A 72,089-nucleotide genomic window follows, 5' to 3' on the forward strand; every position below is an offset into this window, starting at 1 on the left:
ACCCAGTCGGACCCGAGCCTGAGGGTGGTAACAGCTCGCGTCCCAAGATTGAAAGCGGTCCCCTAGCCGAAAGCGCGTCAGGACCTGTTGCAGAAAGGTCCAATCCACCTGGTCAAACGCTTTTTCAGTGTCAATGGCCAGCAGAGCCGAGTCTGACTGTTGGAAGTGGGCCTTGTCGACCAGGTGAAGTATCCTTTTGGTGTTATCACTGCATTGCCGGTTTGGGACAAAGCCCGACCGGTCGGATTCCAAAATCCCGGGCACACATGGGCCAAGACATGCAGCCAAGATGCCTGTAAAAAGCTTCAGGTACAGATTGAAGAGGGAGATGGGACGGAACGCCGAGCAGCGTGTGGGCTCTTTGCCGGGCTTGGGCAACACCACAATTTCGGCTTCTAACATATCCCGAGGGATGGAGCCCGGGCCGTTGAAAGAGTTAAAGAGCCGGGTGAGGATGGGGGCCAATAGCTGGCCAAAAGTTTTATAGAAACCGTCTGAAAAGCCATCTGGACCCGGAGATTTGAGAGGGCGGAGGCGAGATATAGCTGCCAGCACCTCCTCGACCTGGATGGGGGACTCTAGGGCATCCGCACTCTCCGGGGAAAGCGCGGTGATCGCGACAGTCTCCAAGTACGCGTCAATGTGTCGGGCCGAGGCAGTTTCGGCGCGGTATAGAGAGGCGTAGAAGTCCCTAAACACCTCCGCAACCTGTGCCTCCCCCTCAACACCAATGCCTTTTTCATCTTTAAGACTCGATATCTTCGAGCGTTGTGTCTTAGCTTTCAGCGCGCTAGCAAGTAGGCGACCGGTCTTGTTCCCCCCAACATAGTAAGTGTGGCGAAGGCGGAGGGCAGCGAATTCCTCCCTGTCCGTGTCCAGGCTGGCCAGTAGAGCCCTGGCCGCTTTTTTTTTTTTAATTTTTATAGAGCGCGTAGTCACCCGGAGGTATCCCAGCGCTAAAGATCCCTATCTCTTCAGGTCAGTGGGCCGAGGGAGAAAGGGGGGAGGGGAGCGAGGGGAGGGGGGACAGAAGATCGGGGTTGCGGACAAGCACAATTCCTTAGGGGAAAAGGTGGGTTTTGAGCCGCTTCCTGAAGCGAAGATAGTGTGGTTCGAGTCTCAGGTCGCGGGGGAGTGAGTTCCAGAGGCGTGCGGTGTGAACTGAGAAACGTCTTCCTCCTGAGCGTGCTTTCTTGAATCTGGGGATGATGATGAAATTTTCCTTGTCCGAACGGAGGGATCTTGAGGATTTGTAGGGTTTGATGAGTTTCCTGAGAATAGGGGGGCCTTCATTTTGTAGCAGTTTGTGGGCTAGGCACAGGGCCTTGAATTTGACCCGCTCCCTTATAGGAAGCCAGTGGAGGAGTTTTAGTGCTGGTTTGGCCGAAGCTCTGGCAGGTGTATTAGTGAGAATCCGGGCCGCGACGTTCTGAATTCTCTGAAGCTTGTTCATCGTTGCTTCGGGGGCGCGCAGGTAGATCACATTGCTATAATCAAGCCTGGAGAGTATTAGGCCTTGAATTAGCAGTTTTTGCGAGTTGGGGGGCAAGAGGGGCAGGATTTTCCTCAGCGATTTCAAAAGCCCGAAGCAAGTCCCGGCTACTTTCTTTGCTTGCGCGGTGAACGAAAGATCGGTATCGAGCCACACGCCCAAGCTTTTTACTTCTTGTTTTGGATCAGGGGGGGGAGCCAAACAAGCTGGCCAGATGTTCGGGGAGAGTGTGAGTCCTTTCTGGCCAAGGAGTAGAACGTCAGTTTTTGCTCCGTTCAGTTTTAAGGCTGAACTGTTCATCCATCGTTGGACCTGCGTAAGGCAGTTGAATAAATCTGCTGGTAGTTGGCTGGGGTGGGATAGTGACACAACTAGTTGTGTGTCGTCGGCGTAGCTGATGACGCTCACTCCGAACGGGGTGATGACCTCCTCCAATGGGGACATGTAGATATTAAATAATGTGGGGCTCAGGGAGGAGCCCTGAGGCACGCCACATTGGAGGGGAGTTTCGGAGGAGCAGGTGTTGTTCTCCCAGATCTGATAGGTCCGTTGGGCCAGAAAGGATGAGAGCCAGGATAGGGCGGAGCCTTCCACACCGACTCTCTTGAGCCTTTTGATGAGAAGTTGGTGGTTGACGGTATCGAAGGCCGCACTCAGGTCGAGGAGGATCACTGCCACTGATCCTCCTTCGTCTAAGAGTGCTCTGGCCTCCTCTACCGCTGCCAGTAGGGCGATGTCCGTGCCCTGCCCTGGACGAAAGCCTGTCTGTGAGCTTTTTAGCCTGTTGTTGTCCTCCAGGAACTGTGAGAGTTTCTTATTAGCCAGTTTTTCAGCAATCTTGCTGATTTCTGGGAGTAGGGAAATAGGCCTAAAGTTGGCCAGGTTTTCGGGATCAAGGGAAGGTTTCTTCAGTAAAGCTTTAACAACTGCCGCCTTCCAGCTCGGGGGTACGGCTCCCTGTTGGAATGAGGCGTTGATCAGGTGGGTAGGGGGGGGAACAATAATGGGAGCTACTTCTTTGAGGATCCGAAGCGGGGCGGGGTCCCTGGGAGATCCGCTTTTCATGGAATTTAGCGTATTTCCCACTTCTTCGATTGTTACTTGACCCCAAGAGGAGAGACAAATGGGTGTCAGGGTGTGCGGGGGTCGTTTTCCTCGCACGGACTCGCAGGGGGGATTGAATCAAGGATTTTTTGAATCTTTTCATGGAAGAAATTAGCCAACTGCTGGCATTTTTCCTGATCAGCCTTGGGATCTGGGGGGTGTCTCGGTCCAGGTTCTGGGGTCTTCAGAAGTTCTTTTAAGATGACGAAGGATTCTTTACTGGAGCATACTGCTTTTTCTATTCTTTCCTGGAAGAATGCACTTTTAGTTTTACGAATAGTTGTTTTGTAAGTTAAAAGAGAGGTGGAATAAGCGTCTTTATTTGCTTTCGACTTATCTTTCCTCCAGGAGCGTTCCGTTCTCTTGCAATCTTGGCGCAGGGCTTTGAGCTCTGGGGTATACCATAGAGCGGAGGATACTCTTTTGGGATGTTTAAGAGTGGCAGTTTTAGGGAGGAGTTTATCTAGTGAAGAAGTAATCCACGCATTAAACTGCTTATCGGCCGTGGAAGGCTCGGTGGAGAGCTCAGGGATGGAGTTTGAGAGGGCGGTGGCCCATTCCCTAGGTACAAGTTTGTGCCACCGTCTATCGGTGACCTGGATTTTAATAGTTTGAGGGTTCATAGTAGGTGCTTCCCAGGAGATAGGGACAAGAAAATGATCAGTCCATGGTAGGGTCAGGGGTGGCCTGGTAGTGATGTTAGCAACATTAGTGAGAATGGGATCTAGTAAGTGTCCCTTCTCATGGGTAGGCTCATTGTTGACCAGTCGGATATTAAGTGACGGCAGGTCCTGAGAAAGTTAGAGGCAGAAGAAGCTAATTGTGAAACCGATTCGGTAACGGCATTGAGGAATTTCCCAGGAGCACCTGGAGGTCGATAGATCAGTAGTCCTGACAGGGAGTGGGCCGGGGAGGTTTGAATGGAAAATTGGCAACTTTCGCAGTCTTCGATGTGGGCGTTGGAGGTTCTACAAATGAGCTGTTCCCTGTAGATTATGGCTAACCCTCCTCCCCTCCCTTTGGGTCTATGTAGGGCTTGACAGAGATAGCCTGGGGGGAGGGCAATGACGATGTCCGAGTCAGAACTGTCAGATAGCCACGTTTCCGTGAGAAACAGCACATCGAAGTCCTGATCTTGAATTAACAGGTTTGTTTCGAGCGCATGTTTAGGAAGGGAGCGGCAGTTAAGAAGACCTATCTTGAGTCCGGGTTTAGCTGGGTTCTGGGGGGTTGGATTACAACGCATACAGTTAGAGAAGGGTTTACCTTCAGTGTGCGTGTGGTAACAGGCCACATTCTTTTCCGGTTGGAGCGCACGGAGCATGTCTCCTGAGTACACCAAGCGGTCAGGAGGAACATCCGACAGAGTCCCTGGGCCTGGGTCCGGTTGGGCCCGCACGGGCCCAGACGGGCTTGCCTTTGGCGCGCCTTCGGCGCGCTGACGGCGCGCCCGCTGCGCCCGTCCGCTGCGCATACGTGGAAAACACATGTTTATGAAGGCGAAGGGGGCGTGGCCTCGAGCGAGTGGGCGTGGCCAAAGACCGGCTCACTGGCTGCTGGCGGTGATGAACAGGGCGTTCCCTCTGCAGCGTTAGCTCTGCTGCGTGGGGCAAAGGAGAAGCGAACGTGGTCTCACTGAGGATCAATCAGGTGAGAGAAGGGTGATCGTGACACAAAATAATACACAAGTTTTAAAATCACAAGTATACAAAGTTTTAAAAATAGCGCTCCCGGCTGTGCCTCAGGAGTAGGGTCTGATCAGAGCTCAGAAGCCGCTCTGCTTATGAAGGCGAAGGGGGCGTGGCCTCGAGCGAGTGGGCATGGCCAAAGACCGGCTCACTGGCTGCTGGCGGTGATGAACAGGGCGTTCCCTCTGCAACATTAGCTCTGCTGCGTGGGGCAAAAGAGAAGCGAACGTGGTCTCACTGAGGATCAATCAGGTGAGAGAAGGGTGATCGTGACACAAAATAATACACAAGTTTTAAAATCACAAGTATACAAAGTTTTAAAAATAGCGCTCCCGGCTGTGCCTCAGGAGTAGGGAGTAGTAGTTGCTTCCACATCTGTGGAGCTCCGGTGCGGTTATGCGCCTTTTCAAGTTCAGATACCTGGGCAGTGAGGTTCACGCGTTTCGCCTTACGGGCCTTGGCTTCTGCCGCCGCTATCGCAATGAGTTTGCCTCGGGCCACCGATTTCAGGGTCCCCCACAGGGCAGGGGCTGGCATCTTGGGTGTGTCATTAATATTCAGGTAGTCAGTGATGCACTTGTGGAGTTGCTTGGTGACTTTCGGGCGCTGCCGGAGGGTTTCGAGTAGCCACCATTTTCCTGGGGGACAGTTACCCGTGGAAATCGTGAGCAGTAGCTCGACTGCGTCATGGTCGGAGAGCGCGGCCGGTGTAATGCAGACGTCTGTAAGGCTGGTGACTAGGTCAGCGGCGCCAAGGAAGGGGTTTAGTCGAGCGTAGGTGCGGTGCACGTGTGAGTAATAAGTGTACTGGGACGCCCCTGGGTGTTTGGTTTTCCAAAGGTCCACCAGGCCCTGTTCGTGTAACCAAGCCCTGCTCGCATCAGAGAGTGTGCCTGTGTCCCCATACCTGTGTCCTGACCTGTCCATGTTAGTGTCCATCACCAGGTTAAGGTTCCCCCCAAGAAGTAAGAGAGAGGTAGGAGATTGGAGTGACTCTGAAACAGCGCTCTTCAGAAAGGGTTCCTGCACTGTATTCGGGGAGTATAGGGAGCCAATGGTCTGGTGCCGGTCGCCCAGCACAAAGCTATATGCAAGGAGCCTGCCCTTGATCCCCCCAGCCTGTTCCCCACCCGCCCTTGAAAGCGCCTAGATACCAGAATGCCTACGCCTGCCCTTTTCACCGGGAGAGAGGAGAAATACTGCTGTGGGAAGGCGCGGGAGCGCATCCTATGCCAATCCTTTGCCAGGAGATGGGTCTCCTGGAGTAAACAGATCTCAGCCCCTGAGTTTTCCAGATACGAGAGAACCGCCTGCCGCTTAATGGGATTGTTCAGGCCCTTCACATTAAGGGTCAGTACTTTCAGAGATGTGGCAGCCATCTAAGGGCAAGAGGGTAAGAGGCATAGCATGCGGGCAACAGCGCTATATTGCAGGACGGATATGGAAGACGATCATTCCCTCTCGCGAGGCCCCCCTTGGCACACTGGTCCCCTCCCCCATCCCTCCCCCCACCCACTTCCCCAGGACCCCCAGGACCCCCATCCTCCCAACACCCAACCCAGCACCAACCATCCTCCCACCAGCCCCCTTCCCCCCTCCTACACCCCTGTGCAGGCAGTTGTCCCTCTTACCAACCTCCCCCAACCCCCAGCCCGAACCCCAACTTATTAACCCCAAAGACAAACCATAGTCCCAGGCCTATCCGAACGTAGTTCAGACCCGTGGAAGTTAAACGTGTAGAAGAGTGTAGCAGTAGCGGCCCCATCGCCCCCCCGCCCCCCGCCCCGCATAAGCAATACTATGAAGACAAATACCCCAGTTCCAACGCCTCAATGAGGGCTCGATGTGTCCTTAACCACCTCCTGAACGGCCGCCTCCTTCTCCCGAGCCATGGTCGCCTGATCAGGTTTAAGGTCCGCCTTAGGAGTGCAACGTCTTCGTACTCGCTGCCACCCGCTTCGCGATGATTGCGATGGCCCATCCTGCGAGGGCCGTGGTGAAGACTCTCCGGTGAGGTCCTCCTCTGTAAGTTCGATGCCCAACAGGGTGCAAGTGTCTCGGAGTGAGCGCATTTGGTAGAGGGCCCCTTGCCACTTAAAGATCAATCTAAACGGGTGACCCCAAGAATATGGCACTTCTTTATCCCGCAAAACGGTCGTGACCACCCGAAAGGCCCTTTGTTTCTGAAGCGTGATGGCCGAGAGGTCCTGGAACATGGCCACCGGGTGGCCTTGAAAGCGGAGAGGTTGCCAGGATGCGCTCTTTTAAGGGAAAGTCCGGGAGATAGGCCAAGATGTCAGTCGGAGGAGCAGGTGCACGCCGCGCCAGGCCCACTCTATGTGCACGGTCAATGCGAATCTCAAAGTCAGCTGGTTCGTTAAGAATCTCCCTGAAGAGGCCTTGTAAGTAACAGGTAACGCTGTTTCCCTCGGCGTTCAGTGGCACTCCCCGGACGCAAATGTTATTCCTCCGGGAGCAGTTTTCGAGGTCCTCCGCGTGCGCCTGGAGGTCCACCTGCTGCTCTCGGAGGTGGAGGACCTCCTGCCGTAGAAGTTCTACCACCTTGCTGCGGGCCTGGTCCGCCTCCTCCACTGCTGCCACTCTCTCCCCCAGGCCGTCCACGTCTCTCCGCATCTCACGCTGCTCCCTCGCCAGGTCCTGCTTCAGTGCCTGAAAGTCGTCACGCAGGGTGTTAAATAGTGACTCCAAGAAGGCCTTTGTGATATGGGCCCCTCCATAGTCTTGTGCAGGGACACCGGCTGACGCTGTAGGCGAGGGGGGCGGCGGGGGCTTCTCCCCCTTCGCGGTGCTTTTAATTAGCAGTTCAGATATAGGGCGCCCCGCCTGCACCACGAGTTGGCCATGGCGCTACCGTCACCAGACCCCAAGGGCAGGGCCGAAGGGCCAGGTGCTCCCCTGGTGGCCCGGTAGGCGGGGGTCAGGTAAGTCCAGTGCAGGATGAGCCGCTTAGGGGTTGACCTCCAACTCAACCAATAGTAGCTCCCAGGTTCCGCGCTGTGAGGGAGGCAGCCGGGCCCCACACCTCTGTCGTGCCCGCTCACCCGGCCCAAAGGGGTGCAGCCCCTAGAAAAGGTGTCCTATTAAAGCCGCTATATGGGGCAGGATGTGCTACAGGCTCCGGCAGGGAGCGTACATGTCAGGCGGCAAGCAGTGTCAATACCCCCTTCCCGGGCCAGTCGTGCAATAATTAAGCGTGTTGTTCCTCGTGTCAGCGGACCCTCCTCCTCACCTGATATATGCAGGGGTCAGGCCGGGCGTGGGGCACCACGGGGCACGGCTTTACCCCCAGGGCCGCCAATCTTGCTGCAGGGCCCCGACTAAGCCTCTCCACGCTGTAGGCCCCTAAGCCTGGGCCTAGAGTTTCGCGGTATGCCAGCGTCCGCCTCAACTCCTTTCTGCGTGCTCCCCACAGATTGCGCACCGTAGGGGGCAGCGCCACTCCGCCCTGCGCAGGCCATGCTGGAAGATCCTCCGGATGGGCTCACTGCCGCTTCCAGGCACCCGTGGGGGCAACTCGCCCGGCTCCACACAGGCCCGAGACCAGGACCTCAATTTTCGCGGTTCACCGCGCTCCGCCTCCAGGCTCCTCCACCTCTGCCCCCAGCAAGCGCTGTTGTCCGCTCTTTAGCTCCCGGCTCGGGTCGGCACCCCGACCCCTCCGTCCGCAGTCTCGGCGTCCACCGCTGGCCCCCTGCAGAACTCCACCGCTGGGCTACCTCGCCTACCCCTGAATCTCCCGGGCGGCAAGGCTGCGCGGCCTCCGGCAAGCCGCGGCTCTCTGGCATGGCGGCGGCTCCGGTAATCTCAGGGCGGTTGATGCGGGCCAAAGCCGGGTCTGCAGCCTCACTTGGCAGTGTCAGGAAGGTGCCTGTGTGCAATGGGGATTAACAGGCAAAAATCAGGGGCTAACGGGGTTCAGGGACGGGGAGCCTCAGTCAGACGTCCGTTCAGTCCGCAATCTTGGCCACGCCCCTGGGGCGGTTCTTTCTTAAGTTCCCTAGCAAGAGATTTGGGAAGCACGGATTGTCTATGCCTATTATAAGAGGTTCAGGAAGGAAAGGTAGGACTCCTACCTCGGTCCGTACTTTCGTCCCAAATTTTGTTTGAAGAGTGATTCTAGCAACTGGGTATCTTTTTATGTCTCCGTGAACACATCTGATCCTTTCCACTTTTCGAGGGACCAAATACTCATGGGGAATCAGTTCCTTTCTTACTACTGAATGCCTACATCCCGAATCTAATAGGGCGGTTACCGTTTGACCGTTCAAACACAGACTTACAAAGTATATTGGGCCGGTCTCTTGAGCATATAAGATGGATTGGGGTAGGTAGCTAATATACATGGGTTCTTCTTCTTGTCTTTCTCTTTTCTTTTTACAAAATCTGGCTATATTCCCCCACTCACCGCATTCATAGCACTGAAGTCCGGACGTAGGCAGGTTTTCAACTTTTCCTATACGTGATCGTAAAGGTTCTGATGGGGTTTTGGTTGGTTTTCTTTCATTCTTGCCAGACAAGAAAGGCTGAAGGTTTTTTTTCAGGTTCTCGTAGAGGATTCCTACTTTGGGCCCTGGTATAGGAAGTGGCCATTTCTACCGCATGCTCAATTGTTAATCCAGCATGTTGCCGCAGCCATCTCTGGGTCTCATAAGGCAAGGCCTCTAAGAACTGTTCAAGATATATCTTTCTCATAATTTCTTCTGGAGTAGATTCTAAGGGTTTGAGCCAACTGTCGGCAGCGTCCTTTAATTTGTAATATAACGTTTTTGGGGTGTCACCTGGTGCTCCTCTTTCCTGTCGGAACCTTAGGCGGTGGGTTTCATCATCAACCCCCAGTCTATCTAAGATAAACTGCTTCACGTGCCCATATGTGGCGGTGCCGTCTTTATTAGCCATTCGATATGCGGCTTGCGCTTCCCCTGTGAGTAAGGGGGCTAAATAAAATGGCCATCTCGCTGTAGGCCAGGCACTGGTCCACGCTGCTCGTTCAAAGTTCAGGAAGAAAGAGAGAGGATCATCACCCGGAACGTACTTCTGGAGCGGAATAACCGTTCCTGGTACTGCAGGGGCTTTACTCTGGGTAAGTGTTAGCATCAACTGGGACTGTCCTTCGGTCATTTTGGTTAAATTATCTGCTTGGGTTTGTATGGCTGAGGAAAAGATTGCTCGATCCCTCTCAGCTTGGCTGGCATTCTTTTCAATTGCCCATTCCAGTTTGTTCTGGCTTTCTCTCATCTGTGCTATCAGATTCTCCATCCTTTATCAGATAGTTTCTGCCGGCATTCTCCACCACTTTTTGTCCCTGTTGATCTGGAGGAGTTGTTGTACCCTCTGAATATCTCCCTTCAAAGAATATGGCAGGACTACTATTTTGCAGGGCTTTGCTTTTTATTTTATGTTGCAAAAGAAAATTACGCCTTTAATAATAACAGAAGTATTCTTAAACAGTCTCTCTGGCTGAGTTGTTCTCATTAAGGGGCTTCACACGGACTGCTGGGGTCTTCCTTTCTCCCTCCGAAGAATCAGCATTGTAAAGAAAGAAAATAAAACGAAAGCTATGGGTCAATCTGAGAACTCTTCTTCAAGACGGAAAACAGGGATGGGGGTGAGAGGGACGCACTGAGCTCCACCACCATGTGAGAGGGAGAGAGTATAACCGGTTATCACCCGCCCCACCCTTTAGCCCTTCCCCTGTGAAAATATCCATCCCGGTATACGACGACATACCTGTGCGAGCCACCCTCCTTCTCCTGGAGTGTGGCGGGAAGATGCGTGGTGAATCTGGGATCTTAAAATCTCTGGGCCGGTCGGCACCTTCTCAGGCTCTTCGGCGGACCTTTCCCGTGACGGCTGCTCTCCTCCGTTTTCTCCGGCGTCCTCAGCAAGCTCCCCGCTCTCCACGCTGGAATCCCCGCAAACGCCACCGCGTATTCGGCATCTTCCGCCTTAACCTCCGGCTCGCCCCGTGATAGGGGGGTTTGTCCTGCTGACGTCGTCTCTGGGCCCTCCACTTCTGGCCCTTCTTGCCGTTTCTCAAAGGGGCTGCTCATACCCTGTGTAGGAAGCAATGGTATGTCAGCAACGCCGTCGGACGAGTCCTGACTCCCCAGTGACTCGTGACACACCCACACCAGTACCTTGGTCCGCTCCTCACTGGGACCATAAGGCCTTCACATACGCACGCGGCCTCAAAATAGGCATGAAACATATAACCATAAGGCATAACCACATAATCAGGGGTGCACACACCGTTCCGCCTGAGATAACTACCCCAAACTTGCAGAGTAGCCTCGGGCACTACTGCGCCTGGGAGCCCCCTACTCTGGGTCTCTAACCATCAAAGTGGCCCTCTTCGTGGCCATAACACTGGGTCACTGGTACACCCCGGCGCTCCCTCCTCTGGGGCCAAGACATCCAGAATGCCCCCAAATTGTTGCAGATGCCCACTGTTCTGTGGGGCAGCTGTGGAGAGTAACTCAGGCCAGTACCGGGAACATGGCAGCCCCTCCTCTGGGACTCTGGGGTTGAAGTAATGCCCCCAGATCGTTGCAGCTGCCCCCTGTCCTGCGGGGCAGCTGTGGAAAACCACAGGACCATTCCGGTCCTCTCAGAATAATCACTGGGGGCGGACACCGATCACGTGCCACGTGTCCCCCCCTCCACCAGTTCCCCAATGAGCCCCTCACACACCAGGCTCTCGGGCGACTGCCAGACATCTTCCAGCAGGGGATAGGCACCGGTATGTGCCTCGACTGTCCTCGGCTCCTCCAGGACCTCTCCTGCCGGCTTCCTCTCTCCTCGGCAGCAGACGCCTCTTAACCCGGGTCCCGCTCCTGGAGCCCGGGACTTTAACAGGGAACCGGTGAGCTAAGGTGGCACTTGGGGTTCTCCTCTGCCTCCGGAGGGCCCCCACCATGGAGCGGAGTCTCCGTCGACGTGGGTGCCGGGTCAGCTCCCCGCCTGACTTCTCGGACAAGTCTTCCTCTCAGCACCGTGGGGCTCTCCCAGCTCACGGGAGCCCCGCTCGGCCGCAACACCACTTCCTACCTAGGCTCCACCCACACCAGGCAGGCAACACAACTTCCGGGTCCCCGCGGGCACCGTGACGGCTCTTCTTTTGCTGTTGGCCCCGGGCTACGGCGGTGATTCCGGCTCTGAAGTGCGGGGTAGGCTTCCGCCAAATTACCATAAAGACCGCAGGGTAGGCTCCCGCCGGTTTTAAATCGTCCGAAGGGCGGCCATTACGCGGGGTGGGCACCCGCTGTGAGAACCCCGCACCAAGGCAGCAGAAACAAGGGGTAGGCTCCCGCTGTTTCAATTAAGCACGCACACCATGGGGGTAGGTACCCGCGGTGCTTTTAAGCCAACAGTTCTTCCTGGCCCCACAGCGCTTAGCAGGCACAGCGCTTGGAAAGGCTAGCGCTTAGGAGACAACAGTCCTTCCCCTCACACACAGCGCTTCGGAGGCAGCAGTTCTGGACAAGTAGTGCGTAGGAAGCACAGCGTTATGGGACACAAAGGCAGCCTCTTTCAGCTGCGATGATGGCAACAGCGCTTTCAACTCACACAGTACTTCAGGGCCACACAGTGCTGTTGGGTCCACGCTTCTTCTTGGGCAGAATCGATGTGGTACGCTGCAGAAATCAGCTCCTCACCTCTTTCTGGCTACAGTCAAAGGTGCGCCTTGGCAGGCAGGTAAGCAGTCTTCTTCTCCAGGCGCTTTTAGGTGTAGCGCTCACGTGGTGCAAGGTCCCACCAGCCTCAGGGACCTAGGATGTCGCTCCTTCTTCAGGGGCCAGGTAGCAGAGCAGCAGGCACTACTGGGCAAGGTCAGCAGTCAGTGGGTACTCATCAGGACAGGGCGGTAGGCTTTCACCATCCTCCACTGTAGTGTGGCACTCCTCCTGCACAGCAGCCTGTACTCCTGCAGTGGGGCATCCACTAGCCCTGTGGACAGCAGAGGGGTTTTAGTTGGGTGCAGGGTCCAGCACACAGGCCCAAGTGGCGGTATCCCCTGGCAGCACGTCCCTTCCCGTTCATGTCCCTGCTCTGTCTGTGCACATGGTGGCACAACACCCTTATTTATGCGCCCCTCACCCAACCTACAAGACAGTGCCAGCAGCTTCTCGAAGCCTCTGGGAAACTGGTTCTAACTGGCTCTAACTGGCTCAGGGGAAGGAGTAGAGCACCCTGGGTGCCAGGCTTCCCTCCAAAAGCAGGGATGGCTGGGAAGCGAACATCTAGACTGCTAACCTACTGCAGTCAGGTGGCACCACGCACGGTCATGGCACCCATTTTAAATGCAGCATGTTACCAGGGTACATTCTCTTGATGGGGGAATTATAAGTGCGCACACCATTGCATTACATTTAATATAACATCTCACACCACACATGGCCTATACATTTCCCTACCATGGGGGAGACATCCTAAAATAGGGGGGTGAAAAGCGAAAGATTTTGAGAGAAAAGGGCCAAGTCCAACACAAATGTAAGGAATAGGCACAGTAGGGACACAAGGGATACTGGAATCAGGAAAAAACTAAGCCTCTGTAACCAGTTTACAAAGGCATGTAAATATGCAAATGGTCTTTAAAGACCTGTGAAAAACTCGGATCTGCTGGAGATATGACTCCAGGCACTGGCCAGCTGAGTCCAGTGGCGTAAGACAATTTGAGGGGGCCTCCTTGCAAGGTGCATAGAGGGGCACCCACTCTGGATTCTACCAGGAGCTCTCGAATGAGAGTACCCCCCCTGCAAATCAGTCCCCCTGCACCAGCGGGGCTGCGGGGGCCTGTGTTATGCCACTGCACCACCATCCTGCAGGCCTGGGCCTCCAGCTGGGTGGGGCCTCCAGGGTATCTCTGCCTCCCTCTTGCAGATCTCTGCCTCCAGTTGGGCTTCAGCTGGGTGGGACCTCCAGTGCATCTCTGCCTCCCTCTTGCAGATCTCTGCCTCCAGTGGGGCTTCATCTGGGTGGGACCTCCAGGGTATCTCTGCCTCCCTCTTGCAGATCTCTGCCTTCTGTGGGGCTTCAGCTCGGTGGGACCTCCAGGGTGTTTCTGCCTCCCTCTTGCAGATCTCTGCCTCCAGTGGGGCTTCATCTGGGTGGGACCTCCAGGGTATCTCTGCCTCCCTCTTGCAGATCTCTGCCTTCTGTGGGGCTTCAGCTCGGTGGGACCTCCAGGGTGTCTCTGCCTCCCTCTTGCAGATCTCTGCCTCCAGTGGGGCTTCAGCTGGGTGGGACCTCAGATATCTGGGCTTCCTTCGAGCCAGAGTTTATTTCCACTGAGACTGTTCCCAGTAGACTCCAGGAAGTGCTGCTGTGTCACACAGATGCCCTCAGAAGATGCACTCACACTCAGGGAGTCTCACTGAAGTCCAAAGCACCTGTGCCAGTCGGTGCCAATGTCCCTCTCTCCATCACCTTCTCTGGTTCTTTCCAGATGGAATCAGTTCTATACCCTGGTAGTAGGACAGGCTTGTTGTGCTAGGGCACAGCTTGGGCTGCCATTGCTGCGAAGGAGAGCGCCCAAAGCCTGTGCCAGCACACTGGCAATTGAGGCTTGTGCATCCACTGGCAATAGAGGCTTGTGCGTGCCACCATCGCTTCAAGAGCGGGCAAAGGGCCACATTATGACACAATGAATTGCCAATTAAGTTTTGATAAAGAGGGAGAAGCAAGTTCAACTCCACCAATGACCGGGTGCATGACCCTAGCATGCATACTGAGTCCCCTGCACTGGTGTATCACAGCAGGTTAGGACTACCAGCCAAGCGCTTCAAAACCCAGTTTAAAACCTTTAAAAAAGTAGTGTCTTTCAACTCTAAAATGTAGGAAAATCACCATTGCTGAGAAAGTGACATGTGACTCAGACAGCAGATACTTTTCTATGATTGATATTGTGCTGAAGAAAAATTTGATCAGACCTCCGCAAAAGCCACAAGGAGCAAAAGTTGTGAAAAAGCTGAAAATTGCTTAATGTTGACATTTAGGCACAACAAATGTGAAAATGCGTCCAAATCATTCAAGACGTCCAAGTACAGCTGTGCAAATCCTTACTGTCCTGGACCAGGTTTTCCAAAGCGCAGAGGTGCCAGAACAAAGCTGCATGTGGCACAGATCGCATTCATGGCATGAATGTGAGTCAAAGGGATTAAAAAATTAGAAATAACGAAATCGCAGAAAACAAAATACTTAATGGTGATACAAATAGGTTTCCACTGATAAAGAAATAAATAAGAATTAGCATATGAACTTTAGAAAGGCAATGGAACCAGAGCATTCCAGAAAACACTATTCTGGGAGATGGACTAAATTCAAGCTATTACAGCAGTCAACGACTAATAAAGCATGAGAATGAGAAACTTATTAAGTACAAGTAACAGTTGTATACATTTATGTGCATTCAGTTCTTTGTTAGACAAGATATATTATTATTGTGATGTTCGGTCTCGAGATCATACCTGGATTGTACGAGATGTGTTCTACCAGAGAATGGCAGCCACATAATCCTTTCTTATTCACAGGTCATCAATGTAAGAATTGTGGGATGGACATTTTCTTCCTGCATATTCATTTCTTAATCTCAGTATTGAGGATGCGCAGTCAACAATCTGTCACAGGGGTGTGTCGTCTCAGTGTTGTTCCGGATGCAGATCAAAATAGGAATTAATACATATGAATGTATTCTGGTTCCTAAAACTAAAACAAAATGCTATTCTTCGAACATATTCAGGCTATACTATAGGATTTACTGGCATGTTTCTATTTACTTTCTTCTTTGCATAGTATTTCTTCGAAGTCTCCTCTTATTGGTGATTTAATAATTGGATTATTTACTTGTCGTTAAGTTTCATGTTCGTTCTGATTGGCCTGCAAAAAAATGGCTAACAAAAGGTGAATTAGCGACCTTGCATCTAAATCTGCTCTTTTAACCCGACTAGTGGTTGCTTTATATTTTTTCTGACATTTGGTCAACAAGGACAGTGGGTGCAGTAATAGAGGAGAGATATGGAATTGCATTTGGAAAACGGTTTAAGGTTGTTGGTGGGGTGTCCTGTTCAGCCTGAGGAGGTCAGGGGTCAAGTGTCACCATTGTTTGTCAGGATGGAGAAGCAGCACGCGCAGGCTTGCACCTCGCTCGGTACTCAGCCATTACCCCCCATCCAAGACGTCCTGCATTAGCATGAGAATGCAGCCGTTTTGGGTTTCTGGTGGCCGGGCATTCACTGGACTGTGCTGAGCTGGCCCCCTGAAACTTGCACCCCCAGTACGGGGGCTGCGGGGGGCCTGTGTTACGCCACTGACTGAGACTGAGCCCCTAGCAGCTCGAGTTGCACTACAGCAGTCCGGGCTGAGACACAGGATGGGGAAGAGGGAGTGCTGAAGCCCTTCAGCCTGGGCAGAATTGTGACTGGGAAGGCACGACCCCCTTTGCATCGCTCCACGGCCCCCCCTGGGGTTCACACCTCACAGTTTGAAGACCCCTGTTCTAGAGGCTCAACCTCTGCATATCGCGGTCCGGATATTAGTACAGAGTTTGCGACACTCAAACAGCATTGTATAAAATGCAATGCCATTTTATGCTCTGGAGAGCAATCAGTTGATGCTGTATGTTCAGCAGCAAGAAATCATTGCTGCTAAAAAAATATTTTCAGTTGGAATGACATTTTAATTCCAAAAGTTTAAAGTTTTGTCTGTTTGTTTTTTGTTTTTGTTGTTTTTCAAAAAACACCCATAAAAATCTCAAAATTGTTTAAAAAACACACAAAAAATTAAAAGCAAAAAAGAAGAAAAAAACTGTTCTCTTCAGAACCACCTTATTTGGTTACAAAAGAGAAATAACTGCATGCTAACATCTGGGTGATTGCTAGAATACACGTGTAGAGCATGATTGATTTTAAGAGTGCATGGGTTCTGACAGGGAGATGGCTTTACAGCATGAGTAATACACAGAGTGCATGCTGATTTTATAAGTGGTTGGGTTTTGGCAGAGTGATTGGATTAGGACATGGGACTGGCTGGGTAATTGAAAGAGTACATAGGTAGTAACATGGAGATCACTAAACTGTATAGGCAGCACTCAAAGGATGGCAAAAGTGCAAGAGTTAGTTCCTGGGAAATTGCTTGAGTACATAGGTACTGACTGGATGATTAGAGTACTGCAACGTGAGTGCATGGTAATTTATAAGTGCTTGGGGTTTGGCAGAGTGATTGGATAATGACATGGGACTGGCTGAGTAACTGAAGGAGTGCATTGGTAGTAACAGGGAGATTAGTAAACTGTATAGGTAGCAGTCAAAGGAATGTTGAAGTGCATGAATAAGTGCCTGGGTAATTGCATGAGTACATGGGTACTGACTGGATGATTAGAGTTATGCAATGTGAGTGCATGGTGAATTTATAAGTGCTTGGGTATTGGCTGAGTGATTGGATTAGTACATGGTACTGGCTGAGTGATTGGAGGAGTGCACGGGTAGTCACAGTGCGATTGCTGGACTACATGGATACTATGGGGTAATTGGAGGACTGAATCAGTAGTGTGTAGGTGGTTAGAGGACTGCAAAGATAGTGTACATGTGATTGTAGCCCTGCATGTCTTAGTTCCTGGGTCATTGCATGAGTACATGGGTACTGACTGGATGATTAGAGTACTACAATGCGAGTGCATGGATAGTGACTGGATACTTAGTGTGCTGCAAGTTGACAGCATGGTGCTTGGGGTTTTGCACAGTGATTAGACAAGGACATGCTACTGGCTGGATGGTTGGAGGAGTGCACAGAGAGTGACAGTGTGATTACTGGACTGCATGGGTAGTACCAGGGTAATTGAAAGAGTAAATCAGTAGTGTGGAGCTGGTTAGAGGACTGCATGGATAGTTCACATTTGATTGTAGCACTGCATGTGTTAATGCCTGAGTGATTTTACAAGTACATGGATAGGGGCTGGATACATAGAGTGCTGCAAGTTGACACCAAGGTGAATTTATAAGTCCTTGGGTTTTGGTGCAGTGATTAGATAAGGACATGGTACTGGCTTGATGATTGCAGGAGTGCACAGAGAGTGACAGTGTCATTGCTGGACTGCATGGATGGTACCTGAGTAATTGGAGGAGTAATATCAGTAGTGTGGAGGTGGTTAGAGGACTGCATAGACAGTGCACATTTGATTGTAGCACTGCATGTGTTAATGCCCGAGTCATTGTACAAGTATATGGATAGTGACTGGATACTTTGAGTGCTACAAGGTGACAGTATGGTGAATTTATAAGTGCTTGGGTTTTGGCGCAGTGATTATATAAAGACATGGTACTGGCTGGATGATTGGAAGAGTGGACAGAGAGTGACAGTGTGATTGCTGGACTGCATGGGTACTACCAGGATATTTGGAGGAGTGAATCAGTAGTGTGGAGGTGGTTAGGGGACTGCATGGATAGTGCACATTTTGATTGTAGCACTGCATGTGTTAATACCTGAGTCGTCATACAAGTGCATGGATAGTGACTGGATACTTAAAGTGCTGCAAGTTGACAGCATGGCGAATTTATAAGTGCTTGGGTTTTGACAGAGTGATTGGATAAGGACATGGGACTGGCTGGGTGATTGGAGGGGTGCATACCTAGTAACAGGGAGATTACTAAACTGTAAAGGTAGCACTCAAAGGATTGCAGCAGTGCATGTGTTTGTAACTGGGCCATTGCATGACTACATGGGTAGTGACTGGATGATTAGAGTACTGCAAGGAGAGTGTCTGAGTGAATTTATAAGTGCTTGGATATTGGCAGAGGGATTGGATTAGTACATGGTACTGGGTGGGTGACTCAAGGAGTGCATTGAGAGTGACAAGGTGATCGCTGGACTGCATGGATAGCACCTGGGAAATTTAAGATGTTAATGAGCAGTGTCTAGGTGGTTAGAGGACTGTATGGATAGTGCAGAGGTGAATGTAGTTGTGCATGGATAGTGTTTGGGTTACTTAATCTTACCTTTACAATAGTAGATATCAAAGTATTCAAAATAATTTATGCAGTTTTTTCATATTTTACATTTTAAAAACTTTCAATTTTTAGAATTATGGTCTGTAAAAGAGAAAATACAGTTATAACATATAATATTATAATTTTTAAAATACAAGATAATTTTACCATTATATAACATATTCAGTTTGCCTTTTTTGCTGTTCTCAGAATCTATTGAATTTTACTATAGATAGTGATTTCAATGGTACTCCTCATATAACTAGGGGTGGGCGGAAGTCGCGTAAGGGACTATCGCATAGAGGCACGGAGATTGAACCAATCTCCGTGCCTCTCCGTGATATTTCAGTTACGTGCCGCCCCCCGCCTCCCGCCTGCCTTCTGCCTCCCGCCCGCCTTATTAAATTATATGTAAAAGCCTAAAATTAAACTTAAATAAAACTTACCTCACTTCGGCCGCATCCTTGCCCATCGTGGCTTCATCTGGAAACTGCGCATGCGCGGGAGCCTGCGCATGCTTCCGTTCCGCCCCCGAATGTGCGGAGATTTGTCGCAAATTTCTGCCTTCTTTGCGTAAGGGCAAATCTCCGCACATTCCGTGGGCGGAACGGAGATGTCCGCCCACCCCTACATATAACAGAGGGCAAACAAATACAATCAATAAGATTGTTAAAAAAAAACAAATCTATGTCCAAAATATTTACAACAAAGTCAAGTATCAATTCACATTTCCTAAAATAAACATCCTCAATAACATTGCATATAATACAGATATCAAATATATAAAATACTTCTTTCTAAGAGAATTTTCAAAATACAATATCACAGAACAGAAACGATAATTGAATCAGCAATTCTTCATAACTTCCCTATAGTCTAAATGATGATCTTTGAAAAATTTGCATTGAGAATATACAAAATAAACTTCTTAATTCATATCAATATCTTCCCACTAGCCTGAATGATATTCCTGAAATCCTTTATATTGAAATTATCCAAAATAATCTCAATAGTTCATATTGACATATTCCCAATAGGCCGAATTATGTTCTCAGAACTTTGGCATTAAGAATATTAGGTATGAATTTGGTAATTTGTTAGGCAAACGATATTTGAAAACCAAATGGGCATCATTACAATATGTCCATCTGTAATTGCACTTTAAATAGACAGTGTAGTGTTCAGATGTCGTAGAAGGTCCATCGTGGAAAATAATTGTTACTGCTAAGAAAGTTTTTCCTGATATTGGTGGTTGACTTGCTACAACAATTTTTAATTAAAATTTCCAATTTTCTTCCATCTGCTCTCCAACTTTCTATTATTAAAATGATATATTGTCCAAATCTTTGTATAAATAATGTTGATAGCATTTCTGATTTGCAGTGGCTACACTCCATATTTTGATTAGCTGATTTATCCCTTCCTGTGCTCATGACGAGGTCAGCTTGTCCTGAGCCACGGCGCTCGTTAAATGGAACGCTCTCATGCTGGGCTGATTCCCCTGCTGTGCTGAGCGTTCCATTGGAACGGGCGTGGTCATGACGAGCTCAGCTCGTCATGAGCACTGAAACGCCGTGGCTCATGATGAGCTGACCTCGTCATGAGCACCGGGGCGATGTGCGCACCCCCCGCCCCCCCAGCACGGCGGGGGGAAACAGCCCCGCAGTGAAGGGGTTAACTAATTTGTTAAAAGACACTATTTTACAATCTGGCATTGTCAAATATATGAATCTTTCAGTGTCTACCTTAGTGGTAGAAGTAAATGCACTATTTTCACATTCCTGTTTCCATGAATAACAAAGTCCAAACAGATTTTCAATCTGTATTCCTTCACCTTCCAATACTGCAAGCATATACATAAGAAATTCCTGAGAATCTTGTTGTACATTCTGTGTAAATTGTGAAGAACTAGAACATATATCCAGAAGATTCCAAATACCTGAAGCACTTTTGATTTTAGTTTTATCAGTTCTCAATTTTTCAAAAATAGAATGCAACAAGGAACAAAACATTTTTTCTCGATTCTCCATAATTTGCTGTTGGAGATTTTCTAGAAAAAATATGATGTTCATCACTACATTAGCATAGCAGTTGATACCTGAACTATTTTGTAACTGATATCCAACAATCTCGTCAACCCTGTTCCTTTCTTTTTGTTTGGAATCTCAACATTATCTTGATTTTTTTCTTCTTTCTAACTTTACTACAGAGATTCTCATATCTTCATTTTTGACCTACTACATGCTTTTCATATATAGGATATTCACCTAAATTGGGAGCATTCAGTCTTCTTAACTGATTATACTCACATACACAATTTGCATCTGCACTAATCTTTCTCTCATCAAAAACAATAAAATACAATCCAAATAAAGTTCTGACTCGGAAAAATGCAACATAAGCAATTCCCTCTTTAAAGACGGTATTTTCATTGTTTACCAAAGCGCTCTCTACACTTAAACCTTGAGATTTCTGAATGGTCACCGCATATGCTAAAGAAAGAGGAAACTTTTCTCCGAGCATACAAACATTTAACAAGCAAAAAATTAACAGAACAATGTCCAATCTGTGTTACTTCTTCAATCTGATCAAATGTAATCTTTAAAAAATCAATTCCATCTCTATTTTGATAATTAACAAAATCAACAACTTTTCCCATTGCTCCATTTACTAAACCCGTTTCTACATCCAAATTACGCTGTAAAATTACCCGACAGTTTTCACATACATATAAATTCTTTTCTAAACCAGCAGTTTTAGATATAGATTTTTCCAATGTATCCAATTTTGTTTTTAAATTTTCTGTTAAAATAATAGTAATACCTTTGTGCTCTATTTGATCAATGGCTTCCATTTTTATTATGTGTTGTTTTTCCAGCTTCAAAAGTTCTTCATTGAATGTTGAACACTCTTGCAGTATTGGCATTAGGCAGATTATAGATTTATTTTCTCTTATTTTTTTGTATGTTATTTCCGGAGCAACATATTCATTTGGAAACAAGTTTGTAAGTAGACGACTTTGTAAAGCTTCTTTACAATGCTCTGTCAATACACCAATTCTTATATCTTGAAGAATACTTCCATAGTCTTCATCACTTGCCTGTAGCATATTTTTAATAAGTTCTTTATATTTAAAACATGACCAAATGTTGACATTTCCAATACTTCTGAAAGACTTCTGGTGTCTTCATGCACAAGTGTTTTTTAATAATGGTTTCCCTTTTACAGGAGTAAGTTGCAGTAGATCGCTAAAAACAATCACGTTTTCCTCCAAATGAGAAATCGTATTCTGCATTCCTAAATGTACAAAGGCAAGCATTAAGTTTGAGACCATGCTCACTCCTTAGCACTCCTTATCACTCCTTAGCTCACTCCTTAGCACTCCTTAGCTCACTCCTTAGCACTCTTTAAACTTCATAACCAGCTTCTCCAGATAGCTTGTGATATTCCAATTTGTTTTCATGCTCTACATGTAGCATTAGTAAGCCATGTAATGTAATTCCTTTAATGTTGTGTGCTGCCAACCCAGTTGGAGCAGTTACAACCCAAGATACATGTGATTCAGAGGTTTTCTATAGATAACTGGTCAAAACTTAAATTTAAAAAACTTTTTCCTGTACCAGCTTGACCACTGACATACATTCGGGTAGGTTCAAATGATGTGCATGTGCATTCTGAAGAAATCATAGTCGATCTGTTCTCTCACATATTGATATATTTCTTACTGTTCAATATTTAGTTGTTCTTCCAGGTTTCCTAAGTCCATAATATCTTATTGAGCTTGATGAATTGCTGTTTCCACTTCACTCATGGTGATTGCTGATTCATTTTCAAGAAATGGTTTTCCTAGTGGATCTTGACTCAGTGGAGCAGAACTTTGACTGTCTTGAGATCTGTCTCTAGCAATATGAGCTGCAAAAGTAGCTCTTGATCAATTTCTTCATTCAACATTTTGAGATCATTTGCAAATACTGTGCATTCAATGCTATCTTTACTTGCATTAGAAGAATCTTTATAGCACTGAAAATCTCCAAGTAATTCCATTTTCGTACGCCAAGGCTTGAAGAGTTGCAGAAGTGCTAAAAAGTAAAATTCTCTTTTATCAGGAGTATCACAACTCAGTTTCCTATGAAAAATCAGATTTCCTTTACTATGTTTCACCAAACCTCCTTCTGAACCAATCACTGCATATTGTTCTTCATTTATCTTCTCTGTAATATTACAGTGCTTCATACAGACATATGTTGTCAAGATGAGGACTTCTATTTGGATAGTACGTATCCAACATGTTTGTTTTAACAATATCTGTGCTTTCCGGTTCATTTAATGCTAAAAATGCGATTTCATGTATAGATTTAAGTACTCGATTCCGTGTTGCAGCAAGACCTAGACTAACCCAAATTATTCCTCTTGACTTTGCATATATACTTGCAGAGGACAACCAATCCGAGCATTCATAGGATCCAATCTCTCGATGGGACAGCATCTTCAAACTAAAGCTGTACAATTTCTTACTAAGAATCTTCTTGTGGGAAATTTCTTCCCACATTTCTTTCAACTCCGTCTTTTATGATTTTGTTATGTTTGATGTTACAAACCGAGCAACAGCAATGGAATTATCCGCAACATACTGGATATCCATATTAGCATTCCACATTGACAAAATAACTGGATTATAATCATTAATATACTTTGATTGTTCACCTCTTTTTTAATTATAAGTATTTTAGGGAGATTTTCTAGTGATGGTATGTCCCACTGCTGACATGGAACTGTTTACTCTTCCTTTGGATATTACTGGACTTGGAAAACCAAAATGACATTTGGTGTAAAACTTTTTCTTCGACTTGTATTTGCATCAACAGTATTTGCCACATCGATGAGTTTGAAACTGTAATACTTGTTGCCTTAAGGTGATTTCTTCTCTTAGTTTTAGTATCGCACATGTAACTTAGTCTTCAATAAAAGATAAAACAGTCTCATCTGAATCTGTTCCAAATTTGGGTGCATCCTTCATCCATAAAAGCATATGTATATGAGGAGCACCTCTAGCTTGATACTCCTTTCTCCAAAAGAAATCAATAACTTCCCCAACGGCAGGATTGTTTTTATTGCAGTTAAAAGACATCATAGCTGGAAACCTATGATTAAAAGATCGGCATACATTTACAGGATCCAAGAAACACAGTTCTCCAGGTGTCTTGAATTCAATGTTTTTAATATTTGCATTTGCTTCTCGAAGAAGTTCAAGTAAATCGTCCCATGCGTATTTAGCACAGCTTAGTGTACCAAACCACGTTGTAGTTCCTAAGTTCCTTAACATGCATTTAAGTTCTCCATGACGACGATTCCAATACTTATTAGTACCACGCTGACACGCCATCAAATTAATCAATTGAGATTCTAAATGATTATCTCTCTCATGTACTTTATCCATGAGTTCCTTTGCAGAAACATTTTGAAGATGAACTCCTGTTTTTAATATGTGGTTGACTGTATATGAAAATTTTGACTAGTCACTTTCAAACAAAAGATAAAATATATATGGGATACAGTGTTGAAATCTTGGATCTTCTGAGTAAAATCTGCTTGTCCGATATTCAGATGCAGGAATCTGTACTGGTCATACATCATATCGTCCACCTTTTCCAGTGGTAAAGTGCTTTGGAAAACAAGGAGGTCCCAAACACTCATGGGATGCCCCTTTGCTTTCTTCATTTGGAATAATTCAATAGTATTTCCTATCACTTCTTTGGAATGTAGAGGATGTACACTATATTGTTCATAAATTTCTTCACTTTTGGAAATGCCCACTTTTACAATTTGGCCACTTGACATTTTGCTATCATCTCCTAAAACTATTTCTTCTTCTTCCACATACCCATTTTTGTAGTAATCATTGTTTTTGATGAGATATAATGTTGCCTTTTTCACTTTTTCTGACATCTACTAATTCTTGCCATATTTTCCGACTCTTCGTAGGAACACCATTAACTAGAATAGCTACCGGTTCAGTCTTTCTCTACACCAATAGTTTCAATATTTTTCTTTAAATCTAAAGGTAAATATACAACTCTTCCTTTTAATTCTCTCTGTAAAACTGTGGGAGGCTCCATACGAACAATAGCCTGAAACTGGTGCACAGATTGAATCAGAATATACTCATACGTGTTTAAATTTACCAGTTCTGGAGGAATAGCTACCAACTCTAGGTTATTATGTGCAGCTCTAGCTGGCATTTTGTTGTCCTCTAATTTGTTATAACAATATTTACCAATACTATGATCACTACCCAAATCTAAGCAATCTTCTACCAATAAATACGTTGCAAATTCCTTCCACTTATCATTGTTTTCTTTATCACTTTTTAAATACAGATCAACATTCCTAGTCTGATTTTTATAGTGAGTTCATCGACAACAAATACAAACATAATTTGGTCTTTCACAACAAATTACCTTAAAATTCGTAATTTCTTCTTCAAACTTCTCAGTACTTCTATGTTCCACGTCTTCTTCAACACCTACTTCTGTCAATGTTTCACTTTGACTATAACCAACAACAAAGGAGTGACTATAGAAACAAAGCAATATAAAAGTGCCTAAAGTGAAGTGGAACGTGAAAAAAATAAACCAAAATTTTTTGTATTACCCTCACTCACCCAACTATGGGGTGACATGCTTCATCATTGGGTATTTTTCACCAGGTAGGTAAAAGACCTATCTGATGTGCTACGACACCTGCAATTGCAGTGGAGCTGGATACGAATAAAAACAGTGAAAATAGTGATTGTGATAGAATTAAAAAGGTGCGGACACTGATCCAAACCAAACTTTAATGAAGATCAATGTGAGCGCCTGACTAAAAAGAAGAGAAGGACAATATAGACTATAAATTTGAGTCAGATTATCCTAATCATAAGGTCAAATGGTCGACATGTTTCTGCTCTTGGAGGCCAGTTAGGCCAAGCTTTCATCAGGACCAAACAAAATTCAAACACTGGGCGGTGTGCGCACTCTAAGGCGTACCCTAACCTCAGCGTTTCCTCAAGTTTTTCACAACTCACGGTTCTGAATACCGGTTCACCCTGGGATTTCCAGGTTTTTAGGATGTGAAACCAGTGTCTGTCTCACGTCATGGGCAAAGTGGTGGGGGTTACTTCACATCGGAGGGATTTTCACTCCGATGGCTCCCCGCGTTGTGACCACAAACACTAGAATGCATCTCTCTGGGGTTTTAATTGACACTATAAAAGGGTGAAAAGAAAGAAGGACTCACAATACCGTGAAAAAGAACATTTCTTGTTCGAAACGTTGGTGGGTGATGGTGGCGGTTTCTATTATGCTTTAAATAAATCAAGCTTCAAAGAAAAGTTCCTGTGTTCGGGAGTGCGATTTTTAAACAAAGTTGCTGGCTAATTATTCACGGGGCTTGGTCTGGCCTAGAAATCGGCACCCGCTATATCCAGAGCGCACCGGTTACAGACTGTTTGCTTGGAGGATATATATATATATATATATATATATATATATATATATATATATATATATATATATATATATATATATATATATATATATATATATATATATATATATATATATTTATTCACTGAAAAAACACAGGTTACAGACATGTTATAGTTAGTTGGACATTTCACTCTCACAAAACCATAGAAATTCCCCTGTTATAGTAAGTTCAGCTAACTATTAACACACGCACCCGCAATGCACTGCTGATTACGTCACATATTACATCATTCATGACATGGTCAGTGACATCACTGATGACATCATCCAGTGACTATGTGTTTTTTTGTAAAGTTTAAATTTGTTTTATATGTATTCCAGGCTGTATTGAAGAATGAGTGTGTGTATAAGTGTCTCTATAAAGGATTTAGTTGGTACGTGACTGACTGTATAAATGAGTGATTACATGTGTCTTACTGAATGCATGGGTGAGTCACTAAACTGTGTGAATGTCTGTATCAGTCTGTCTGTTGTTGTGTAACCTGCTGCATGGGTTGCTCAGTAGCTACATAAGTGTCTCACTGGGTTACTGATTGGTTTCCTGAGTATGTGTAAGGGAGAGTGAGTGAGTCTGTGGGTGGGTGAAAGGTGTCTGACTCTGTGCATAGATGTGTGAGCAGTTCATTTACTGGGTGTATGGGTTCAAAAGTGCATGTGGAAACAGCTGTATGGGTGGCTGAGTGTGTGTATGAGTCTGTTGGTAACTGAATGGATGTCTCAATGGTACATGAGCAAGTAACTACATATGTAAAATACAGTGTATGTGAGAGTTGAAGTATGTAAATAACTATACATGAGAGTCAGTGATTGTGAGAGTGGCTGTTATATATGAGTGTGTACTTGTATCAGTGATTACATAAGAGACTAAGTATGCGTTATTATCTGTATAAATACGTAAGGTGGTGTGTGTATAACTGTATAGGTGAGTAAATGGGAGTGTGATTGATTCTTTGCATGACTGACTACGTGTGAGAATAACTCCATGGATGAGTGGCAGTGTGTGAGTGTCTGTATAGATGCATGAGTGCATATGATAGTGTCGTATTCATGAGGGAATGTATGGTTGAATGAGTGGATGTGTGTCTAGACCTAGAAATCAGTGAGTGCGTATGTAGTAACTGGTACTGGTGTGTCGATGGTTATGAAAATGATACTTTATATTTTAGAGTGTGAGGAGGTGCATCAGATTTTCACGTGGAAGATGTCATCAGTGATGTCACTGACCATGTCATGAATAATGTAATATGTGACGTCATCAGCAGTGCATTATAGTTATAGTTAGCTGAACCAACTATAACAGGGGAATGTCTATGGTTTTGTAAGAGTGAAATGTCCAACTAACTATAACATGTCTGAAACCTATGGTTTTTTCAGTGAATTTCTAAGGTTTTTCCAATGCTAATTTCTAACTATAACGTGTCTGAAACCTTTGGTTTTTAAGTGAATTTCAAAGTTTTTTTAAAGGCCTTGACCTGCCATCCATGCAGAGGCTCATGGAGGACATGCTAAAGGATGGCACCCACCGCTGTGATGTAGCTGGGATCTACCATGCCCTTCAGATATTCATCATGGCTTTTCTGCCACAAGGCATATAAATGCTGCTGCCCCCACACCCTTCACATCTCTGCCTCCTGGTGTGTTAGTGCCTCACAGTGCGGCAGGTGTATCCACTGCGCCCCTTGAAGTGTTAGTGGCACACAGTGCGGAAGACAGTCCATCACCGTCCACTGATGTGTCAGTGGCACACAGTCCTACAGCTGGTACAGAAAACCCCACCGGAGGGGCAGTGCCCACATACGAGGACGTGGATGGGTTTGAGATCAGAAGAAGAAACTACCATTCATTTCCGCCACCAGGCCTGTTTATCCTTGGTGCCACACGACCTTCCATTGTCCGACGTTACACTCTCATGCACTCACCTTGGTCCGGGACATGGCCTGCCATATCCTCTTCAATGACAAATGACACGGCGACCTCACTGGGGACTGTACTCTTCCAGCTCCGTGGTACATGTCATACCCGGATGGACTCTGATTCGCCCTCTAAGAGCCCATATTATGAAGTGTGCTTGTCCTGTCCCTCTACAGCTCCAGCTGCTGAACTCCACTGGATGTGCAATAAACATCCAGTGACGCACTGCTGTGTTATGTCTTACCTAATTTATGTATGAATATGTGGAAGAATGTAGAGACAGTTATTCACCTTACGTCAATGATGCTCATCTAATGGGATGCCAGTCACAGTATGCTATATAGCCTATTGTGTTTCTGGTGCCGTAAACAATACAATGAGGACACACGCATTAGTCACTTCCTTGTCCGGACATGTACTGAACCACGCCCAGAGCCATTGTGGCTATCCCTGCCCTGTTCCGTCGGACGCCACGCTACTCCGATTACGTTCCAACGTTGGCCCCACATAGCTACCTGTCATAGGCGTACTCGCTGTTGGTGTGCAGGTCAGCTGTCTAGTTGTCAACATGTCACGGCCACTCCCTGAGGGCAGGTTTGCACACACACCACATCCATCCGTACATGTGTCACAGGCTATGTGACCACGCAAATATAATGGATTGACAACTTCACATCCTTTATTGCCGGTGGTGACTGGATGGCGGACGCTCCACGGGTCTGAATCATAAAGAGTCCATGAAAAGTTAGTTAGTTAGTCTCACCCTGAGCTGTATGGCCGTCACAGGCCTACCACTACATGGCGCGGACTTGAGTTGCACAGGGTTAGTGCCACCCGAAGATGATGGGGCCTTCATGGGCCTACTACCACGTGGCGCGAACTTGAGTTGCACAGGGTTAGTACCACCCGAAGCTGATGTGGCTGTCAGGGGCATACCACCACGTGGCACGGACTTGAGTTGCACAGGGTTAGTGGCACCCTAAGTTGTATGGGCGTCAGTGGCCTACCACCACGTGGCGCTGACTTGCATTGCACAGGGTTAGTGGCACCAGAAGCTGATGTGGTCTCCACCATTGATGACTCAGCGACATGTGTGGGTTCTGCTGGGCCGCAGAGCGGGTCCACATAATGTGCACCAAGCCATGGTGGTGGGATCGGGCCCTGGAGTTTTTACAGGCACTTGGAGTGCCCACTGGTAGACACTCCGGTGGCAGCAGGTAATTATTTCGTCATGGATGCGCAGGGAGGCGGTGTGGGTCTCTCTCTCTCTCTCTCTCTCTCTCTCTCTCTCTCTCTCTCTCTCTCTCTCTCTCTCTCTCTCTCTCACTCTCTCGCTCTCTCGCACTTTCGCACTCTCTCTCTCTCTCGCACTCTCTCTCTCTCGCACTCTCTCTCTCTCGCACTCTCTCTCTCTCTCTCGCACTCTCTCTCTTTCGCACTCTCTCTCTTCCCTGTCTCTCTCTCTCTCTCGCACTCTCTCTCTTCCCTGTCTCTCTCTCTCTCTCGCACTCTCTTCCTTCCTTTCCTTCCCTCTCTGGCTTTTTTTCCCTTCTCTCTTTCTCTGTATCTCACTCCTTTGATATGCGCATTACACACGTCCTTATTTTGTGCTTTATTTTCCAGGCTGTGCCGTCCACATTGATGGACCCGACAGGAGTCTTCCGCCTTGTTGTTTTGTGTTGAGTTTGTTAAATTTCAATAACGTTTTTGGTTGTTACTTAAGTGCTCTGTGACTCTTTCTTGTTCTTATTACTGTTACTTGGTGGTGTCCACCAGGGTGTTAAATTCTGGGGCAGTTACCGCGGAAATAATGGTGATGTCTGCAGTTTGCACCAGCTTTTGAATAGTGTGTTAGATGTATCTCAACTTTAGTTGTGATAAAGTGCTGATAATGAGATGCAGAGTAGGCGTTCCCATGCAAAAACACACGAGGTGCCCTTTTGCGATTTATTCTAAATACCAAAATCCTGTATTGAATGACACTTTGGTAGTGGGTGCATTTACAGTGTGCACACAAAATCAATGACGAAATCTCATTGTATTTATATTGATTGGGAATAGTGGGTCATGTGCTAGATCTTGACGGGGTACACTGCCCAGTTCGTTTATTTTTCTGTACACGAAAAAAACTGATCGCAACTTTCACAACGAAAGGCTAAAACTGCGATGCGAAACAAGTCCCGACGATAAGCCTCGTTAGCACCAGGGATTTTACACCTGCTTTCTGCTGGTGTTAAGCAGGACGACTACCTGCAGCATGAATGGAAACACAGCTAAGAGCCACACCAGACCACCCACAGGTGCCATAGAGTCAATGAGCATGATACATGGATACCCATGAAGGCCACAACACTCATCGCAACAACCCAGGACCGCCAACGTCCCCCAAACCCGCATCTAAACAAGTGTGTCCATGTGGTCATTGTGTTAGCATGATGGACACAGGCCCTGCAACATCACAGTGTGCTGTCTTCAGCAGAGATTACCATGTCACCTCAGCGTTGGCAGTGAGCCTGGACATGTAGCTACGCACTCATCCTCCTGCATGCACAAGCGGCGTGTGCTGGTCCAGCGTACACAGGTCAGCGCAGGAGTGTGCCTATCTAGCAAGGGGAACGGGGTGTCTCGGACATGCCCTTGTGCAGGAAGTGCGGTAAGTGTGTCTCTGTGTTCTGGGGTGCCCGCCACAAGGGCCGCAGCAATCGATGTTGTAAAGTGGCATGCACCACCTCCAAAGGGGCAGTGTCACGGTGTGGTTGGAATGCCACAGACATGCGCGAATAGGCATTACAATGGTGTGCCATAGGAGTGCACGGGATAAAACAGCGCAGCGCACAAAAGTGTGGGGGCTCGAGGGAGGGAGGAGCAGCTGTTTGGCAACGTAACACACAGTGAACCCGCCCATGTGCCATGTGCTTAGCATCTCATCCATGAATGACCAGGGTCGCAGACATCCCACATCACCCACGACCGGCCTCTGTACACATCCTGTATGAATGCAGCTGGAGAAGTTACTGTAGGGATGAAAGGTTCTTTGGCTGAGCTATCTTGCAGTAGCACATCTGCTGCTCCAAGAAGGAACTTGCAAGTGGCCAGACCCCCTGACAGATACGATATTTGCATCCGTCTCCCACACTACGCACTGTCCGATTTGAGAACAACGAGTACACATCCCACACTCAAAAATCATTTGTCGTAGTTAGTGTGCATGAAATGGCCTTCACACGTACTCTCACCACACCCCTACCCTGCACCCATTGCACACAGACCCAGCTCATTGCACCAAGCTGTGCCATTTCATCCTCAAGACTGGCACATGGCAAGCCAGTGCAGCTACAAGCAGGGTATCCTGAACACATGGTTAACTCCATACACGTCCACCTATACCTTGCCCGTCTGCTACATGTCCTGGGTGAACTGCCTTTTGGCAGTGCTGCGGATCACTTACTGGCTGAGCTTCCACATTGTGGAGGTCACCTGCGTTCAATCTGTGTTGCAATGTCGCACAAGCCTATCCGAGTGGTGCATGGGCGTGTGCCTCTCCAACGTGTGGGCAGCTGACATGGATTACGACAGGTATGCGCACCCCCTGTTGGCCCACGACCAGGAGTGTCATGGTGATGCCCGTTTTTGGCATGCATGGATGTTTGGCATGCATGTTGAGAACTGGGCCTGGGAGATTGCACGTGTCGTAGTATGCAGTGAGCAAATTGACCCACCCCCGATTCTGCTTTGGTGCACATTGGGTACAGTGGTTGTAGTCAGCACATCTGTCCCGGTCAGCTGATGGATTACGTTGACGACATGTCAAATAGTGTGGCCAACCATCACTCATTAGAGATAGTGGCTTACGCAGCTGCACTCGCTTTCATGGATGAGTGACAAGGTACCTGCAACCACGACTCGATGTGCCACATTGCACGTGTCTCGCCGCATCATTGCACGTTGTGCATCTGGTCACATGTCCCAAGACGACAGTGGACATGGCTGCATTGCCTTCGACTCATGTCCGAGGCGCGGACAACTAACACTGCTTGACACTGACGTGTGCTGGTGATGGACTACCCCGAGGTGAACATGGACGTTTTCTTACGTTCCTTATTCAGGCATGCTGCTGCATTTGTCTGCATATTGTGGTACTACTCTTGGCCATACTGACACACACTCTTTTTTAATAAAGTTTCCACATTTTCACTTGTCAAATGTGTTGTGTCTTCATTTGTATGCCAATGTGTGTGTCACGGACTCTCTGGCTGCCTGCCATACGTGAATTGCTACCCCATCGGGACTGTGGGTCTATACTTATGCGTTCTCATGTGCCTGTTTCGTACTGACGCTTTCGGACGTTTATCCACCACAGGCGAGTGCATTTATGTGCTGTGTGCGATTGTGCGAATGTTTGTGTTTGGACAACATTGTGTTGGATGTTGATGTGCTCTGCTTCCTATGTGTGTGTGCTGCATTGTGTGTGAGATCTCCCTTCAAGTGAGGTTTTGTTCACCCTTCTCCCTTTCAGGTAGTGTGGTTTTCACTTTTGTGCTTGTTCAGTGGTGTGATGTTGGCGGGTTGTGTGACTTGTGCTCCTTGTTGGTGTGATTCATTTTGGCCATGGTTTGTCTGTAGTTGTGCTGTACTTAATTGTGTGTGTGTGCCATTGTGCCCATCTCCCCCGGTCCCCCCGCTCCCTGCTTGTTTCTCTTCCTGGTGCTGTTGTGTCTGTAATTTTGTTGCTCCACACATAAATACATGTAAAGAAAAAATTAGAATAGTTCCATGATTCTTTTAGATTGCAAATCTTCTCTCTATTGGTTATTTTTGAATTTTCCATTTAAAAAGTTTTTTTAATATTCAAGGATACATAGAAGTCAGAAGTGCTACGTATTCTATCAACACACTTTCTAGAACATTCTACAACACGTGCAGGTTAAAAGTTCATCCATTTTTTTAAACCTAACATTATTTTTTTGCAACATTTTCTCGAATATTTAACAGCATGTGCAGGTTAAAAGTTCACTATTTTAAGTTCGAACAGTGCCTTCCAAATGCAAGTAGCAGGTGTGGTTGAGTTGAGCAAATTTTATCCTATGATATGTACTCTACGTTTAAACTGCTTTTTCTTAACCAATCACAAAGATGCTTTTCCACAAAACTAATGTGCACCCTACTTTTAAAAAACAATAATTTTCATCTCCCAATCAGTTATCGTTTTGTATGGGGAAAAATAGTAATTCCCCATCTTTAAACATATCTCTTATTCTATGAACGGACTGCATGAGCTACAGACATCTATAAATACCTCCCAGTCATACCTTCAAAATGCTAGTGTGGATCGTCGGACATAGCTATGTTTTCTGGTGCAAGAGGTATACAGAACAGAGACGTATTGACTTAGACCTAGGTTTACAAAATGTAGCCATTAAATGGTTTTCACAGAGAGGATTGAAGTGGCACCAATTGTTGCCTTTGGTTAAAACCTGTTTGCATCTCCAACACCCTGACCTCATGATTGTGTACTGTGGTGGAAACGAACTAGGCACATTGACTGGCGTAGGCTTGGAAATGCTTATGAAGGACACCTTTAGACAACTGATGTTGCTTTTCCTTGAAACGGTCTTTGTATATTCCAATATATGCCAAAGACAGAAGTGGAAATGGGCAAACCAATTTTGTAGTCGGATTGAAAAATCTAAGAAGAATGTTTACAAAGCTGTGTCTGCATACCTCATAGAATGGCATCCATCTACAACAACATACGTTTTGATATGGCTGATATCTACAGAAGTGATGGAGTACACTTCACAGATCAGAACAATCGAGTTTTTCTGAATAACCTGAAGCTGTGCATCCGCACTTATATGTAGCTCCAACTAATAAACACATGGGGTCTTTTTAGAGCCGCCTTATAATCCCAATATTGGTTCGCAGACTGACAGCTGCGATCCGGCAACAACAAGGAGACCTGGGGCCTTAGGGCAGGCTCGCAGAGGGAGAGCTGCGGCCCGTGGGCTCGCCTAGCACAAGAAGAGTTACGGGATGTCTGCTCGCAAACCCACAGTAGCGTGCTGGCTCGCAGAGGGAGAGCTCGGGTCTAACTCGCAAAGGGACAGCAACGGGCCAACTCCCTGCTAGCAGAGACACACCTATGACCTAACGGACTGGCTCACACAACTGCAACTGCAGACCCGATGGCTCGCAGTTGCACAGCTGCGAGCCGACGGACTGGTACTGTTTTGTGGTTTAGGGTAATACAGTGGTGTTTGGGTACTGTAGTGGATTGTGCTGCGGGTAGTGTTTTAGGATTTAGAGTAGTGCAGTGTGTTTGTGTAGTGTTTGAAGGTTTGTGCTTGAAATAGTGTTTTAGGATTTAGGGTAATGCAGTGGTGTTTGTGTAGTGTAGGGGGTCATGCTGATAGACTGACTCACAGAGCACCAAGCCGACGCACTGGCCTGTAAAGGCATAGCCGCGACCTGCTGATGTAGAGAAAGGCAGCGTGAAAAGGGTATCTCACACAGACACAGATACCAGTGTTGCCTCGCAGAGGTAAAACTACGAACCCTATGGCTTCTACATGGACAGATGCGAGCTGACAGACTGAATCCCAAAATGGCTGCCAACACTTCCTAGTTTCAACAGTTCACCGCCAATCAGCTGCAAGCTCGTGCTCGTAACTCCTCAGTCAATCAGATGTCAGAATTCTCGAATGTCAATAACTGTAAAATTTGATATTTCCCAAAAACTACTGAACGGATTAACACCATGTACACAAAAGCGTGCTTTCTGAACCATCACCTTTCTCCCTGCTAAATCTGGCTTAATTCTGATCAGCAGTTTCACCTGTAGTCTTCTCCAAAGTTTTCTATGGAAAGTGCCTTTTTTCTCAACTCCCCCTAGACCAGTAACCCCCAAACTCTCAATATAGGAGCTGATCAAAAAAGAGAAACTTTTTGGATAATTTCATAAACCTTTGTCAAACGATGCCAAAGTTATAGTTATAAGCACATGCAGGGTTCCAAGAGGGGGGCCGCGCCACACCCCTCCCAACATGACTGAAGCTCCGGAGCTGCGGGTACCACAGCGGGCCCCTGCAGCCCTAGCAAGCCCCGCTATTATTTTTTAACAAATGCCCCCGGGACCTACTCGCCCGGGGACGTAATTAAAATAAAAAACTGGAACCCGCAACCCCAGGGCCAATTGTGGCAAATTTTTTATTATTATAAAAAATAAAAAAAATTGCCCTAGGTGTCCTTTTGGGACCCCCTTAGCCCAGCTAGGGGGTCAGGGTGTCTCTACACTGCCCTTTCTCTTGTTTTATGTTATGTTATGTTAAATCTGCTTGTATAGCGCATGGCTACCCCAGCAATGGGGCGTCCCAGCGCTGCGGACAGACCTAGATACCAGACAACACAACAGGGAGATTAAATGGAGGAAAACAGCCAAGTTTTAATTTGTTTGCGAAACAGAAAGTGGTTAGAAGTGGCCCGAACCGTAAGTGGGATCGAGTTCCATGTGTGTGTGCTGCATTGTGTGTGAGATCTCCCTTCAAGTGAGGTTTTGTTCACCCTTCTCCCTTTCAGGTAGTGTGGTTTTCACTTTTGTGCTTGTTCAGTGGTGTGATGTTGGCGGGTTGTGTGACTTGTGCTCCTTGTTGGTGTGATTCATTTTGGCCATGGTTTATATCTTTGTTTCTCTGTTTTCTGGAGACTCGATTCTACTGAGTCACAAGATGGCTGCCAACACTTCCTGGTTTGGAGTGTTGGCAGCCAATCACATTGAAGCTCGTGCACGCCACTTAGGCTCCGCCCAGATATCAAAACTTTTATTTTTCTAATTTCTCAGCAACTACTGAAAGGATTTACACCATTTAAAAACAGGGGGCTTTCTGACCCACGCACTACCTTTGTGCCAAATTTGGGGTAATTGCGTTGAGTAGTTTCAGCTGTAGCCTAGCACAAAGTTTCCTATGGGAAATTGATTTTCTTACTCTTATTTTTTGAATTTCTCAAAAACTACTGAACGGATTTACACCATTTGAAAAAAAGGTTGCGTGCTGAAACAAGCTGTACCTTTCTGCCAAATTTGGGGTAATTCCGTTCAGCAGTTCAGGCAGTAGCTCGTCGCAATATTTTTGGGTGTAGTCAAATATAAAGCAGCAACATGGAGAGATGTCTCAGCTATAAGTCTGCAATGACCCAGGCACTACCCATGCACTAAGCAACTATATGTACAGTTCTTCAATCAGTCACGCACTACCCCGCCACTTATGCAATCAGTCACACACTATCTCTGCACTCCTTCAATCACCCAGGTAGTGCAGATGCACTTATACATTCACTGAGCCACTATTGATGCTTTGATAGACGCACTCAGCCAGTTCCTCTGCACTCATGTAATCAACCAAGCACTACCCATGCAGTTTTCCAATCGCACAGGCACAACTTTTGCACTTTTGTAATCATTTAGATACTACCCATGCTTTGGTGGAATTAGTCAGGCAGTACCCATGCATTCCTTGATGAACGAAGGCACCTTCTGTGCATTGTTCTAATCATACAGGTATCCTTTTAGCACTCATGCAATCACCCAGGTATTACGTATGCCATTTTAAATCACCCAGAGAGTATCCACGCACTCTTGCAATCATCTATGCACTATTTATGCACTCATGCAATCACCCAAATATTACTTATGCACTACTTCAATCTCTCAGGCAGTCCTCTAATTTCATAAGCACTACTCTTGAATTCTGGTACTACTCAGCATGTTGCACTTCTCCAATCACCCAGGCAGTACACATGCACTTATAAACTCACCAAGGCACTTCCTATGTACTCCTGTAATCTCTCACATATTACTCTTGCAATTATAGAATCTCTAGGTATTAACTATGTACTTCTCTAATACCCCAGACATAACTTCTGCAATGATGCAATTACCAACATATTAGCTATACACTGGTTAAATCGCCCGGGCAGTACCCTTGCATTCCTGCTTTTACCTTTTCACGATCTATGCACTTCTCCAATCACTTAGCCTGTGCCAATGCACTTATAAAATCATCCAAGCACTACCGCTACACTTTTACAATCATTGAGGCACTACCAAAGTATTACTCTTATCACCCAGGCAGTCCCCATATATTACCTTTGAACTCAAGCAATCACCAATGCATTAGCTACCTATTGGTTCAATCATCCAGGTAGTTCATATGTACTCTCATAATGTCCCAGATATTATCCCTTAACTCATGATTCACCCAGAGATTACGTATGTACTCCTGCAATCCCTTAGACATTACCTCTGTACTCATGCAATCACCAGTGCATTAGCTATGCAGTGGCTCAATCACCCAGGCACTACCCTTACACTGCTGTAATCAGCCTCTCAGAATATATGCACTCATCCAAACATTTAGCCAGTACCCATGCACTTATAAAATCATCCAGGCACTATTCTTTACTCCTCCAATCACACAGGCATTTTATCAGTACTCCAGCAATAACCCAAGCAGTACTCATGCACCTATAAAACCAACTACTCACTTGGTATGTATTCCAGTAATCCTGTAGATATTCCCGCTGTAGTCATGGACTCGACTCGGCACTAGTTATGTACTACTCCTGCAGTCATAGAAACATGCAGAGTCTACCTATGCACTTATGTAATAACCAAGGCAGTAGCTTTGCAGTTGTACAATCACCCAGGCTGTACTGTTGCACTTATGTATTCACCTAGGCACTACTCCATGACTTATCCATGCTTTCAGGTGCTATTTAAACACTTATCCATGCACTAAACCTGTATGTCTGCACTTATGAATTTAGCCAGTCACTATCCATCTTCTCTTGCAATTACCCAGTAACTACCCTTGCACTCATACAATCACCCAAGCACTACCCATGGATTTGTGCAATCACTGAGGCAGATCTACTACATGTTTCAGTTGTAGGTTTCACTATATTCCAGAAATATTGTTTATATATTTCTTTTAGATAAGAGGATGATTTGAAAAGGTAGAGAAATATATATGATTGCTTTTAACAATATGGAGAGAATTATGGTTGACTCATGTAATAGACTGCTGCTTTATATTTGGCTTGGCGCAACAGTCATGCAGTTATAAAAAACCTAAGTACTACTCATGCAGTCTTCAAATGATCCAGGCACTACATATGCACCACTGTAATAACTTGAACATTACTGCTTAAGTCATGCAATCACTAAGGTATTACCCATGCACTCTGTGAATCATGTGGTCACTACTCATGCCCTTATATGATCAGCCAGGGACTACTGTTACAGTCCTTCTATCACAAATGCACTACCCTTGAACTTATGTAATCACTCAGTCAGTAGTCATGCTGCTATGAAATCACCCAGGCACTACCTTTGAACTTATCTATTCACTCAGGCACTACTTTAGTAGTCCTGTAATTGCCCAAGAAGTACCCATGCACTTATAAAATCACCAAGACACTTCCTATGTAGTCCTGAAAATCCCCTGATATTACCGCTGCAGTCATGCAATCAACCAGGCGTTACTTGTGTGCTCCTTTAATCCCTGAGATGTTACCCCTGTTCTCATGTAATCACCAATGGATTAGCTGTATAGTGCTTTTATAACCCATGCACTATCCTTGCACTCTTTCAACCACGCAGGCACTTCTCTTGTACTTATGTAATCGCTCAGCCAGTACTTATGCACTTATAAAATCACCCAGCCACTACCCATGCATATATACAACCTTCTAGACTCTACCCTTGCACTCCTCCAATCGCTCAGGCACTACCTGTGCACTGAAGTGGTTGAAAAATACCATGTGTTTTTAGATCTCTATTTGAAATGAAAAGTGCAGCATTTTAAGTGTTAAGGTGTGCATTATCTTGTAACTGAGGTATTTACAGATATATTTTTATATGTGTTATGTATGTAAAGATGGTTGATGTATAAAATATAGGTATATATCTATTTCTATGTTTCTTTTATATATGATGGTACTAGGGAAAGGTAGAGACTCATGCATCCATGTTTTTTTAAATATGGGTTGACTTACAATAGAGATATGTAAAGTGGTGTTGCTTTGTATTTTGTTAGGCTGTACATCTGAGTAGTAGTAGTAGGATGGTTATGTAGCAGGAGCAGTACAACATGTGACATTGTCACAGCGCACTCGGGGAGACACACTAGAACACTGCCGAGACTCACAGCTCAGTGAAGACGGAAGTGGTAGAGACGGAACTACACATCCCATGATGCAAAGGGGATGTTCCGTTCATGACATCATACGCTATGCTGAAGCCGGGTTAAGGCTTCATGGAGTTTTCGTCCGGTGCCGATAATTCTAGGATTTTCCTGTGTTGGAGGCGGCTCAAGATTCCAGTAGGGGTGCAGTTAGCACCAAAACTTTCCCTGATCTCTCTTTGCGGTTTCACTCTGTCCCCGAGCGGAGTGGTATAATACAGCCCCGTTGGACGAGTCAGTTCCAACTCTTGCAGAGGCTGTTACCTGTGACCTTTGTTTGTTCCCTGAGAGCGCCTTGCAAGCGTGCTTAATACTTTCCAGATTAAGGCTCGTAGCCCCGTTGGTTGAGCCTGATCCGGCTCTTGAGGGGTTACCAGAAGCTTTTATAGGGATCACAGTTGTCAGAAAGGACTTGTTGGCAATGCAGCTGCGCGGCAGCGCTGCTGCAAGTATAACACTTCCTGAATTCTATATGTGTACCTATTTCCTTGGCATGTATGAGGTCAATACAGCAAGTGGATGGGAGAGGTTCCTATGAAAGACTAGTGGGTTTATTCTATGGAACTTGGAGCCAAACGTTCATTTCCTTATTGATGGAAGTACATTTCTTCATCTATGATTCTGCATACTCAGTATTCTTTATTTCTGGCCCAAGCATAATTAAGTCTGTATTTGCTTGTTATTTTTCATAGCAGAGGCCGGTTGAGCGCCGCAGAAGATATCTCATGCCCCTGTTCTCTGTTCCACTTATCGTCTCTAGGTATGCACAGATACCATATTGCCATACTTCTTCTGACTTGACACTGTGGGATTATTTATATGTAGTAATGTCATTCTTCTTCATATCAAGTAAAGGAAGTGGCTTATCTGATGCTATACCTGGAAATAAAGCACAGTTATTTTTCTTTACAGGTATTTAAGAAGGGTAATTCAGCTCGTGATGTATACACATGTTTTCTGTTACATTAGAAGCCGCAGCAAGGGGTTTTGATCATTGTGTGTTTTCTCGTTGCAAATCTCCTTCCCTGCTGATCTGAGGAAATATAAATTTTTGGTCATGTTATGTTCCCTAGCGCGTACCCCACCGACTCCATGTACCAGCTTAAAGTGCATGTAATTTCCCTCCTGTGCCAGCTATGAAGACGCAAATACATTTGCGTCCAACGTTAACTTGTCCTCTTTCAGACCCACCCTGAATGGGTTAAATAGTCCGTTCCTAAGTATGCTATGCCACCGTCTTTTTGTAATGCACTTTACATGTTTTTCCTGCTCTGACAGAGTAGGCCCTGAATTCCTGCCATCGAGCCTCTTTTCTGGCTCCTGACTCTGACAGCCTCTGCCCAGGCTACCTCTGTACCCGTGAACTCTGACTTACTTTCAGCGCGGCCCCTCGCGCTCAGCTCAGCCTGCTTTCTGCCAAGACTGACTATAACCTTCGAGTTATCTGTTCCGCTCCTCGAAAATGCATTCCTGCCTACTAGCTTCAGTAAACATCCTCTCCAGCTGCAGAGCCAAAGGGCCGACCTGTCTCAATGCAAGTAATTCATAGCCTCTGTTACCATGCTCCCATGGAAGGCCCCGTGCCCCCACGCTTCTCATGTAGACACTTAGGCGCTTATACACGCATCCACAGTTAGCATAGAATAGCTTCTGCCCTAGAGACCTTTCCGCCCAGATAGTATGGTTCCTAAACATCAGATATCAGATGTGATAAAAGTACAAGTTGATCTGACATGCCAGACTTCTGTCTCTTTCCGTCAGTGTAAATGTCAAGTCCCCTGCACCCCGTCAATCACACGTCATGCAGCTGCGCGCGCATTCAAGCTTCCGATGTCTGCTGACATTGCAAACAATTCTGTTAGCACCACCCCTTGGTGCCACCCACTTGCGTCACCTATCAGTGACGTTTCTAGCACACACCTCCAGTTCACGCCTAGTTCACGCCTCTTGATTACGTACTAGTACCACGTGTATACTGTTATCTTGTCTTCTCTCAGCTGTTACGCCTCTTGCACTATTACTTATGATGTGAATTAAGTATATAAGCTATGTATTGTCAATAAAATGTTAGCGCGCTCATCTATCCCTTCTGACACCCCTGTGGTGTTCAGAATCCGATATCTTGGTCACGACCATTCCTTTATAAGGAATAAAACCCTTAGAAACTCTAACACCACGGACTCTGTCTTTTTTCATCCGATCTGAGTTATTATTGATTGAGTACTTACCTGCATAGAAATTAAGAGAGTAAATTAATTATTTACGTCATTTTGGCGCCCGAATAGGGACCCCTCCCCCACCTCACGCGCCGGTTGGCGCATTGCAAGCTCTGTCCCCTGCCATCAGTTAGACGGAACCTACGCGTACTGGCAGGATTTCCTGCATCTCCCTCTGGCCCACGGAGGTGACGAAGACTGCGATCAGTGCCCAGACGAGGCGGTGAGGAGTGCGGAGGATCCCGACCAGAGCCTAGCCGAAAGAAGCAAGGTCCGAGGTGTCAAGAGGCCCACCAGGTTTTCCGAAGTTTTCCGAAGTTTTCCGAAGTTTTCCGAAGTACCGAGTCGAGTCCAGTCGAGTTTTCCGAGGCCTTCTGTTTCCGTGCTTCCCGGTGAGTACCATTGCTGGGTCGTATCTAGATGGGTTTGGGTACGCAAGTCCGGTCTGCACTGTTTTTAGGCAGTGTATCTGTACTGTTTAGCAGTATATCTAGTATTCCGAATTTCTGCACTGTTACACCAGTGTATCTGTACTGTTGAGCAGTACATCCAGTATAGGGGGGTAGTCATCTATGTCCTAAATGTCTCTTATGTGATTAATGTCGTGGTATGAATGTGACCGTTTAATGTGCATTTTTGTGTTTCTTGTATAAGGTAGCTGTAACCAGTATTAAGTAGTAAGGGTTGAGTATTCAGTAATAAGTAAGCAAAATGCCGTTTTTCAACAAGTTAAAGCAGATAGGAACTAGGAAAGGGATACTGGAGGAAGAAATTCCTATTCCCCCTAGGGACACTCCAGGTAACTTTATGTATCAGAAACATGGCATAGATGCCATATTATATCTAGACTTATGGGCCGATTACACCAAGCACCTAGATGAAAGACACAGATGGCCTGTTACCGGAACATGGGATGCCGAGTGCATCATGAAGGTAGAAGAAGTATTATGGAAAAAGAAAGCTAGACAATCTCAGAAAGACGCCATAGAATTTTGGCGTAAGGAATCACATAAGCGTGCTGAGAAAGCACTCCGTAGAGAAGACAGACTTAAAGAATCAGACAAGGCCCAAGAAAACGAATTAGTTATTGAAGGGATCCGAGTAAAAACAGAACAAATAGACCGTGCCCGAAACAATCTTGTAAACGGTATGTATCTTGCAACCGAGGGCACATCTGAGGCCCTATCAGAAATACCGAAAAACTTACCGCCACCATTAGTCCCAACTAAAGTAATGCATAAGACTACTAAAGACATATTTCTGAATTCTTATCTAGAGGATGTAGCACCAGCTTACACCAATTTGCCTGTTCGTGCCCTGCCTACTGACAGGGACGGGGGTGGCATTACGCCCCCAGATCATGTTCCGCCAGTACCGCGACAGACCACCCCCGTTCCGCCAGCTCCGCCACTTCCCGCACTAAAAACTGACCTGCCGAAACCACTCCGACCTGATCTTACTAAACGACAAATTCAAGTTCAGATCCAGACTCCGCAGGGAGATAATGCCCAAGCATCCGCTTCAGGAGGTGCGACTGCGGGTCCTCGGACCCCGCCATTAACACGCAGATTCAATCTCAGGGATATGCAGAGTCCTCTCACGTTCCAGTCACCCCGACTTGACGCATTTAAAGAAAACATTTCCGTTTGCAGATATGATCCAGTACCCGGAAAAAACGATCTAATGATATTGGCATCACTACGGTTAAGATCTGCCACTGATATCTTGTTATGCTATGTAGGAATGAAGGAGCGCCTCGATAGAATATATGAGTTTGTTCAGACAGGGAAAGACCCTGACAGTATCAAGGATGCCATGGATAAACAGAAAGTTGACATTCAAGCACAGATATTACGATTTTTCATAAATTGTCTAATAAGAGAACGAGATCGGCCTGAAACAGATCAGAGTGAATTAGATGCACTAACCAAGTGGGGTCAAAATATAGCCGAAGGAAAACATGACAGGGGGGCTTGCATAGCCAGTATGTACCAGAAAATTAGAAGGGCAGTGATAACGGCACACCAGAAAGGGAATGACAAAGCTTCCTCCGAGGAGGAAGAAGAACTTGCAGAACCAGGAAGGACTACAGATACTATAGCGTATGTAGGTAAGGGAAACTACCTTAGGAAAGGCATCCGTCCGGAAAACAAGAGAGTTTTTCTCTCTGCTTTAACAAATCCGAATTCTTCTGAACATCAGTTCCAGGAAACTGATAAAAGGCTTCGAGACCGAATGGGGTACCATGTACTCAATTCAATGGATGAACAAGAACTAGCCCGGTCAGCCGTGTTATGGGCCGAAAATCCAGACATATATCATGATGATACATTAGCCCAGACATTCTTGAACCTCTCCCCAGACGAGCAGAAAATAGCAGGTGTATACATGATTCAGCACCTCCTCATCAAGTACAGAAACCACCATTCCGATCCAGGTCCCTTACATGAAACATTAGAAGCACTACTTATGGATAGATGGAGAGGTTTCAGTACCAAGTTAATACAAATAATTCTAGAACAACGACATAAATATAACACCTTCATAAGTTCCGAATATGTTCCCGCTCCGCCTCCAGAAAGGAAAACGTATCACATGCAATGCCTGAGTGGCATTGAAAGTCAGAACCCCTTACGAGAAGTACACCCAGTTATGGGTACGGATCACGTCTTGAAACGTGTGTATGTTCACACACCACTGACTAAGTTAGAACTGTTAGAAATGAAGAAATTAGTTCCGTGTCACGATAAAGACCCTGCAGGTTTTCACAGAGAGCTTAAAGACATGTTGTTAATGGGGGATTACACGTATGATGATATTATGAAAATGTTAAAGGTACTGTTGCCCACGGGCATTTACGAGAAATTAAAGGAAAAAGAATGGGAGGTGGGGGACACCAAGATTGCATGGGCAGAAATAGAAGACGAAGAAAGCAAACGAATCCCCGGAGTAGGCCTTGGGGAAAGGACTAAAGCATTACCCGGATTAATAGTACAGGTCCTGCCAAGATTATTGACAACTAGAAAGGAAGATTGGGACGCCATCTCGTCCTGTAAACAGAAACATGATGAAGATACTAGTGACTTCTATTCAAGATTCGAGAAATGTTTCATTATAAATAGTGGCCTACAACCAAGTAGCGAGTCATATCCACACCTTTTTGTATCAAAACTAGTCGAGAATTCCCTACCATTAGTTAAAAATAGAGTGTACAAGGTTGAAAGTACTTGGCAGGCAAATACGCCATCCCAGATGTTACAAATGTTACAATATCATCAGAACCGAATTAGAGAAGAACAAGATCAGGAACAGAAACGTATGAAAGACACAAAGATGAAAATGTTAGTAGCTCAGACGGTCCCAGCCGACGGTCAGAGAAAAGGTGGGACCCAGACAAGTCATACTACAGCTCCCGTTAAGGGGACATGTAATTACTGTAAACAGCCAGGTCATTATGTACATGAATGCCCAGTCCTGAAACATAACATCTCAACAGGTAAAACTAAAGAAAGACCGCATCCGCCTAGACAAGATCAGGTTCAGCAACAGACCTCACAAAATGTACAGCCAATACAGAGTACACAGCCTATGCATGCTCCATCTCATACAGCACAGACAGTAGCAGTACCACAGCCACAGCCCATTGCCGCGACTCAACAGGTTTCACAACAGATGTACCAGTACGCCCAATCTGCATATCCAGATTACCCCCGATATACATGAAACAGCCTAGAGAGGGAAGGTGGTTTGCCTCTTATTGAAATTCCTGTAGATCAAGAAGGTCCTTATGTACACAGTCATGTATTGGGAAAAGACAGAAAGTTTTTAATTGACACAGGGGCAAGCCGCACCACAATCAGTCATAATGAAGTCCCAGGGGCACCCCTCTCAGGCTCGCAGAATGTTTCCCTTGGTTTTTCAGGACAGCCTATTGTAAATGAAGTATCGGAACCAGTACCCCTGGCTGTGGGCCCATTATCACGAGTTACAGATTTGTTACTTACGAACTCATGTCCAGAAAATCTGTTAGGAATTAAAACTCTGAAGGCTCTAGGAGCTATAATATGCTGTTCCCCGGAGGGAGTTAGACTCTTTCTACGGGATTTCAAGGGTCATTATGTTTTACGAGATTTTGATGTCAGATTGAAAAATGTACCAGATCACCTATGGGCAAAAGGCCCAGCTGACGTAGGTTGTATGCATATCACTCCATACCGTGTTACACTCAAGACAGGAGTTGTTCTACCCAGAATCAGACAATACAAGTTACCACCCGATGCTGTAGTGGCTTTACTGAAAATCATTGAAGAGCTCATTGCCCAGGGAGTGGTCGTAGAGACCGACTCCAATATCTGTAATTCACCCATCATTCCAATTCTTAAACGTACAGACCCCAATGCACCGCCAGTATATCGGCTGGTGATTGATCTTCGAGAACTGAACAAATGCATTGTACCACAGTACCCTGTGGTCCCCGATATCTCTTCCCTATTGACTGCTATTGATTCAGAAGCAACGTTCTTTACTGTAATCGATCTCAAGAACGCTTTCTTCAGTGTACCTATTGATCCGGAGAGCCAATATCTCTTCGGATTCAGTTTAAATGGACGAAGTTTCAAATTTTCCCGCGCACCTCAAGGATTCACAGAAAGCCCCAGCATCTATAGTCAAGCACTGAAAAGACAATTAGATTGTATTCAAATGCCAGTTAACACCGCTTTACTGCAATACGTCGATGATCTGCTGATCACCGCACGAAGTGAGCCCGAATGTGAACAAGCATCATTGACAGTTTTACATTTCCTGGCCGACAAGGGACACAAGGTGTCTCCTTCGAAGCTACAATTCTGTGTTCAGCAAGTTGTATACTTGGGTCACTTGCTGTCCAAAGTGGGGAGACAGCTCACTCCCGATCGCATTCAGTTAATTGTAAATATGCCACGACCACAGACACAAAAGGAAGTGCGGGCCTTCATAGGCCTCACCTCGTACTGCAGACAATGGATTCCTCAATATGCATTTCTAGCTAAACCACTCATCCAGTTAACGACACAGGAGGCAGCAACTTCGACTGTCCTCCCTTGGACTCAGGAACACACACAAGCCTTTGAGGAATTAAAGAAAGCATTATGCCAAGCACCAGTTTTAGCGACACCATGTTACAGCAAACCGTTTACACTTTTTGTTACAGAACGTGACGGTACAGCATTGTCTGTCCTCACTCAAGATCAAGCAGGTTCACATAAGCCTTGTGCTTATTTTTCAAGTACATTGGATTCAGTAGCCCAGGCACTCCCTGCGTGCTTAAAGTCAGTAGCAGCAACAGCGTTAGCAATAAGACAGAGCGATTCAATTGTTTTAGGCCATCAGTTAACAGTACAAGTTCCACACTCTGTAGAGGTTCTTTTAAACAGAACCCAGACTCAACACTTGACTATAGCACGACTGACAGGTTACGAATTGACACTATTCCAGCCACACATAGAAATCAGACGCTGCAGTATCTTGAACCCAGCAACACTGTTACCTACAGTTATGACAGATCCAGCTCCACATGATTGCATAGAGATCATTAATGCAGTAACAAAGCCCCGACGAGACTTAACAGATGTTCCATTGACAAATCCAGACCTGACACTTTATGTGGATGGTTCATGTATGAGAACAAGTACAGGAGAATTAGTGGCCGCATATGCCGTGACCACTGAAACTGAAGTTAAAGACACACATCGTATTGATACACTGTCTGCTCAAGCGGCAGAGCTCATCGCTCTGACCCGAGCCTGTATTCTAGCCAAGAACAGAAATGTCAACATATACACTGATTCCCGTTATGCGTTCGGAGTTGTACACGACTTCGGCATGCTATGGCAAGAACGAGGTTTTCTGACCTCTCATGGTGCCAAGATTCAACACGGCCCCCTCATTCAAGCACTGTTAGAAGCAATACATCTGCCTTCAGCCATATCCGTCATGAAGTGTAAAGCACATACTAAAGTCACAGATTCTGTTTCCCAGGGTAACGACCTGGCAGACCAGACAGCAAAACATACAGCACTGACTCACACTCAGACAACTGATACGACAAAGACAACAGATCCGACAAACTGTATGACAGTCAGGGATCCCACACTAGATGTTATCGACATTCAGACACACGCTACTCCAGAAGAAATAAAGAAATGGATTGAACTAGGAGGGGTCCAGACAGATCAAGGTTGGATGACGAAGGGAAAATCTACCTGGTTTCTCCCTGACTCTATGGTTCAAGTCATGATAAATACAGCACATAGCCCAGCACACCTAGGAGAGAAAGCGATGTTAGACAGTTTACAAAATCTCTGGAACAATAAACACTTACGAGCAGCAGCGAAACAGAAAGTGCGTACTTGCATGATCTGTTGTCAGTTCAATCCAGGTAAAAGCGTCCCTGTAGAGCAAGGTGGATTTCATCCTCCCGATCACCCTTTTGAAGTCCTCCAGATGGATTATATCCAGATGGACCGTTGTCGAGGATTTAAATATGTTCTCGTAGTTGTCTGTGCTCTGTCCCGCTGGACCGAAGCATACCCAGTCCCAGATTACACTGCTCCGACCACTGCCAAGCAGCTGGTTCGTGAATTCTTCCCACGATACGGCTTGCCTCGTGTCGTGTATTCAGATAACGGTCAGCCATTCTCATCTGCATTAATGAAAGAAGTTTCTTTATTACTGGGATACCAGTGGAAGTTCCATTGTGTCCGACATCCCGAAGCCGCAGGCCTTGTAGAAAGGCATAACCAGACACTAAAGATCCGCCTTGCTAAGATATGTCAGGAGAAAGGGGTCGACTGGATAGTCGCCCTGCCAGTGGCACTATTCTACATGAGAATGGTCGCCCATTCGAGATCAGGGCTATCCCCGTACGAGGTGGTCTTTGGCAGACCACCGAACATGTGGGGGACGCCCATTCCGAAAAAGATTACTGATGTTGATTGTAATATGTTGACAGATTACCTTGCCTCCTTGATGTCTGCACTCCAATCATGTCGTTCACAGGTTGCCGCAGCCTTCCCTGACAACACTGATGTAAAGCCACACGACGTCCGTCCTGGCGACATTGTGCTAGTTCGCAACTTCGATAGAAAGAGTCCGTTGGAGCCCCGCTGGAAGTCCCCGAAGACCGTTCTTCTCACCACGAGGACGGCCGTGAAAATCGAAGGAAGAAAGGGGTGGGTTCACACGAGTCATGTGAAGAAATTTTTTGGACTGAAACCTGATCGAGACTCGTCCATCCCCACCAAAGACTGTGTTAAGCCAAAAGACTTTACAGAATCTGAACGAGAAAAAACTCCTCGAGAAAGTTATCGCATGAAACTCCGATCTAGCAAGTCAGACAGTTTAATTGTTTAAGTCCTCCCCTAGGTGAATCGGTTAAATAGTTTCTGACATGTATCCCCTAGATCGAGATAGAGAGAGAGAGAGAGAAGCAAAGAAACATACATACTGTAAATCACTTCGTAGTCACTGTATAGTGACACTATTAATCATGTTTATTCTGAGTATCTTAATTATTGTTGCGAGCATCCTTTTATCTGTCTACTACCCTATTTTCAAGCGTGAACAATCTGCCTATAATGTATCTGCTGAACACACTTTTAGTGAGTTACCTCCACACGAGCTTTCCTACAGACTTGCGCTGCGCAACAACACATTCATTAGTATGCTACACCATTCTCATCAAACTAACAATGCTACAAATTGCTGGATATGTGGCCGACTCCCTCCCTACCAGAATTACAAGGGAGCTCTGCCCCTCTTTCCGTACCCATTCACTAACAATGGCTCTTGGCTCTTGGCTCTTTCCTTCCCTTGCCTGATCTCTCGAATGAGTCTGTGGCGATAACCTGACAGACATTGAAGAACAAAACGTCTGGTAAGAGAACTAAAGAATTTGTTAAAAGAATTTTTAAGAATGTAAATCATTTTCAGTATGGGAAAATAAGAAAGAAAAGTTGTACAATCAATCAGAAGAAAACAAAAAAAGGACAAATTAATAGAAAATCAGGTTATTAAAAAATAATCTATATTGAAAGAAGAATGAAAGAATATAAAGACATTAGGAAGAGAATGTATAAAAGCAGAGTAGTACAGAATTTACTGAAAGATTGCAAAAAATATAAAAGAAGATCAGCATTTTACAAGAAGAAAGAACAGATTGAAAGTGGAGTCGATAAGGCTTTAATGAATTGAAATAAGATTGTTTATATTATAGAAGAGAATGAAGGCATTGAATAAAACAATGCAGATTATGAGGGAGAAAAGTAAAAGAAAAAGATTGGTTAATAAAACTAACTTCTGCAAAAACTTTTTGGGTGAATGGAAGTACACTCCTAGTACTGAACCTTTTTTTTAATGAAGAAAGCTATTTTCAACAAATTACATTAGTTCATGCAGTTGGTACCACAGGTCTTTATTATGAAGTGAAAAACAGTTGTCCGATTGAAAATGAAAAGATGGTTCCGAGAAATGTGGAACAAGTAATAGCTGAAGATATTGAAGGCAGACGTACACAGTCTCCAGTGTGTAGGTGGTATTGTAGTAGTATTTGTAGTATACAACAGGAATCTATTGATATATTTCTAAATTTCTTACGAGATTATGGTAAAAAAATGTGTGAAACAAAAGATTAAGATGTTGCAAGGACTAGATACTTGGAAAGTGAGAACATATAGTAACTTGCAGGGTCATTCTCTGGCTTGTCTTTCTAGAAAACTGTGTAGAAGTACTTTTCATCATTTAAGAATGTTAGCAGTACATCACTCAGAAATGCAGAAGGTAGTGAGAAGATTGTACTACGTAAAACGTCCGGCATTATCTTTAAGTGAAATAAACACAGCTCTTTGGTAGGGTTCAGTATTGGTTGTGAAAAAAGTTTCACATGATATAGAGTTTTGTTTCTTTGAGCCTCAAGAGGAGTGTTGAGAAACTGAGAGTTTTATAAGTGTAGGTGGTGAAGAAGAGGTGGAAGATAGTACTACTGAGACGTTTGCAGAAGAAATGACAAATTTTAAGGTTGTTTCTTGTGAGAAACCAATCTATGTTTATATTTGTTGTTGACATACTCACTATAGAACTCAAACTAGCAATGTTGATGTGTATTTTAAAAGTGAAAAGGAAAACAATTATTAATTTTAGCTATCACCAGACCGCTCATGCCCTAGCAGCCCATATCTCCAGTCCCTATGCACCATACACAAGGGTCAGGGCCCACACATTGGTCTATTTTTATTTCCATAGTCATAGCCAAAATAGAACCACTAACACCTGTGCTCCAGCTAACTGGTCTTTAGAACAACCAATAGCGGGTCCACCCCCCAGATCTCTCCTTTTTAACACCCCAGTGGCAAATAATGTTGGAGCTTTAGAGGAGGTGGATTGACTTGCCTGGGAAGGTGGATGATTCAGGAGCTCCACAAATTGAAAACCAACCGGGAGTCATCAATTCCCATGGGATCTGTATAGACTCACCAATAAACCCTGTGCCAACAGTGCACAATTCTTTCATTTTTGGCCCATCCAGGACCGGTCCCCGTGTGGAAGATGTGGAAGTAGCCCCCATGGCCCAGCAGAAGGATACCCAAACCCCGACTCTAACAGCCTTATTGCCCCTGGTGAAAACTCTAACCCCGATCATAAGCTGAGGGTCATCCTGGAACATCGCCAAAATAAAAAGTAAACTATATAGCCCAGAATGGGGGTTATTCATAGGCAATTATGATGAGTGTATGTTTCAGGAAACATGGGCAAGGGATGATATTGTGAAGTTGGGATATGCAACCATTAATGTGCTGGCCACGAAGGGGGGGAGAGGCAGACCCTCAAGCGGTTTATGTACTTGGGTTGCCACGCACATGGATTGTACAGTGGTCCAGCTGAACACCTCGTCTAATGACATTCAGTGTACTGTACTCACTTTCTCACCCAGCCTCAAAATTGCCTTTTTTAACATCTATTTGCGCCCTGTAAGTATTTGCCACGAATCAGACCTTGGAACAAATGAACACCTTTATTGGTACTGTCCCACGAACACACGGCTGGTCATAGGGGGAGATTTTAATTGCCAATTTGAGCCCCTTGCTGCCCTTACTGATGCTCTTTCTAGCGATGAGGACCGACATTGGTTAATCCCTGACCCCCAAATCCAACAAAGAAAAGCCTGGACCCCGTTGTCACTCCAGATCAATGCAGTAACACTAACTCATTCTCTGAGAGAGTGCAATGGCTTCACTAAGTCAGATGGACCAGAGAAGCTAACCTTTAATAGAACTGGACAATCCTTCCTGCTGGATTATATTTTAGTGGAAACAAGACTATGGCATTGGGTTGCCGACTTCACTGTCCTGCCAAGACAGGACAGCGATCACAATGCCTTGACCTTGGAACTACATCTCCTAGATTTTCATAACCCGGTAGACAGTGGTATCCCAGCAGACAGCAACCTTATGCGCGCCAACAACAGAAGGAGAATTAGATGTGGGATGTGAGAAGTTGGCCTGATATATGATGTTCACTAGTTCTAGTGACCACCTTGTATCAGTTCAAACAACCCTTATGGTGATTGGTTGTAAGTCAACCTTATAGACCAGCTATCCTCGGGGTAGCATGGACAAAGCAGTCTTAGGCTAAACTCTGTAAAGGCACGTGAATCAAGCTGTTTTACCATATACACTCTCCTTGAATACCAAATGAAAGGACACCACACAGATATATATTGAAAATATATATATATTTATTTACTACAAGTTTCCCCTATACTCTTTATGAGCACAGAAGCAAATGCGTTAAAACAAAACAGGGTTTAAATATACAAAAGTTGCACAATATGGATAGGCCCTGGTGGCCACTCAAACCATATACTAAAATAGTGGTATAAGAACCACGTATCTGAAAGGAAGAAGGCCTAGGGCCTTGAGAATCACTGGGACTGCAAGGAGCTAACAAACGTTAGTGACCAGGAGGCCCACAGAATACGTGTGCAGTGCTGAAAGTTACACGCGGGCGCCTATTGATTTCAATGGGTGCGTAAACGTCACAAAGTTAAAGAAAGGGGAACCTTCCGGATGACCTAGAACCTAGCAACTTGGAACTTAGACACTAGAGGTGTATTTCTACACAGGAGCACCGGGGTGCCAGAGTTACCTCACCCACAGGAAGCGGGTGCATATGTCTCAAAGTGTGTCGGGTTTCGTCGTGCTGTTCTATGGAGCCTGGAGATGAAGATGCTGCAGGCCGGTCGTTGAGGAGAGTTCTGGTGGATCCAAGGGTGGATCTGAAGAAGTGAAGACCTGAAAGCAGAGGGGACAATGTTCAAAGTCACTAGCCAGTGACCGGCGAGTAACCAGGAAGGAACCAGGCGTTGTCGGGTGCAAACAGGTGAAGAGATGTAACTTGTCTCTGCAGCCACGTGGACACGAAGAGGTCGAGGACGTCCAGGAGTCGATCACGAGCTGTGCCACGCAGGTTTAGCTGATGGCGTTGTCGGCGACTTGATTGAAGCAAACAGGCCTTGGCTAATGCAAGCCACGCAGGAGTCAAAGAAAGCTTGTTACTCGGACCAGCAAGGTCAGAGGGGCTGCTTCTTTTTACCGGAGCGAGGGCCAGTCTTAAGCAACCAGACCAGCAGTGTTGATTGTAGATTTCGTCACCAAGATGCCCACTAGCCAACGGACCAGTAACCGGGATGACAAATTGAGTGGCAAAATGCACAAGGGCCCCACGCAGATCGTTGAGATGCTGGAGGGCTGTTTTTCGGTGCAGATGTTGCTCGGTGGTGGGGCTTCTCAAACCCTAAAGCACAGCATTGAGGATGCCTCAGGTGCTACGCAGTCAGCTTCTCGTGGATCTTCCAAGATGGCCGGTCCCACGTCTCTCGGTGCCTCCACGGGTCTCTTTTTTTCAAGGACTGTGGATCGGGCTCTGAGATGTCTGGGAATTCAGGTCTTGTCGGGCTCTGGGCTCGGGCGGGAGGTGGCGGCAAAGCAGACGTCGAGTTGCTGGATGGTGCCTGTGTTCACAGGGTGGTCACTCCTTGGCCACAAGGGAGATGCTCTTCAGTCTTCTGTGCAGCAGAATGTCGAAGTCCAGTATTCTTCTTATTTTCAAGTTGAGTTCAGGATGATCTGAAGTCTTAGGACACAGCTCCTACTTTTAAACCAAATCTAGGGGCCGTATCACCTGCTAGGTCCCTCCTCTGGGTGGGACAAGGAAGGGGGGTGGTTACACCCCCTTTCCTTTGTCCAGTTTCGCGCCAGGACTGGGGCTGGAAAGCCCCAGCTCCGGTTTGAACTGGCATATGCACAGGGACACCTTGTGTGCCCCAGGCATGTCTCATTCTATGCAGCCCTCCCTAACCCACTACACAAAATCCTGTCTGGGGTGGTGCAAGCACCTCCCCTGACAGGAAACCCTTTGTCCAGGCCTCCCAAGCTGGAAGGACTCACAGAAGCAGGAGGTCAGACTTGTGGTGGCAGCATCCATTTTGTGATGCTGAGGCTCATGTTTAACTTTACCCGGGTTTCAGGTTAGGTACATGTCGTCTCCCTCTAGAAGGGTGGAATGCTACCCCCGTTGCCAGAATTGGCGAGGGGGTAGTATTCCAAGTCGTATGACACCTTACTCAACATGTTTTGCTAAAGCCAGACCAAAGATAGCATTTAACCGCGAGGTTCATAATGCACTTAGGAGTATATGGTATGGCAATATCAGGAAACAGCTAAAGGACGTTGTTCCGAAAGCTGCAGACAGGCTCAGCTCATGCCAGAGCACCACCTCACATGAAACCAAGCACTCTGCCTCCAGGATTGTCGATGCCTGCCATAGGAGTGACTTATAGGTTACCATGTGTCCATATATGTTAGATATAGATATACTATATCTAAGTAAGAGGTGGTTACACCAACTTACCCCAGCTGAGTGATAAGCCAGTCATGTCAAATAGCTAGGCCAGGCCAGGGGTGGCACAATACATGCTGCAGTCCCTGGTAGGCCTTGGAAACACCTATGCCCTGGGTACCTAAGGTACACTGTTACAGGGGGCTATAAGTTGAACCAGTTCCAATTGGTAATGCACCTAGAGTGCATTGGCAATAATTTAGAGAGAGAACCGCAGGCTGTGGGTCTGATTAGCAGGCCCATAGCCACATTAAGTCAGAAACCAGTGAAGCAAAAAGCAAAAATGTGGGGTGACCATAGGATAGCAGACCCTACTCTCCTACACAACCCCCCCCCCCCAAACGCAGGGACATTAGACTAACCTTGACCAGTTGTGTCTTCATGTTCTAAGTGGAAGTATCTGGAGAGACCATCGGCATTACCATGGTCAGTCCCTGGGCGGTGCTCCACTGTAAAGTCCATACCCTGTAGGGAAATGGACCACCTGAGTAGTTTGGGGTTCTCACCCTTCATCTGATTAAGCCATAAGAGGGGCTTATGGTTGGTCTGAATCTTGAAGTGAGTGCCAAATAAGTATGGTCTCAACTTCTTCAGGGCCCACACCACAGCAAAGGCCTCCCTCTCAATAGCTGACTAACGTTTCTCTCTGGGGGTCAGCCTTCTACTAATAAAAGCAATGGGCTGGTCTTGACCATCTACATTAAGTTGTGAAAGCACAGCTCCCACCCCCAACTCAGAAGCATCTGTTTGGACAATAAACTCTTTGGAGTAGTCAGGACTCTTCAGGATAGGTGCAGAGCACAAGGCCTTCTTCAGGTCATCAAATGCCTTTTCACAGTTTACTGTCCACTGAACCTTTTTGGGCATCTTCTTGGATGTCATATCATTAAGAGGAGTCACAATGGACCCATAGTTCTTAAACTTCCTGTAGTACCCAGTCAGGCCTAAGAAAGCTCTGACCTGAGTCTGGGTAGTTGGAGGGGACCAGTCCTTGATGGTCTGGATCTTACTCTCCAGTGGTTGAACTTGGCCTCCACCTACAGGGTGGCCCAAGTACACAACCTTACTCTGCCCTATCTGGTACTTAGTGACCTTGATAGTGAGGCCTGCCTTTTGCAGAGCCTCTAGCACTTCCTTCAGGTGGACCAGGTGATCCTCCCAGGTGGAGCTGAAGACAGCAATATCATCCAGATAAGCTGCGCAAAAGTCATCCAACCCAGCAAGGACTTGATTCACCAACCTTTGGAAGGTGGCAGGTGCATTTTTAAAACCAACGGTAATAACCACAAATTGGTAATGACCTCCTGGGGTCGAAAATGCAGTTTTGGCTTTGGATTCCTCAGCTAACCTGATTTGCCAATAGCCAGCTGTCAGATCAAATGTGCTCACATATTTGGCAGAAGCCAATTTGTCTATGAGCTCATCTGCCCTTGGAATAGGGTGTGCATCTGTCCTGGTGACAGCATTGAGTCCTCTGTAATCCACACAGAACCTAATTTCTCTCTTTCTATCTTTGGTATGAGGTTTGGGGACCAGAACCACTGGGCTAGCCCAGGGGCTCTCTGAGGGTTCAATGACACCTAACTCCAACATCTATTGCACCTTAGTCTTTATACAGTCCCTGACATGATCAGGTTGCCTGTAAATCTTGTTTTTCACAGGAAGACTGTCACCAGTGTCCACCACATGGGTACACCAGTTAGTCTGACTGGGTGTCAAGGAGAACATATGTCTATATGACTGTAAAACTTGTCTGCAGTCATTTTGCTGATGTTCAGTGAGGCTGCCATCTAAGGCCACACCCTCAACTGAGCCATCTTCAGGGTTCTGAGTCAACAGGTCTGTGAGAGGGTCACTCCCTTCCTCCTGCCCCTCATCTGTAGCCATGAGCAAGCCCATGTCTTCCCTGTCAACATATGCCTTCAGTCTGTTGACATGGAGCACCCTGTGGGGGCTTCTGGGAGTTCCTAGGTCCACCAAGTAGGTAACCTCTCCCTTCTTTTCAACAATTGTATGGGGTCTAGACCATTTGTCTTGGAGTGCTGCTGGGGCCACTGGCTCCAACACCCATACCTTCTGTCCTGGCGGGTACTCAGTCAAGACAGCCTTTTGGTTGTGCCAAGCTTTTTGAAGTTCCTGGCTTGCCTCAAGGTTTTTGGATGCCTTCTGCATATACTCAGCCATCCTGGAGCAGAGACCAAGTACATAGTCCACTATGTCTTGTTTAGGCTTTTTGAGAGGTAACTCCCATCCTTCCTTCACCAAACATAGGGGTCCTCTTACAGGGTGCCCACACAACAATTCAAAGGGGCTGAAGCCAACCCCCTTTTGTGGGACCTCTCTGTAAGCAAACATAAGGCAGGGTAGAAGGATGTCCCATCTCCGCTTGAGCTTTTCAGGTAATCCTTTGATCATACCCTTTAGCGTCTTGTTGAATCTCTCAACAAGCTCATTACACTGTGGATGATAAGGGGTGGTGAACTTGTAGTTGACACCACATTCCTTCCACATAGCTGTTAAGTATCCTGACAAGAAGTTGGCACCTCTATCAGATACTACGTCCTTCGGAAACCCCACTCTGGAGAAAACTCCAAGTAAGGCCCTGGCCACCACAGGAGCTGTGGTGGTCCTAAGGGGAATTGCCTCTGGATACCTGGTATGAGTAATAAAGGGGTAGGCCCTTAGAACTCGAGGACCTGGGTCCATATAACAGTACAAAATAGGAGTGGTCCGAGTTGCAATGTGACTCATGTACAATATTTAGTCTGTATCATATCAAACTCACCACAAAAGCATTTATCATAAATTAACTCACATTTGTCAAAAGGAATCAAAAGGAGAGAGATTTCTATGCATTTATTTCTGCATAGTCAGTGTTCGCGCAATATCAACATTTGCGTACATTAGTCAGCTTAGTTGTATGTCCAATATTTCAAAAAACACACAGAAGTACTAGAATGCAATTATTAAATCATTACATTTCAGAGTGCTCTCAGTGGGAAGGGGAGGGAAAGTGTGAAGGTTGTGAGGGACCGGGTAAAGGTGGTGTGACTTTTTAAAAACATCACGTTGAAATCAAAACACGCCTTTACAATCAAAGTGTACAAGGTTCCAAAAATGCATCACACATAGGTCAAATTAATATATTTCTTTGTGTCCTATGATGTGCTTGAGATGGCGTAGTCTACATTTCGACCCCCGAAGTACGCTAGAAGGGTAATTGTTGCCTCATGTTGGGGTCTTCATCAGGACAGTGAGAAGGGAGAGCCATCTTGGGGTGGGCCAGAGCTGGCTCCTTGATATTTTGAAGACTGGTCCTTACTGAAGTCTATGACTCATATCCGGGATTAATCCTGGTGTTTCCAAATGTTCGGCGCGTGGAGCGCCGTGGCAGCCGTCAGTCCTCTAGCTTTGCTGACTGCATGGATACCTGGTGGCATGGTCCACTACCACCAGTATAAATCTGTGCCCAGATGCTGTAGGGGGATCCATTAGACCTACAATATCAATCCACACTCTTTCAAAGGGAACCCCCACCACAGGTAGTGGTATAAGGGGGGCCTTTGTTGTGCCACATGATTTGCCACTGGCTTGGCAGGTGACACAGGAGCGACAAAACTCGTTGGTATCTTCAGACATGTGAGGCCAGTGAAAGTGAGGGACAAGCCTGTCCCAGGTCTTGTTCTGGCATAGGTGTCCTGCTAAAGGAATATCATGGGCCAAGGTTAGAAGGAAGCCCCTAAATTGCAGAGGTATAACCAACCTCCTGGTTGTACCAGGTTTGGGGTCTCTACCCTCTGAATAAAGGAGCCCATCATCCCAATACACTTTATGGGTACACCTTGAGCATTTCTAGCAGCCTCAGCAGCAGCTTGCTGTCTGAGGGGTTCAAGAGAAGGACAGGTTAACTGAGCCTGCCCCAAGTCTGCCCTAGAAGGCCCCCCTGTCCCCAGAAACTCAACCTGATCAGGCTCGAGTTCTTCAGGGACAGTTCCTTCAGGAGTCTTAAGATCATCTTCCTGGGAAGTCTGATCTACACTTGTAGGCAGGTGGGAAGGCACTGCCTTAACCCTCCTGTTCTTCCTCTTGGTAGGTGCTTGGTCCATTGTTCCAGGATCCAAGACCTGAGATTCAGTGAGGCACTTTTTGGCCTGTGACCTGGTCATAGCAAGGACATGTGATGAAATCCCTAGCATCTCTGCATGAGTCCTGTACTCCACTTCTGACCATAGAGAGCTCTCAAGGTCATTGCCCAACAAACATTCAACTGGGAGGTCTGCACTAACCACAACTCTTTTTAGGCCAGTTACCCCTCCCCAGGAGAAATTAACAATTGCCACACTATGTGTAGTAGTGACGTTGCTGGCATTGGTCACCAGATAATTGTCGCCTGGTATGTACTGTCCAGGGTCCACAAAGTTAGGTCTCACTATAGTGACACTAGCACATGTGTCCCTGTATGCTTGAGCCACTTTTCCATTTATTAAAGGTGTCTGTCTGTACTTGCCCAGATTACTGGGGCTTACAGTGGTGGACAAATCCATGTCCCCCTCATAAATCAGAACAGCCTGTGTAGGGGTTCTGACTAGGCCAGACTCTCCCTCAGTTCCCAAGGTGATACCCATTACCCCGTTTGTCTGTGGACCAACACTGCCAACTGTACTAGTGGGTGCAGATGCTTTAGGGGCTGCAGTGTTGGGGGCTCCACCCTTTTTACACTCACTTATCCAGTGAGAGGTGTTTTACAAGTATTACACCAGGGTTTCTTCTGACCTTCTTTCTTCTTCTTCTTGGAAGTTTGGGACCCACCCTTATTATTAGTTTGGGGCCCTGTTGAAGACTTCTGGTCTTTAGCTTTCTGCTCCCCCCCTTCTGGTCTGCCTTCTTTTGATCACCACCTTGGTTCTGGTTCTGGTTCTTTTGCTTAACCCTGGTTCTAACCCATTTGTCTGCCTTCTTTCCCAATTCTTGGGGAGAGGTCAGATGTGAGTCAATCAGGTGTTGATGCAACTGCTGGTTCTGACAATTATTTAAGATTTGTTCTCTCATAAGTAAATTGTACAATCCTGTATAGTCTGTAACCTTACTTCCCAGAAACCAGCACTCCAGAGCCTTAGTGGCACACTGAACAAATTCAGACCAGTCCTGAGTTTGTGTCTTCTGAGTCTCTCTGAACATCAACCTGTACTGTTCAGTGGTTAAGCCTAACCCATCAATCAGAGCACTCTTCAGGACCAGGTAGTTTCTAGCATCCTCATCACTAACTGTGAGGAGCTTGTCTCTGCCTCTACCTTCAAAGTAGAGCCACAAGATTGCTGCCCACTGCTCCTGAGGGATCTGCTGTACTCTGCAGGCCCTCTCAAGTGCAGTTATCCATTTGTGTATGTCATCCCCAGCTCTGTAGGGGGCACACTCTTACTCAGGTGTCTATTGTTATAGGACCTGTCTTTATCCTTAGGGATAATGCTGCCACCAGTGGATCCTAATCCACTCTCTCTAGGCTGTCTTGCTCTAGGAAGTTTCTCTTGGGCCAGGGCAACTTCTAATTCTTGCTTCTGGATCCTAAGCTCAGCCTCTCTCATTTTGGCCTTGTGTACCCTCTTCTGAGGGGTTGTCATCCTCCTTCTGGAGTGACCAGGAGAACCTCTAGAAGCATGGGAGGTGTCAGAGTCACTTGAGTGATTCCTCCTCCTCCTAGACTCCTGGTTACGTCCACCTGGGGGTCTGAGTGGGTTGGACCCATTCTCAATCCCAAATAGGCTTAAGTTAGTCTGGCTAGGCCTCCTGGTTGGCACCTGACTACTTCTACCATCATCAGACTCACTGTCCTCCGCTTCTTCCTCCTCCTCCTCTCAATCCTCTTCCTCATTCTCAGGCTGATTCTCATTCTGAACTTCATCAGGATTCTGGACATTAGGGACAGGGACATCAGTGTTATCATCTTCAGTGGGAGAGCCCCCTTCTCCATTCCCTGTGGGGTCTGGTTTAGAGGTTTTTAGAGCTTCAGACTGGTCTAAAAGCTCTCTGAGGTGGGCTGTGCTAGGGTTCTGACCAGGCTTGAGACCTCTTAAGGTACCCTGCTGCCTCAACTCTTTAAAGTTTAACATAGCAAATGTGGATGGTGCCTTTGTAGGGTCACTCTCAACAGGGACAGGTCCAGTGGGCCCCTCTGCTCCAGACATTGCTCTAGTGTGGGTGGATGTGTTGCAATCTACCTACACTGGTGTTTACCTACTAAACCTTCTTTAGTTAGTTGTAGTCAGGGTGTGCTAATCCCTTTGCTCTACAACAACTAAGTTCAGTAGAACTTAAGTATACTAGTCATGTTTTATATGTACCTAAAGGTACCTGTATGATCTTTCAAATGATATTTTCAAAGATTGCAATGGTAAAACAAGAGCAAGCTCAAATCCCAACCGCTGCTTACCAATGTGAGAAGATGGCCTGGTATATGATGCTCACTAGTTCTAGTGACCACCTTGTATCAGTCCAAACAACCCTTATGATGATTGGTTGAAGTCAACCTTATAGACCAGCTATCCTAGGAGTAGCATGGACAAAGCAGTCTTAGGCTAAACTCTGTAAAGGCATGTGAAGCAAGCTGTTTTACCATATACACTCTCCTTGAATACCAAATGAAAGGACAGCACACAGATATATATTGAAAATATATATATATTTATTTACTACAAGTATCCCCTATACTCTTTATGAGCACAGAAGCAAATGCGTTAAAACAAAACAGGGTTTAAATATACAAAAGTAGCACAATATGGATATGCCCTGGTGGCCACTCAAACCATATACTAAAATAGTGGTATAAGAAACACGTATCTGAAAGGAAGAAGGCCTAGGGCCTTGAGAATCGCTGAGACTGCAAGGAGCTAACAAAAGTTAGTGACCAGGAGGCCCACAGAATGCGTATGCAGTGCTGAAAGTTACACGCGGGCGCCTATTGATTTCAATGGGTGCATAAAAGTCACAAAGTTAAAGAAAAGGGAATCTTCCGGATGACCTAGAACCTAGCAACTTGGAACTTAGACACTAGAGGTGCATTTCTACACAGGACCACCGGGGTGCCAGAGTTACCTCACCCACAGGAAGCGGGTGCATATGTCTCAAAGTGTGTCGGGTTTCTTTGTGCTGTTCTATGAAGCCTGGAGATGAAGATGCTGCAGGCGGGTTTCGAGGAGAGTTCCGGTGGATCCAAGGGTGGATCTGAAGAAGTGAAGACCTGAAAGCAGAGGGGACAATGTTCAAAGTCACTAGCCAGTGACCGGCGAGGAACCAGGAAGGAACCAGGCTTTGTCAGGTGCAAACAGGTGAAGAGGTGTAGCTTGTCTCTGCAGCCACATGAACACGAAGAGGTCGAGGACGTCCAGGAGTCGATCACAAGCTGTCCCACGCAGGCTCTAGCTGATGGCGGTGTGGGCGACTTGATTTAAGCCAACAGGCCTTGGCTAATGCAAGCCATGCAGGAGTCAAAGAAAGCTTGTTACTCGGACCAGCAAGGTCAGAGGGGCTGCTCCTTTTTACAGGAGCGAGGGCCAGTCTGGAGCAACCAGACCAGTGGTGTTGATTGTAGATTTCATCACCAAGATGGCCTCTAGCCAACGGACCAGTGACCGGGATGACGCGTTGAGTGGCAAAATGCACAAGGGCCCCATGCAGATCGTGGAGATGCTGGAGGGCTGTTTTTCGGTGCAGATGCTGCTCGGTGGTCGAGCTTCTCAAACCCCAAAGCACAGCATTGAGGATGCCTCAAGTGCTGCGCAGTCAGCTTCTCGTGGATCTTCCAAGATGGCCGGTCCCACGTCTCTCGGTACCTCCACGGGTCTCTTCTTTTCAGGGACTGTGGATCGGGCTCTGAGATGTCTGGGAATCCCAGTCTTGTTGGGCTCTGGGATCGGGCTCCGGCGGGAGGCAGCAGCAAAGGAGATGTTGAGTTGCTGGATGGTGACTGTATTCACAGGGTGGTCACTCCTTGGCCACAAAGGAGATGCTCTTCAGTCTTCTTTTCAGCAGAATGTCCTACTCTTAAACCAAATCTAGGGGCCGGATCACCTGCTAGGTCCCTCCTCTGGGTGGGACCAGGAAGGGGGGTGGTTATACCCCCTTTCCTTTGTCCAGTTTCGCGCCAGGACTGGGGCTGGAAAGCCCCAGCTCCAGTTTGAACTGGCATATGCACAGGGACACCTTGTGTGCTCCAGGCATGTCTCATTCTATTCAGCCCTCCCTAACCCACTTCACAAAATCCTGTCTGGGGTGGTGCAAGCACCTCCCCTGACAGGAAAGCCTTGGTCCAGGCCTCCCAAGCTGGAAGGACTCCCAGCAGCAGGAGGTCAGACTTGTGGTGGCAGCATCCATTTTGTGATGCTGAGGCTCATGTTTAACTTTACCCGGGTTTCAGGTTAGGTACATGTCATCTCCCTCTAGAAGGGTGGAATGCTACCCCCGTCGCCAGAATTGGCTAGGGGGTAGTATTCCAAGTCGTATGACACCTTAATTGACATGTTTTGATAAAGCCAAACTAAAGATAGCATTTAACCGCGAGGTTCATAATGCACTTAAGAGTATATGGTATGGCAATATCATGAAACAGCTAAAGGACGTTGTTCCAACAGCTGCAGACAGGCTCAGCTCATGCCAGAGCACCATCTCACATGAAACCAAGCACTCTGCCTCCAGGATTGTAGAGGCCTGCCATAGGAGTGACTTATAGGTTACCATGTGTCCATATATGTTAGATATAGATATACTATATCTAAGTAATAGGTGGTTGTTAGACGGGGACCTGGAGGGTCGGCCGAGTACAGGGGGAGAGGCCTCCAGTGAGGACCGTCTCCGGCGATCGTACAGACAAGTAACTTCCCCCCCACAAATGGACACCACACAAGGATCAGATCTGCACACTTTATATAGGATTCTTAAGGCAAGGTTATCAACGATACAGTGGGGGCAGGACACGAGGATCCTCCCAATTCTAGTCTCTGTAGGGTAAGGGGTAGCGGGACAGTCTTGGGTACCGGTTCGGTACAAGGGCGGCCAGGAGGAGCTCACAATCCTCGAGCTCGGAGGTCTGAAAGGTCGGGCCGCGGCAGCGCCAGCAGGCTAGGATGAAAAGTCTCGGCAAGGGGGGCCGCGGCAGCGCCAGCAGGCCAGGACGATGGTTCTCGGTACGGTGGGCCGCGGCAGCGCCAGCAGGCTACGATGATGACTTCTTTGCAGAGGGGCCGCGGCAACGCCAGCAGGCAAGAGCGATGGTTCACAAGGATGGGCCGCGGCAGCGTCAGCAGGTCCCGACGAAGATGCACGTTGCAGAGGGCCGCGGCAGCGCCAGCAGGCTTCAGAGATGGTTCACAAGGCAGGGCTGCGGCAGCGCCAGCAGTCCGTCAGGGATGAGTTCTTCAAGGTGTCTCTTGACTCCAGGATACAACTGCCCTCCTGCTCCGGAGCTGCCCCAGTTATAGGTCTGGTCTCCTTTGATGTCCGGACCCTCGCGCTTGGAGGTCGGGAGGTCCGGGATGAGGGAGTCCAGACACCAAGCAGGGGGGTGGAGCCAGCGCCCGGGGAGGCCGGGGGCGATCGGCATCTGGCGGGGGAGAGCCATCGACACTCCTTTCTCCCATTGACCTGCCAAGTGGTCTCTTCACCTCCTGGGTGGATGGTGGTGCCTCGATGTCGGGGCCTGGCCAGGCCCAGGGTTGGGGTCGAGCTGAGGCCACGTGGCCTCGTGGTGCAGTGTCCAAGATGGCGGCTGGGCCGGGGCAATGGTGCTGACGGAGGCCTGGGTCAGCCAATGCTGGGGTGTTCGGGCGCCGGTGTCCCGTTGGGGACGGGTTGCGGGTTGCTTCGGTGGGTTGCAGGGGTGGTGCTTTCTGGGGACACCGGGAGAGCTGGCGTCCGAGTCTTCCCATGCGGGGAGGGAGCGGGCCTTTCACGAGGCCTGTCCAACATGCGTCCCCCCCAGCTGAAGGCAGGGAGAGTCACCCATCCTCTTGGGTACTTTCCTCGCCGAGGCGGAAAAAGCGTGACAGGCCGTCCGCGTTGGCGTGGTCCTGGCCAGGGCGATGCTCCACAGTGAAGTCCATCCCCTGCAAGGAGATGGACCAGCGCAACAGTTTTGGGTTCTCCCCCCGCATTTGCATCAGCCATTGCAAGGGTCTGTGGTATGTCTCCACCCTGAAATGGGTACCGAAGAGGTAGGGCCGGAGTTTCTTGAGGGCCCATACCACTGCGAAGGCCTCCCGCTCGATAGTGCTCCAGCGCTGTTCTCGAGCTAGCAGGCGTCGGCTGATGAAGGCCACTGGCTGGTCGACTCCCTCGGTGTTGAGTTGAGAGAGGACTGCCCCAATGCCATGATCTGAGGCGTCTGTCTGGACTATGAATTCCCGGCTGTAGTCGGGGGCCTGGAGCACGGGGGCGGTGCACATGGCGGCCTTCAACTTCTCGCAGGCCGTTTGACAGTCCGAAGTCCAGTTGACGGTTTTGGGGTTTTTCTTGGATGTTAGTTCTGTGAGGGGCCCCACAATGCTGCCATAGTCCTTTACAAACCGCCGGTAGTATCCGGTGAGCCCTAGGAAGGCCCGGACCTCGGTTTGGGTGACAGGTGGTTGCCAGGACTGGATGGCAGCGATCTTGAGTTGAAGGGGGGCCACCAGACCGCTCCCCACTTGGTGTCCGAGGTAGGTCAAGGACCCCTGGCCAATCTGACATTTGCTGGCTTTGACAGTGAGGCCAGCCTGCTGGAGGGCGTGCAGGACTTCTCGGAGGTGGTGAAGGTGGTCCGCCCAGTGGCGACTGTACACAGCGATATCGTCCAGGTAGGCGGCGCTGAATTCTTCGAGGCCCGCCAGTACCTGGTTCACAAGTCGTTGGAAGGTAGCTGGAGCGTTTTTCATGCCGAATGGCATCACTTTGAAGTGGTAGTGGCCATCCGGGGTAGAGAAGGCGGATCGTTCTTGGGCCCTGGGGGTTAGGCCGATTTGCCAGTAGCCCGCTGTTAGATCGAAGATGCTCAGGTAGTGGGCAGCCCCCATGTGGTCAATCAGCTCATCCGCCCGGGGGATGGGGTGAGCGTCGGTTCTGGTAACAGCGTTCAGGCCCCGATAGTCTACGCAGAACCGGAGCTCAGGGGCAACGCCCGGGGTGGCAGCCTTGGGGACCAGTACGACTGGGCTGGCCCAGGGGCTGTCGGATGGCTCGATCACTCCTAGGGCCAGCATCTTAGTGACTTCGTTCTGGATGCAGGTACGCACCCGATCTGGCACTCGGTACACCCTGTGTCGAATGGGTGGACTATCCCCAGTGTCCACATCGTGAAGGCACCAGGGGGTGACCCCGGGGGTGAGGGAGAACAGGCTCGCAAATTGTAGCAGGAGAGCCCGACAGTCTTGGCGTTGTTCTGGGGACAAGGTATCGGAGAGTCTGACCCCTTCCACTGAGCCGTCTTTCTCACGGGTCCTCAGTAGGTCAGGGAGGGGCTCGGAGTCCTCTTCCGTCCCACTATCTGTTGCCATCAGTAGGCTGAGTTCCGAACGTACGAAGTGGGGTTTGAGTCTGTTGGCGTGGAGGACTCGCAGGGGGTTCCGGGAGGACTCCATGTCTATTAGGTAGGTGACAGGGCCCTTGCGCTATATCACTTTGAAGGGTCCTGTCCATTTGTCCTGCAGGGCACAGGGTTCGACTGGGGCCATCACCCACACTTGCTGGCCTGGTTCGAACTCGATGGAGGAGGCATGCTGATCGTACCATTTCTTCATGTCCTCCTGACTGGCCTCAATGTTGGCTTTGGCGAGTTCCCTGAATCGCCGGGTCTGGTTGCGGAGGGTCAGGAGATACTTAAAGACATCTGGAGGGGTCTTCTGGGGGGCCATCTCCCATCCTTCCTTGACCAGGCTGAGGGGGCCCCAGACGGGGTGTCCGTACAGGAGCTCAAAGGGACTGAAGCCGAGGGATTTCTGGGGAACTTCTCGATAGGCGAAGAGGAGGCACGGGAGCAGCCCGTCCCATTGGCGACGTAGGGGTTCTTCCAGGCCCATGATCATTCCCTTGAGAGTGCGGTTAAACCGCTCGACCAGTCCATTTCCTTGCGGGTGATAAGGGGTCGTGAACCGGTAGGTGACCCCGCACTGTTGCCAGAGAGACCTCATGTACTTTGAGATAAAGTTCGTGCCCCTGTCGCTGACGACTTCCCGGGGGAAGCCCACTTGAGAGAAGATCCCCATCAGGGCTCGGCCTACCACGGGTGCTGTCACTGTCCGAAGAGGTATGGCCTCGGGATAGCGGGTGGCGTGGTCCACCAGGACTAGGATGAACCGGTGCCCCTGGGCCGTTCGGGGGTCGAGGGGCCCCACAATGTCTATTCCGACCCGCTCGAACGGGGTGGTGACGACGGGGAAGGGTTGCAAGGGTGCTTTGATCTTTCGGCCGCTCTTCCCGCTGGCCTGGCAGGTAGGGCAGGCCCGGCAGTGGTTGGAGACATCATTACGCATTTTGGGCCAGTAGAAGTGAGTCACCAGGCGGTTGTAGGTTTTGTCTTGCCCCAGGTGCCCAGCAAGGGGGACATCGTGTGCCAAGTTCAAAAGGAAGTCTCTGAAGCGGAGGGGGACCACCAACACCCGACTGGCCCCCAGCTCAGCAATTCTTTGCTCACTGTAGAGCAGGTCATTGTCCCAATAAATCCAGTGGGCCCCTGCATTGTCTCCTACGCTCTGGGCGAGGGCTTGCTGCCAGAGTCCCTCGAGGGAGGGACAGGTCCTCTGCTCTTGTCGGAACTGCTCCTGGGTGGGACCACCCTCTTGCCGCCACTGGGCCAGTTCGGGAAGGTCCTGGAGTTGAACGGGCCCTTCTTCGGTCTGCTCTGGGGGATTGGCGCTTAGGGCGGCTCCCTCCAGGACGATCGGGGGAGGAGATTCTGGCCATTCTGGTTCTTCGGGACTGGAGATGGCGCGGGCGGCCATGGACCTGGTCGTTATGCAGGCCCATTCAGGGAGGCCCAACATCCCCAGGTGCTCTCTTCTTTCGACGGCTGCCCAGGGGGAACTTTCGAGGTCGTTCCCCAGGAGGCAGTCCACGGGGGCATCATCGCAGACAGTCACCTTCAGCATTCCGGACACTCCTCCCCACTCGAAGGGGACGCAGGCCATCCGACACAGGCTTTCGGAGTTGTCGGCCGACCGGACGGGGCACAGGACGTTCGGCAAGATCTGATCCGGGGCCACCAGATGACCGCGGACTGCCGTCACACTGGCCCCGGTGTCACGTAGGGCTTCAGCCTGGCGCCCGTTAATGTTGACCCACTGGCTGTATTTCCGCGTATTGGCGGGTAGGGGAGCCCGCGGAATCATGTCTCTTTCCCCTAGGCAGACCAGGGACATGGCGGCTGGTTCCCACTCGGGCTGGTCGGCCTCGTACTCCTCAGCATCTTCTGGGGTTTGCTCTTCTCCCAGGGCGGCGGCAGTGACCTGGCGTGGCATAGGGTTCTGGTTCTTCGGGCAATTAGGGTCGTTGGGGTAGTGGCCGGGTCGCTGGCATCGGTGGCAAGTAACGTTGGCTCGGAACCCTGGGTGCATCGGGGGGTTTCCCCTGCCGGCCGGGGGCGGGGCGCTGCTGGCGGGAGCCACCGGGACGGCGTCTCTGCCCCGACCCTGGCCTCCTCCTCCCCCTCGGGGGCGATGGGGTCCTTGGTTGGTTCTGTTTGGTTCGCTGGGGCCGTTTCGGGCAACTCGGGTGCTTTCCCATCGGTCAGCTTCGGCGGCGAGTTGCCGAGGTTCAGTTAGTTTACTGTCGAGGAGGTGCTGCCTGAGCTCGACGAAGCAGTTGTTAGAGAGGTGCTCCCACACAATAAGGTCAAAGAGTTGCTCGTACGTGGTCACCTTGCTGCCCTTGATCCACCCTTCGAACGCTCTGCTGAAAAAGTTCACGTACTCCACCCAAGTTGTACCCGGGATCCGTTTGCAGTCGCGGAACCGCTGGCGGTACATCTCGGGCGTGAGTCCGTATCGAGTGAGAAGGGCGGCTTTCATGTGGTCGTAGGAGGTCATCTGATGGTCCGGGAGTTGCAGCAGGGCGTCTCGCCCTTCGTTGACGAACCTCCCCCATAACCCGGCTCCCCAGTCGCTTCGGGGAATCCGGTGGGAGGTCATGGCTACTTCATAGGCCTTGAACCATTGCTGGATGTCATCGTTCCGGTAATACTCTCTGACTACATCCTTGGGGATGTGGACTTTCGGGTCGGTAGTGGCAGGAGTGTTCGGGCGATCGGGCACCCCGAGATCTTTATTCTGTTTCCGAAGCTCTATTTCTTTTAGGTTGCGCTCATGTTCGTAGGCTAGCTTTTTCTCTTCTAACTCTCTCTGTCTTTGTTTCTCTTCCCGCTCTTCTCGGAGCCGCAAGTGTTCCAATGTTATTTTTTGTTCCGCCAACTTCAGTTCTCCATCCAGCCGAAGTCCAGCTAGCTCCAATTCATGGAGCCTGCTTTTTTCCCGTTCCCGGATCTCCTCTGGGGAGAGACCCGATCTTCTTTCTTCCGTCGGAGTGGGGTTCGTTTCCGGTGCCTCGAGGCTTTGGTTTTGGGGTACGGCCGTACCCGTCTCTGCCCAAGATTCCAGGGCCTTTTTGAAGTCTTCTTTCGTGCTCAGTCCTGTGGTAGCAATGCCTAGTTCTATGCAGAACTGCTTTAGTTCTCTGTGGTTATACTCTTCCAATTTCTCCATCTGGAATTTCTCTGTGGTTCCGCTCTCTTTTGTGGTCATTGTGGTTGTGTCGTGGGGTGAGTTACTCTCTGTACGATTACGCGTTGGTTCGGATCGCGCCGCTGGCCACCAATGTTAGACGGGGACCTGGAGGGTCGGCCGAATACAGGGGGAGAGGCCTCCGGTGAGGACCGTCTCCGGCGATCGTACAGACAAGTAACTTCCCCCCCACAAATGGACACCACACAAGGATAAGATCTGCACACTTTATATAGGATTCTTGAGGCAAGGTTATCAACGATACAGTGGGGGCAGGACACGAGGATCCTCCCAATTCTAGTCTCTGTAGGGTAAGGGGTAGCGGGACAGTCTTGGGTACCGGTCCGGTAGAAGGGCGGCCAGGAGGAGCTCACAATCCTCGAGCTCGGAGGTCTGAAAGGTCGGGCCGCAGCAGCGCCAGCAGGCTAGGATGAAAAGTCTCTGCAAGGGGGGCCGCGGCAGCGCCAGCAGGCTAGGACGATGGTTCTCGGTATGGTGGGCCGCGGCAGCGCCAGCAGGCTACGATGATGACTTCTTTGCAGAGGGGCCGCGGCAACACCAGCAGGCAAGAGCGATGGTTCACAAGGATGGGCCGCGGCAGCGCCAGCAGGTCCCGACGAAGATGCACGTTGCAGAGGGCCGCGGCAGCGCCAGCAGGCTTCAGAGATGGTTCACAAGGCAGGGCTGCGGCAGCGCCAGCAGTCCGTCAGGGATGAGTTCTTCAAGGTGTCTCTCGACTCCAGGATACAACTGCCCTCCTGCTCCGGAGCTGCCCCAGTTATAGGTCTGGTCTCCTTTGATGTCCGGACCCTCGTGTTTGGAGGTCGGGAGGTCTGGGATGAGGGAGTCCAGACACCCAGCAGGGGGGTGGAGCCAGCGCCCGGGGAGGCCGGGGGCGATCGGCACCTGGCGGGGGAGAGCCATCGACACTCCTTTCTCCCATTGACCTGCCAAGTGGTCTCTTCACCTCCTGGGTGGATGGTGGTGCCTCGATGTCGGGGCCTGACCAGGCCCCGGGTTGGGGTCGAGCTGAGGCCACGCGGCCTCGTGGTGCAGTGTCCAAGATGGCGGCTGGGCCGGGGCAATGGTGCTGACGGAGGCCCGGGTCAGCCGATGCTGGGGTGTTCGGGCGCCGGTGTCCCGTTGGGGACGGGTTGCGGGTTGCTTCGGTGGGTTGCAGGGGTGGTGCTTTCTGGGGACACCGGGAGAGCCGGCGTCCGAGTCTTCCCATGCGGGGAGGGAGCGGGCCTTTCACGAGGCCTGTCCAACAGTGGTTACACCAACTTACCCCAGCTGAGTGATCAGCCAGTTGTGTCAAATAGCTAGGCCAGGCCAGGGGTGGCACAATACATGCTGCAGACCCTGGTAGGCCTTGGATACACCTATGCCCTGGGTACCTAAGGTACACTGTTACAGGGGCCTATAAGGTGAACCAGTTCCAATTGGTAATGCACCTAGAGTGCATTGGCAATAATTTATAGCGAGAACAGCAGGCTGTGGGTCTGATTAGCAGGCCCACAGCCACATTAAGTCAGAAACCAGTGAAGCAAAAAGCAAACATTTGGGGTGACCATAGGATAGCAGACCCTACTCTCCTACAGGGGACACTCAATCAGTCACCAGATAAGGTAGCCACACTATTTTCTCTAACTATCTTGCCTTTACAGGAAATGGGGGAGATGCTACGGAAATGGACTCTCTTCAAACCATTGCTAGAATAGAGGCGCTGCATGAAGAATTAACAACTAGCTTGACCAATATAATTTAATCCCCAGACGCACTCCAAAGTGACCAAATCACCAAAGTCACCAATGATACCTGCCGTAAGGCCAAGAGAGCCCTCATAGACTCTATTAAAAGTAATGACAGACTGCTCACCAAACAAATGAGGACCCTTTACCGAGATTGTACCAAACAAGCAAAGAAGAACTGGGAGACAGACAGATGGGATGCTATTAGAACAGCTCTATCTAACAGGGATATGAAGTTGTTCTGGGCAATTGTGTGCTCAGATAGCAACTTAGGGAAGCCTGCCCTTGAGCCCAACATCGCAGCAGCAGCATGGAAGTCTCCCTTTCAAGCTCTACCGAAGAGCAAATAGACACAGAAGCCGAAAGTCCTCCATTCATTTCAGGGATTGCCTCTGAAGAGGCCCAAGGGTTTACTTTAACAGAGGTTTTAAACGCAATCAGGAAGCTTCCCCTTGGTAAAGTCTCTGGACTAGATAAGATTCCAGGGGACCTATTTCGGGCAGAACCTGAAATATGGGGACCCTACCTTTGGGCACTATTTAATGCCATTCTGAAAGTTATGGCGATCCCGGATACCTGTTTGGGGCTGAAATTTTCCACACATTCAAAAAGGGTTCACCTCTCTTGCAGACCAATTATAGGCTGATCAGTTTGATAGATGTCACCCAGAAACTTTTCGCGAGGATCCTCCTTGATCGCTTCATGTGTGGACGGAGGAGTGTGAAATCCTGAGCCCTTATCAAGCCGGTTTTAGAAAAAACATCTCCACCATTGATCAAATTTTAAGGCTTCAATTACTATACTGGAAGTCGGTATCAATAGAGGGTGGCAGTCTCTATTTGATATTTGTCAACATGAAAACGGCCTTTGATTTCGTCCCCAGAGAAAAATTGTGGGGGGTTCTTAAACAACTGGGAATACCCCCCTATCTCTTGTCATTTACCACAATACTACACTAGGGCAATTTTGCCCAAGTAAGGTACTGGAAATATGGGAAATTAACCCCTCGCTTTCTAGTTAACAGAGGCGTAAGGCAGGGGTGTGTGCTCACCCTTACCCTGTTTTGTCTTTTCATCAACGCTCTGGTTACCCAACTAAATGAGGTAGCAGACAACAACGGCCCCAAGCTGGTGCATAGAAAGGTGCCAGCAATGATGTTTGTAGAAACACTCTCCTGTTGTCAAGTCGCCTATGGGAATCCAGAGGGTTCTTGATAGTTTTGTGACATTCTGCAAAAACAGGGGGCTGGAGATTAATACACTAAAAACCAAATTTATGGTCTTTCACCCAGCCAATGCTTCCTGCTCAAACCCCTCTTTAAATGGTACCTTGCTAGAGAGGGTGACAGTTTTGGACTATTTTGGTGTCACACTGTCCGAAACTTTCCAGTGAGGTCCCCAACTAGCCAAAGCAAGCCTCAAATTAGCCCAGATGGTAGGGGGAGTCTTAAAAACATATAGGAATTCCTCCTATAAACCGGCAGGCCCGGT

The sequence above is a fragment of the Lissotriton vulgaris genome, chromosome 10 (assembly GCF_964263255.1).
Source record: "Lissotriton vulgaris chromosome 10, aLisVul1.2, whole genome shotgun sequence".
Taxonomy (NCBI): domain Eukaryota; kingdom Metazoa; phylum Chordata; class Amphibia; order Caudata; family Salamandridae; genus Lissotriton; species Lissotriton vulgaris.